At 39.8% G+C, this 56662-nt stretch overlaps 1 protein-coding gene and 1 long non-coding RNA gene across 5 annotated transcripts; both read left to right on the forward strand.

Moving 5' to 3' along the window:
* The first annotated feature begins 4148 nt into the window (after positions 1 to 4148).
* Positions 4149 to 41482, forward strand: RPS6KA6 (ribosomal protein S6 kinase A6). Of its 4 annotated transcripts, none has more exons than XM_061361908.1 (22): positions 4149 to 4413; positions 14067 to 14126; positions 17340 to 17456; positions 21357 to 21438; positions 22253 to 22333; positions 22829 to 22908; positions 25685 to 25791; positions 26056 to 26093; positions 27768 to 27910; positions 28730 to 28800; positions 30002 to 30090; positions 30539 to 30603; positions 32525 to 32627; positions 33942 to 34066; positions 34352 to 34477; positions 35011 to 35100; positions 35721 to 35879; positions 36319 to 36480; positions 36890 to 36966; positions 38024 to 38141; positions 39780 to 39920; positions 40797 to 41482. In XM_061361908.1, the coding sequence occupies exons 1-22, from the start codon at positions 4333 to 4335 to the stop codon at positions 40920 to 40922; spliced, it is 2241 nt and encodes a 746-aa protein (XP_061217892.1). In that variant the 5' UTR covers positions 4149 to 4332; the 3' UTR covers positions 40923 to 41482. The 4 variants fall into 4 exon arrangements, with proteins under 4 accessions (XP_061217892.1, XP_061217896.1, XP_061217894.1 ...); XM_061361910.1 differs by having other exon boundaries at positions 4150 to 4413; positions 34355 to 34477; XM_061361911.1 differs by lacking the exon at positions 4149 to 4413 and adding an exon at positions 4815 to 5167.
* LOC133216849 (uncharacterized) lies at positions 14152 to 17208 on the forward strand. The gene is made up of 2 exons (XR_009726734.1): positions 14152 to 15557; positions 16667 to 17208. It is a non-coding gene; the product is annotated as an uncharacterized LOC133216849 (long non-coding RNA).
* Positions 41483 to 56662: the final 15180 nt, after the last annotated feature.

Below are 56662 nucleotides of genomic sequence, written 5' to 3' on the forward strand. Positions count from 1 at the left end.
TTTTATCTCTAAGTAAGCTTTTTAAAACTTGCTACAAAGTATGAAAGATGTAGTTGGGAAAATATAACCATAAAGCTGAGGCAGGGATGCAGTAAGAAAGAGGCTCTTCACTTGCGCTTCATACATTCAACATAACTATGAGTACAAAAGTGATTCTTGCAGTTTCCTCTAGTCAGTGACTTCTCTTGACTTTGTAATGTGGGGCAAAGTATACACTAAACTGTTCAACAATATTATAATAAACAACCTTTTTATACCACATTTCTGTAAATATACACACATACATCACCTTGGCTCTATTTGCATTTTTAAACTATCAGTATATACAGGATGGGATATGGACACTTGTGTTTCTATTTCATATTCAGACTAACACAGCATTGACTGAAGATTTTTTTCATAGTATTTTTCCATAACATAATCTGGATACATGAGTATGTTTGGTATTGTGATACTAGCTTCTAAAGTTGTGAAAATCTTGCTGTAGTATTTATCTTATTAGGACCAGAGCTATTTATTCTGTACATAGAGTATCTCCACAGCTTAACAGCCACAGCTGTGCCACTGAACTTCTCTCACATCCATGTGAGCACACCCTTTCCAAAGCACCTCACCCTCTGCATAAATCAGTTCCTCCTCTGGAATGATTCTGGCATACACACAAGCATACAGACATACATTTTCGACACATCAGGACAGTTCTTTTTCCTTCTCATATGCTAACAGAAGCATGCTTTGTACCCACGTAAATTCATCCACACAATAGGAAAGGGTTGTATGGACTCTGACTGTGAAAGTGTTGTTAAATCATATTGTACAAAAGATTAAAGGTGAAATGATGATGAACCTGAATAAACTTGCTCTGAGAAATTAACTGTATCACCTCCAAAACTGCCTTCACAATCAATACTACAGTTCACAGTCTGCCTTCAACTGAATCTACAAATGGTAATTTGTACCTGTTCCTTCCAGCTGTCTTACCATTGTAGTAAAAACAGAATAAAAAAGTCAGTCTCAGCATGGGCAGCTCCCTCAAGCTTTGCTTTTTGAAATTTCCTTCCTGAGATCTCGCTGAACCAGATACTATTCACATATTCCTATATTCACACTGTTTCTTCTGCTCTGCTTTCCAGGGCAGAGCTGCACTGCATTCGCCACGACTGGCGTGGCTTGGATTCCAGTGTCATTAACTGTGAGGGGTGAGGGGAACAAAACACTGGTCTGATGTTAACATTCTTATTTTTCCTTTCTTGAAAAACGTTCTGGGTGAAAGCACCAAGTTTGCAGGATTCTTCTGAAAAACTCTTGTTCAGGGACAAGGTTGATACAGATTGACAGAAAACTCCAGAGGTAACACAGTTCTGTAATACACCTCTCTGAGAAATGTCCTGCTAGCAATGACATGAAGGAAATTTGCAGGGATTTTTTAACTCATAAATAATATGTTGCTCTTATTTTCAAGTGTATGACCAAAACTTTCAGGGAAATTAAATGAGCAAACAAAGGATGGATGTTTTCAGTTGGCCACAGCCATGAGGTCCACAAAAGGGACAACTGAGTGGTTGGATGCTGAACAAGCTCAATTTTGGCTGCAGGTCACATTTAGTATTAGTAGTACTACTAAGCTCGGTAAAAGAACATTCTCAGCAACTTTTCCATGTTGTAGGATTAGTTTTGAAATGAATAAATACTTAGAAACTTGTTACTTTCAAACCTTCATTAAGTAAAAGTACCTGACAAAGGGAAAAGTGGTTATAATGTCATGCTGATCACAGAGCGACCTGCTGAGGAACATAATGGACAGAAGCTGCTGAACAAATTAAGGTACTGGAATGTCAAAAACACTCAGCTGAAAACTGCGCACCAGATGAGATCTGATATCCTCAGCTGAAAACTGCACACCAAACGAGACCTGATATCCATATAGTCATGGGCATAGGCTACATTAGATGCTATAGAAAAAGGCACCAAAAATATAAAAATATATAATATTTAAATATTCATTTAAATGAATAGGCCTTGGTCCTCCTAAATTAATGACTTGCTATTACATTTTCAATGTTTTATTTCTCTATAAAAGACTGTTTGGGTGGGCTCTTGCTAAGCTTTAAATTTCAATGACATATTGTTGCCTTTTTATGGTGTATCTTTTGCTTTTATGGTTGTGAGACCTAGAGTAAAAGAAATTCTGAATTTAGTTTTTCTTATTCAGCCATTCTTATATCTACATGTATCATAATTTCCCTTTTATAGTCTTTCACATGAATAAAAATCCTAACTTCTTTGATTATTGCTCTTCTCTGAACTTATCAAACATTGCTGTGTTGAGACTGGGGATGCAGAACACTTGTTTGCAATCTTATTGTTTGAGGCAATGGAGAAAGACAGACAGAGGAAAACGGCATCTGTGACAGAGATTGTAGACACAAGTTCTTGCTGACCACTCAAGCACTTCCAAAAAGTCACTTCTCACTTGATTTCTTTTATGTTGAAATTTCAGATCTGCCTTATGACATTGCTGAAGGCCATACATATTTCATCTCATAGAAAACATTTGTTTGGCTTCTTGTGGATGCGTGGCAGTGATACCAGTGGAGGCGCAGAAGTAAGTAGCTGTGTGTGACCCAGAGGCCCACAGAGCTGAGGTATGTCCCTTTTGTCTCCTGTCATTTAATTGCTTTAAAAGCTTCATCTTTGCACAATCCTATTATTAGGAAAATGATCCTTAAAAGTGACCCAGCCTAAACAGTTCTATATTTTAAATGTGAAAATTCTCTCTCAGTACCGAGTACTGGTAACTTCAGTCCTACATTTTCTTCCATGCTCTTTATTTTCTGAAGGATGAACGTTCCTCGTACACATTCCCCATTTCAGCCCAAAGCATTCGTCTCCTATGGTTGTGTTACAGACCTTTAAAAATAGGTTTGCAATGGAAATGCTGACATGCCAGCTGGCTGTTGCTGCAATGACACATTCACAATAGGCAGCTCTCTTCAGCAGGCTCAGCAACAGGGAGCTGGTGACAGTTAGCTTTGTGAGACAGGTCACTTTAATTTAATCAGGGACTACGGCAGCACAGCATCCTATACTACATATTTGTTTGTATGATGGTTGACTTCTGAGTAGAAAGAAATCAGCACGGGAAAGCTTTCTGGGCCATGGGGTGCACCAGCTTATTCCCTCAGTCACGTTAATCTCATCAGAATTATTTGGCCATTAAGAAGGGTTTGAGACTTCCTTTGCTAGCTTTAGGTAAAGGACAGAGCTCACTGGTAAGTCATGCAGAGTGTTTAAATAGAAACTCAGTGTCATTGAGGCAGTTTTGCATCCTTAAAAATACGTATTTTTGATGGTATCATCTAGTGTGTTCCATCTCCAAGATCAATCAGTGATGGAGAAATAATAGGTTTTGTTTTTTTTTTTTAATCTATGGTCTTTTTTTCTGCCCCCTCGGGTTTGGAAATACCGTAGCCTTTCTCTCTAAATACATGCTTGGAAACAAAGGAGTCCATCCCCTTGGTGTTTGTAACCACGGTGAAGCAGGCTGCTCCACTCTCCTCCAGCCCTGCACGCAGCTTGCTCGCGCTCCTCACCTCGCCGAGCGCACAGGAGGAGCCAGGCTCTGGTTTCCCACTTCCCAGCCGCCTGTGCTTCCTCTCCTGCCACCTCCAGAGCAAACAGAACTGAAGTTTTGGGGTTTGCTTCTTCCCCGTCACCTGAGGAACAGCCGCCCTGCCACAGCGCCGGGGGCTGCCGGCGCTCATGACGGGAACCCACAGCGCGCAAGGTAAGGGCCGGCTGTGAAGGGACTCACTTTGCGCGATCGCTCTTTTCACTCCTTCGCTTTGCTTTGTTTTAAGCGCCCCCGGAACCCCTCCCTCAGCCTCAGGCGGAACGTCCAGGTGCCGCCACCGCACCAGCGCCCGCTCCCTCCCCGCTGTCCCCAGGGCAGGCGGGCAGCGCGGCGGGGCCGCCCCAACCGGAGCCCACCCCGTGCCGCAGGCCGGGACCCTGACCCGCTCAGCGCGGCACCGCCCGGCCGAGGGGACGCTGACCTCACCGCGCGTCACCGCGCCCCCCCCATGCAGGGGATTCTCCGACCCGCCCTGACGTCACCCCCATGCCGCGCAGGCCCCGCCCCCGGCCGCCGCCATGTTGGGGGGTGTGCGCGGGGGAGCGTAGAGCGGCGCCGCCCCCGCCGGCCGGCAGCAGCAGTAGCCGGAGCTCCGCCGCCGCGCTCCATGGGCAGTAGGAGCGGGCCCGCTGCGGCCGCACGCCGCCTCTGAGCCGGGGAATGCGCAGCGGCTGGCCGGCTAGCAGGAGAGCCGGGACATGGTGCCGTTCGCTCCGCTGGAGGACGCGGAGGAGCCGGAGCCCTGCCACAAAATGGAGCTGTACGTGAGCGGCGGCGAGGTCAGTGTGGGGCCGGGCCGGGGCGGGCGGGGCTCCCCGAGGGCACCTGCCTCCCCACTGCCGGCCCCTGAGAGCGACCGGGCCGGTGGTGCGGGCGGAGGGCGGGCGGCAGGGCGGACCGCAACGCCCCCGGCACCTCCGCTCCGGTCCCCGCGCCGCAGGTCTCCCCCCCCCGCCTCGCCTCGCCGCCCCCGGTCTGTCCGCCTCCCTCCCTCCCTCCGATTCCCGGCGCTCTCGGCGCCGTCGCTTCCCCGCCTCCCTCGGGATCTCCGGCGCTGCCGCCCGGCCCCCGCCCCCCTGGCCTGCTCGCGTCTCGTCCCCCGGAGCTGCCGTGCCGGGACTGGCCTTCTGGGAGCTCGTCTCGTCCCGGGAAGGTGGCGGCCCCCAGGCGCGCCCCGCACGCCGCGGGAGGGCCCGTTCCCGCGGGCCTCCCATGCCGCCCCTCCGCGGCTGTGGCCGGCGGCAACGCCTCACAGCCCGCGCTGCGCCCGGGGCGGCCCCAGGAGTGGGGAGCGATGGCAAAGGGTGCAGCCCCGGGAGAGGGGTTAGCGCGGGGCGGCCCGGCTGCGAGTAACGCGTGGTGGAGGGTTCGCGGCCGGTGTGCGCCGTGTCGCCTCTTCCCGATGTTAACGTCACGGTTGTTGGTTCCCAGTTAACATACAGCTCGGGAGGGCTTTTGTAAACTCGGATCTGTGGCCATAGCTCCCGTGGAAAGTTACTTCAACTTCTTGGGAGAAGCTGGGTGTGCGTGCAGGTAGATTGTCACTGGGAGAGGTCCCTTCGCTTTTTTATTGAGTAACTCTACGGTAATTATACGCACAACTAACACAAAGAACTTGAAGTGTTCTCCATACATGTATATCCAGACTGAGGTTTGGATGTTTAAACGTAAAGAACGAGGAATGACTTCGAGAGTGTCTTTGAGGTATTGCTTATCACTCTTAAGTGCATCTATAAGCAAGTACCAAATGTTATTCAAAAGACAATAAATGGTAAAACTGGTTATGCCTTAATAGTGTGTGTGTCTCGGCAGAATGTGACATTGAGTATTAAAACTTTTGCACTTCTAAATCAGAAGGGTAGGATTGTGTGTCAAGTATCGGCAGGTATGACAAATAAAAGATTACACCTAGGTGTATTAGGCACACGAAAGATGTTATCTAAATAAAGCTTATTAAAACTAGTCAGGCTTGCTCTCCATGATGCACTAGGCTTTTCTTTTCATAAATAAAAAGGTCTGTAGCAAGTTCATGTCTAAGTATGAAGTGCGCAAAACTGGTGTTTGCTAAAATTTTGGGAAAAGTTGAAGGACAAGATCCTTTAAAGGATCTTGTTGAAATGTTATTCTCTGATTAAAAAAATGACACCCATAAAGTTAAAAACCCCACCACAGTAGTTCCCAGCAGGAATAAAGCAGTGAGGTTTTACATTTCTTTGTTTGGCTTTTAATTTTCCTTTCTGTAGCTGTGTCTAGAGTGCCTCTTCTAAGTACTGTAATTACTGGATATGCATTTCAACACCACAACTGCTACACTTTAACACTTTAAAATTTCCTAATGATCTAATAATACTTGATGCAGTCCCTGTACCTTAATAGTAGAGAAATCCTAATTATGTTAGTGAAGCTACAGGTAAGGATTAAAAAGTCAGCAGAACGTATTAAGGCTTATTTGTTTATCTTACGGTTTGTAAGAATAGTATGCTGTAGTTCCGGTATGAAGCTTATCGAAGGTCTGAGAGCTTTTTTGGCCCCATTGACCTGTTCTTCAAGAGAGCATTGTGATACATCAGTATTCAGATAATGAAACTTACAAGTATTGCAGCTGAAATGTGAACATGTGTGGTTGTTTTGTGTGTCTCGGTATTTTTTAGCTGGACTAACACCCCTCCACCACGGCTGATGCTTTTTTTCAGAGTGCAATGTTCAGAGCCGCTTTTGTGTGTGGATCTTGTCATAAATATTGTATTGGCAGTTAGTGAGAGTGGCTGGAGAACTAGCCCCAGCACAGCAAGGCTCAGACAGGTAGTTCTGCTGATGGTGGTGGCATTTGTTACCTTTGAATATTTGACCGGGCCAGGTCTAACAGAGAAACATTAGCTTGGCAGTGTACTGTGGTAGGAGCTTGGTTCTGAAGTCACGCCTGTTTAGCCTACGGAGCATAGAACAGTGGAGTTCCAGCTGAAAGAGCTCTGTGTTCCTAAAGTCTGAATGCAACTGCTTGCAACAGGCGTTGTTTAAATTGCATCTTCCTCAAGCCTGTACATGAACTACTTACTTAACAGGGTCTGTGTAACACTCTTTCAGTTGTATTCTGACATTGTGTTTATTGCATCTGTGTTGCATTTGGCTAGGAGCATTTGAAAATTCATTTATACCAAAACCAGTTCCTTAAAGTTGCGTGCGAAGTTCCCAAATTACGTTAACAAATACTTGTTGTTATAACACTTTACAACACATCCCTGGGATGCACTTAATGTACTTTCCACTTGCTGGAATTCTACATTCACATGGTTTGGTGATTTAGCGCAGGCTTAATTTACATTAAAATGAATTTTGGTCTGGATTCTTAAATTTTATAGAACTAATTATAGCCTTTAATGCTTACTACAACCTTATCTTGGCAGTCTGATAGATCTCTGTGACCTTGGCCTTGCTGGAACTGCAGTCAGCAGTGAAACTGTGAAATAATCCTATATTGTGAAGACAGACTTACTTGTGTTAACTGATGCTTTTGTCCATCAGTTGTGGCATAGGAGGAAAAATCTGAGAAAGTTTTCTGCAGAGGAATCTGCTAAATTTAGGATTATGTTATTAGAAATAAATGTTCCCACTGAAGCAGTGCTTGTGTTGATGAAGCAAAAACAGTTGGCAAGGGAAGAATGTGATTTTTAAGGTAGGAAACAAATTTTCATGATTTGAGGCATGAAAACAGCATGAACCTTTGGAAGAAATTTACAATTGAATGATTTTGCCCTTTTTTACTTTGAAAGTCTTTGAAGTGCTGAGGATTGCATTTTGGACTGTGCCCTGTGCTGTTCTGTCATTCCTGTGACAGTGTCACTTGTGCCGCAGGTTTAGTGACTCTGGGAATTCTTTAGGTCTAGGTAGGAAGGGTCAGTGCCTTGCAGTCTAAGCTTCAAATACTGAGTGAACTTCTTTCCTCCTAAATATATGTTAATAAGTATTTTCATGGCAATAAAAATAGTACAGTAATCAAATAGGTGTTGATTATAATCAGCCATTGTAGATTATTACAATAGATTGCAGTCTACAAAGGAAGAGGAAAGTAAAAGTTAACGTTTTATTGACCAAACTGCATAAAATGCAGGAATAATTGGAAATGGGCAGAATACAGTAATTTTTGTTTTTTCTGCCTTATTAACGAAAATAGCCTTGCATTTGAAAGAAGTGTAATTGACTTCAGTGCATGCGATTTGCAGTACGCAAATGTTGTGAATTGTGTAAATGTGGCCTGTTACTCAAGTATTTGTTTTTGAAATAGACATTTCAGAAGTGAGTTGCTTAATTGGCTGACAGTGACAAGGAAGATGAGATTGAAACAACAAAGTGACTGGACGCTGAAGTATTCTGCTGGGAAACTGGGCTGCATTGAGAGCTCCTACTTGTTAGTGAGTTGAGCTTTGCTGCTGTGGTCTATAAGCTGTTGCCCATGCCAGTATGAATAGATATATCGCTGATTTTGGCCAGTGTTTGCAGCCCATCCTCTGAGGCATGTTCTGAGCTTGGTCTATGAAAGGCCACAGAATTTTGTCAGTGTTAGGAGTTGCATAACTCCTTTGTGAGTAATTACTGGCAGTGACGTGGATGACTCAGCTACCTCGTTTGGTGCATCTCTGAAAACCTCCACAATTAGATTGTGTTATGTTAAGAGAAGAAGGAAATAGTATTGCCTGTAACTTGAATTAAGTGCCCTCAGCCATTGCAACAATGTGCAGTTTTTTAGAAAGGCTTCTGAGAACAAGCTGTCTTAAAAAAAAAATGTAAAAAGAAAAAAAGTAAGCACATTAGTACACTTAAAAGCAAAACAATGAATGTCTTTATGCATTGAAAAGTACTGCAGTGTAATAATGATGATAATTCTGTTTTGATATACCACTTTTAAAGATCATTTTGGAAATCTGCAATGTTATTCTGAGTCTCTAAAAGGAGCAGGAGGTTTGTTTGAGGTAGCTCCCCTTGATACCTGCAGGATAGCTTTGGAGAGACTTCACAATAACCCTAAATCAGAAGAATGGTATGACTTGTTAACTTGCATCAGATTTTAATATTTATGTAGATTAACTTTTTACTACATTAAGAATAAAATTTGAAGTATGTTGTTTTCATCAAGTGTAACTCTTAACCTTTTCTAGTGTTCTCCTTTCTGCCATTAAACATGATTTCAAGACTGGCTGCTTTATGCCCTTTTATTCTGGAGTTACAGTCATCTCCTAAGCAGGCAGTAGTTAAAAGATCTCAAGTCCTTTACTGGTTCAGTGGCCCCTGGGCTTATGGTTAGGTTTGTGTCTGGTTGTAGCTCTAACTGGTCTGAGGCACATGTAGCTCTCCTCTAATCTCTGGTATTGGGAAGGATCAAAATGTTTTCTTAAAATCAGTAATTATATGTTGCTGCAGGTTTGTTATCCTGTCTGAATGTATTATGTATGTAGAACTTTGTAACTTTCTGTAGTAAGGTCTGTTTAAGGTAGATTGCTTTATCTTCCTCTGGTACGTTTAAAGAGACTGTGAGTTACCTGTCCTCTTCCCTTTGTGAGAGGAACTGAGGGAATGAGGCTAGCAGTGGATGAGAAAACTCAGCATCAACCTGCGTAGTTTCAGGTGGACTCTGCCATCAGCAGTCATTCTTCCTCTGGTCACATTGTGGTAGGTTAGGACTCAGCTGTTGTTAGTGTAACTCAGTGTTAGGTAACCCTAACAACCCTGCTTCACATTGCACTTCGTGGGGCTGGCTGTTGTAGTGGGGAAAACTGTTCCTTCCCAAAAGCATGCCAGCCCAGGCAGTAAAGAGTACCGAATCCTGCTTGGGCTGCTCCATGCAATAAGAATATCTACTGTTTAAGAAAAAACAATCATCAGTTGATTGGAGAAAAGTTGTAAATGTTTTATAGGAAAACCAGGTGCCTTTAAGCTTCAGTTTTCTTCATGGTGACTTTTAGGCATTCAGAAAAGAAACACCCCCCTCACCTGTTTGTCTGTTCACAGAATCCCCAGATTTCTCAAACCTATATCAGAAAATAAGATTCAGTAGGCCAGTGTGTTGCTAAGTAGTTTAATGATGCAAACTCTGTGCAGATGTAATGTGGAATAAATGAGGAACAAATGTGGTTGTCTTCACAGGACTTTTTTCAAAAGATATTTTCAAAGTCTTTTCGAAATAATTGGGGTTTCTAGTGTAAGCTTCCACTCTAACATTTTTAAATAAGTATTTGAAGTAATACTTCTGTATGTGGGGAAGCAAACTGGTTATTCCTGTGTTCATTTGGAAGAACTGAGAGGTCTAGGTCTGGTGACTGTAGCTGTGGTCTTAGCAAATTAAGCACAGTGAGGGAGGAACCATAGAGGATGCAGAAGCCTTTGTTCATCCTTATGTAGAATTTTACCTGTTTGAAGCCAGACGAGATTATATGTGAGTGGTGATGAGTAACACTTTCTACTTCTAATAATAGTATGATTATAAAATTCCCTGTTCTGCTTTTTCTCTATTTTTTTTAATTCTGTTTGAATGCCTAAATGGAGATGTGTGAAAGCAGAGCAGAGTGAACCAGCTTTACACCTTCTGCAGTTTTTCCTTGTAGTTAGGCATTTTGCTGACCATTTGTTTAGCTGCTTTCTGGCAAAGCCTATAGACCCACCAAACCATAATGCATTTACTGTATGAACGGTTAAAACGTCTTTCACATGGGAAGGAAGATGGTGCAAATCTTTGGTAATACTGGAATTCTTCTGCTGTAATTACCAGAGGGAAAACATGTGCAACAGTAGTTAAGCCTTTTACCAGCTCACAAAAGCCCTTTGGACATTCTCCTCAGGCAGTAGGGTATAGTCCCAGCGAGTCATGGGATCCATTGCAGCTATTTAAATCAGGAGGCAGTTTTGACATTGGAGGATTGGGTCTCTTAGCCTGCACCTCTGGAAAAGTAAGTCTCTTACCTGCCAGGTTGTCTCATATTTTATGTAGCTGTTCTAGTTATTTTTATACTAATCAAGAATGGGGAATATTTTCTATCACTTTCTCATTTTGTCTTTGGAAAGCATGCACATTTTTTGCCTAAATGTCTGAGTTTAGTTTGTGTTCTAATGAGAGTTAATATTTAAAATGTTCGGTTAGTTATAGAACTTCAGCAGTACTGAACAACAAAATGCTTCATGGATGAAAAATCTCTGTCAGAGTAGTGGTACTTGCTTCTTGGCAGCCTGATCTAGTTGAAGATGTCCCTGCTCATTGCAGGGGGGGGTGGACTAAATGACCTTTAAAGGCCCCTTTCAACCCAAACTATTCTGTGGTTCTTTCACCTGTTCTCCTTGAAACATGCTTTCCAGTTCTCCATAATTAAATATGTGTGTTCATAGATATTTAGTAAAGACTTGGAGGTTTAAATAGTTTGGTATATGTTTGTGCATAAATATTTACGATTACATCGCTAAAAGTGGTCCCACTTGGCTGTGGAAACAGAGTTTTGGATTTCATTTCCACGGAGGTGGGAATTAAGTGTTAATTTTTTGCCTTATATGAGAGATAGTGAGCACTTCCGTTGCTGAAACTTAGCCAATATAAGTATCTGTACAGAAGAGTAATGATTTGATTTTTGTCATTGAAATTTGTAACTGAATAACTAAAAAAAGTTGCAGTCCAACAGGTTGGTGGTGGTTTGGTTTTGTTTTAATGGACAGTGACCAGGATTCACAAACAAAGAAGGTGAAAGCATGGTTGTGACTATCAGGCAATAGAAGTAGATGCAGGCACTTGAACAAGAAAGCCTTTGGACTTTGGCAGGCATCCCAGACTGGACAGGAAAAAAAGCCCCATGCACAACAGTGAAGGGGGAAAGTGTACGATAGGAAGTTGTTAATTAAGATGGCATTTGATTACCCGCCATAAAAATCCAATAACTGAATACATTTGTTTTGCCAGAAAGCTGAAAGTATGCTTCATATGGTGTGCTTAGGAATTATGTAGATCAAATAGTATGATGATTTTTGTTTCAAAACCCTGTTCCAGAGGTGACAGCTTTCTGTTTCTGATTGCCTGGAATTAAGCTGCTGTTTTCAGTGTATCAGCAGTCCTTCTGGCTGGTAGTATTGCTTCCAGAGCTTAAATTATGAAGCAATACTTGGAAAATGTTGACCACATTTAAAGAAAGAAAAGGCAAAATGCCCCTTAAGTTCACTTCAAGTAAGTCCATGAGTGAAGAATTGTATTTGATTTCTGAGCACCTGGAGTGTGGACACCCATTTTACTACTGGGTCCAAATAAGTTTTTTGGACAACTTTGGTGGGCCTTCACATTGATTCACACTTGAATGTAACCTAGTGATACTGTGAAAAGAAAGTACGTGACAGTGAAATGTAGACCGGGTTGGGTTGGAAGGCACCTTCAAAGATCGCCTTGTTCAACCCCTCTGCAACCAGCAGGGACATCTTCAACTAGATGAGGTTGCCCAGAATCATGTTCAGCCTGGCCTTTAATATCTCTAGGGATGGCACATACCTGGTTCATATCTGGTCTGAGTTTTGGCATTATTTCTCAGTACATTCAGTTAATTTGTGTAACAACAAGTATATTGGGTGTTTGGTCCATCCCAGTATCCAATTTGGTAAAAATATTAATGCAAAAAAGGGTTGATATGTAGCAAAATTAGTTAGTAGCATTGTAGTGTATGTGAGATTTTTGAATCTAGGGTAATGGGTTAGTGGGTTTTGGCCTTGAGAAATTACGGTGGCAGTGCATGATAGGTACAAATAATGAATGTGTTGAATATGCCGGTCCTTGGTGAAACTGACAGATTATAGGTAATGTAAAATGTGTGTGTCAACTGTGGTTAAAATAAAAACATAGAGAAGAGTGAAAGTAACCAAAGTCGCATGCTACTTTACTTGATAAGTTTTTCTTTCCTTTAGTGAATCCAAAAATGAGTGCTGGTATCTTGATAGAAAAATTGGAGACTTAGCTTTATCAAAATCATTCATTTAGCACTTGGCTCCTCAAAACTGTACTTGAAATCAGGAGTCCTAAAAGAAGCAGTAGAAGTGGTTGAGGGTTTGCTTAGATGATGCCGTGATGGTGGTAAAAACCTGTCCCTTCAGCCCTACCCGTCTATCAAGTTTCCTGTTTTGGTTTTAAACAGAGGCATGGTCTACATTTCAAGTTCTTTCTAATCGTGTTTTACCAACTCGCATACTGATAATCATACCATAGTTCAGTATCTTAGGCATGTATTTTAAGTAAATTTAGAAGTATAAGAAAAAAAGTGTCATTATCTGGTCTAAGAGCTTACTTGGTTTCAGTTCTGTTTTCAGGGAAAAAGTGTTTTGAGTTTCCTTATGTTACTTCTGGTTAGCGTTTTGCTGTGCGAGACTGATGCCACATGAAGGTAGAAATGCTGACCAATTAACATACAAATAAATTAACAATTATCACTAGCAAAATCCATAATTGGCTTCACCCGTTTTGTCAGGTATTTTCAGTTTTTAATTAATGCTTTGCATGTTTAAGCGGAGCATGTCCTTCAGATTCATTGGGGTTTTGTCAAGTTTCAGTTGTTAAGCACCATTGTTACTTAGAGCTTCAGCTAAATAACTTACCAACTTCTTTTACTGTGACTGTGGACTCTGTCTTTTTACTGCTGTTTGGAGGTGGGGAGGGGGTTGGTAATTGCTAGCAAGTATTGTGCTGAATTAAGAGCATGTCATTAAGAGCATGTCATTTATTTGCTTCTGTCCAGATGCATATCATACTTTACTGTCTGTCAGAGATGTGTTTTTGAAATGGATCCAGAAGTATTTTAATATATGAAGCTACAGTTTCTGAAGTACTTAAAATTTGAGTATTCTAATTTCTAGATATTTAAATAACTTCTGAGGCAAGCCAATTTTTAGAGGAGTCTAAATTTTTAAGGAAATAGGTAATTATTTTGGGCGTAAGAATTCTGTGGTGTGTCTTCTGTGTACTACCTGCTCTTGCCCTTCTCGCTCTTGCCCTAAAAAGACTCTAAATCACTTCTGAATCTTTTCTTCTTAAAATGCAGTTAACTGTCAGCAGCAGGTTTTAGGTGTCTGAAAAGCATCTGCAACATAAGTTTTGTGCTTACCAGGAAGGTTGTGTTACTGTCATCTTGTATGGATGGTATCTGTAGCTTTTAAAGAAGGAATTTTAAATTCATTCCAATTAAATAACACTATACAACAGCATTTACAAAGGGATATGCTAAATCATACTTAAGGGAGATGCTAAATATAATGTCTAAGTAGTAGTTGTTTGAAACTCCAGTTTTCGAGTGACAAGAGCATCAGTTTCCATTTGTGTGCTCTGAAATGTGAATTGGCCAAATGATGAACTCTGCTTATTTAAAATTTTTAGGTCTTAACTTTGTTTTTGTTTTTCTTCTGCATTCCCTTTCCTTCCTCTCTGTAGCTAAATGGCCTTAAAATGGCAGATGAGCCTATGGAAGAAGGTGAACCATATGCCTACCATGTAAGTATATTCGATAGATGTTCAGACGCTTATTAGCGTGACTTGCTTTTGAAGCAAAATTCATGCATTTCCTGCTCTGTAATAACTTTTGAACCTGTCATTTTATGTGAACAGATCTGAAAAGGTTCCAAGTCTCAAAGGTGATTTTGAAAATTAGTACCTGGGTAGGGACCTTGTTTGGGAAAGTTTGTCCCATGAGGTTATGGAAAACAGACTCTGTGTGCTGGAGGGAACATTGACAGATCCCTCAACCTTGGAAAATGCTCTGTCCGGCCTTGAACCGTTTATCCACAGAGCGCTTAACATTGCTCTTATTACACTGTCATCTGTTTGTGTGGGTTTGTTTTTTTTTTTTATGTAGTTGTGGTACATTTGTCTAGAAGGTGCTTAATTCCTGCTATTTTAAACCAGAGTTTTTACACCAGTGTGTTAACTTGGCTTGCATAGAAATATCCCAGATAAACCCTGCTGAACATGATTTTTGACCTGTGCCTCAGTGATGTGCGTAGTTAGGAAATGCTAAAGGTCAGTGTTCTGTATGTTGGCTAAATCTTGGACTGAACTTCAGGCTAGTTCTGTGCGTAGTGAAATGCCTGACTTCGCATGGAAAAATTTGCCATCAGTTTTCAGCATGCCTATCCATGTGTTTTTGAACAGAATCATGGAAGAAGGTATCAAGTAGATTTTACTGCCAGCTGTAACCACTGCTTTGTGTTGCAATAACTTCTTAAGTAAGTGATTTGGAGAATAAACTCTTGGGGATAGAAATGTGGTAATTGGACATTTCCTGGTGTGGAGTAAGTAAATAAACAGTGTTGTAGTCATGTTACATGTAGCAAAGACAGATGAGCAATGGGTTGTCTCAATCTTTTGCTGTACTTGAACCAGAAGGATGTTGCTGAGCTTGTTTGTTAGGTGCTTGGAGCTACATACCAGTCAAGCTGTAACAAAGTAAAATGGCACAACGCCATAAACGATTGCAGCATTTCTTTCAGTGCTTTGTTCTCTTGAACTACTGAGAATAGTTACCTCTTGTGCCAGGCAGCTCGGTGGGAGCTGGTACCTGAACCCTGAGATGGATGTGCTGTTCAACCAGCAGAGTACAAAACCAGATAACCAGATTTCCAGTTCATGGAGGTCAAACCAGAAATGGAAATGAAACTGGCTTATGTATCTGTTCAGCTTCTTACTTGCTCATTTCTTGTTGATGATGCAGAGGTCCTCTTCAGTCATGCCAATTTTCAGTCCTTTAATGATTGTTAAGTGAGATCTCTTGCAAAGGTAAAACACTTTATAAAAAATAACTCATTTCATACATCTCAAGTTATTCTTTATTTGCATGGAAAACATTTTTCTCCTCGGTTCACATTTAGAAATACTCTGTCAGTCTCCTCAGCAACCACATGTGATGTCACAGGCTAATGACTCAAGGTGGGTGACAAACAGAAGAGCAGGTGAACTCTTAAATATCTTTTCTCATGTATAGGTTCACAGCGTTAAGGAATACAAATTAGGGTGGTGAAGTAAAAAGGCATTTAAATAGACTATTTACATATTTCGTAGAAAGAACCACCCATTAAGTCTCTTGTACAACTACACAACTCTCTGCTTTCATCTGTTGTCAGATGACTTGAAATGCTGGTGTTCTTACCTGCCTTAAATTCCAGGCACGTGTTTAAAATAAGATATGTGCATCTTTCCGATGAATAGTTACATGTACAGTCAGCAAGGTGGAGGGATGAAATGAAGTTGGCATGTATACACTGTATTGTAAATGTATGTCAGCAGTTTACTTGTTGTAATGTGTGGTCTTCATAGAAATGTTTGGGTTGGAAGGGACCTTAACACATATCCAGTTCCAACCCCCTGCCACAGGCAATGACACCTTCCACTAGACCAGGTTGCTCCAAGCCCCGTCCAGTCTGGCCATAAACACTTCCCGGCACGCAAGACTTTCTGTATTCAGCCTGACTATAGAATGCTGTTTTTAACTAAAGCCAACCGTTTCATTAAGTGGTCAGGTCTTTTTCTGGTGCTGTTTGTACTTGTCATTGAAGGAGATCAGTGCACTGTGGGTTTGTAGGGTGTTTTTCTGGTCTCTGCTGAGAGAAGTTTTCAAGATGAAGACCTAAAGAGAGGATAGGAGGACAGTTAATGATAATTTGGATACCCTAAAAGCAACGCACTGTAAATCAGATGTGATTTCCTGATGTGATTGGGATGTATTTGCTGTGTACAGGAAGTTCATTGGTATTCTTGGTAGGGCAAAGAGGTGCTGCTCCTTTTCTACATGTAATCTGAGGTTGCTGTTGTAGGCTTTAGCACGTAGCTTTAAGTTTCAAGGGTGCTTATTTTGACATCTTGCTTGTTTTGGCTCACACAAACTTCTCTTACACCATGAAAGCTGCAATACATCATCTGATTTGTTTTCATCATGAATGCTTCTCTTTTCACAACTGAGGGTGCTGTGCTCTGCTTTGCTAAAGATGAGAGTAACAGGAAGAAGTGAACAGTTCAGAATTACCCTCAGCTTTCTGAAGGTCGTCTCCACACAAGATAGTCTTTCCATGAACTCTGCGCTCCAGAGCTGTTTCTTCTGTTGAATGCAAGAATTCTCAGAGTTCTTAAGATGACTCACAAATAAGACATTTGTGCTCTTCAAATGATGCATATTCCTCTAGCTGCAAATGGGTGACCATATTTATTATTTGCTGCTGTGAAAAGCAATAATTACTGAAATGATGAAATTCAATTTAGCTTTCATTAAGGCTATTTTAGGAAGGGAAGATAAGAAGACTAGCCACGGGGAAAACTAAAGACTGCTAAACAAAAGTGAATTACAGAAGGATCATCTTAGACTTGGTTTAAAGATCTGTGCATTTATTCCTTTCATGCAAGAAAATCCGTCTTTGCTGTAGCTGTAAATTACGACAAAAGTAAATAAGCATTCTTTGAGAATTTTATGTCAGTTTAGAAATTTCTATTTAGGAAAGGATGGATGGGAATATTCTTCATCTGAACAGCTTTCTTGTCATACTAGAATTTAAAATGTTAAGAAACCAAACCAAAACAGAACACCCCCCCCCCAAAACACCCCAAACAAACAAACAAAACACCAACAAAGAAAAGAGCAGGCATTTGCGTGCATTTCTAATGATACTTGATTCATTCAGGCCTGTTCATTGTTGTTTTTTGTTTGTCTTGAAATAATAGGATGAAGGAAGTGTGAAAGAAATTCCTATTACACACCATGTGAAAGAAGGCTGTGAGAAAGCAGATCCAGCACAGTTTGAACTACTCAAGGTTCTTGGACAGGGATCATTTGGAAAGGTAAGATAAGTTTTTATTTGATGTTCAGTTTGAACCTGCTTTGTCTTACTCCTACAAGGGAAGGTATAAACCTAGCACATCTGAGTGCATATAGATATACCTGTGGAAATTGCCCTGTTTTGCAGTTGGGTGGGGAGTGGGAGGTGTTACATTTTTGCTGTCTTGCATTTCTGTCTTGTTTTTAGAGGAAAAGTTGGTGTCTTCTTCCATAGACCTGTCCAGGCGTTCAGGAAAGTTACTGCTTTAGCAGAGTTGCTGGGGATGTTTGAAAAGATACTGACAAATTTAATCTTTTTCAATCTTACTCTGGTGCCAAGGCAGCATTTTTTATAGCAGTACACCAAATCATACCAGATGCTGAGGGACAACAGCCTCAGTCTTTGGGCAGGAAGGGTCAGTCAGCAGCAGATTTTAGGAGGGCTGCCATGGAAAGCTGTGGTTTGCTTTCACTGAAAAGAGGCACGTTTGTGCTTTACTTGGACTGGCATCTGCAGTTTCATGGAAATAATAGTACCAACAGTAAGGAATCTGACCAGCTGGATTATAGAATCCTAGAATACCAGGTTGGAAGGGACCTCAAGGATCATCTGGTCCAACCTTTCTAGGCCAAGCATGACTTAGACTAGATGTCCCAGCATTCTCTCAAGCTGAATCTTAAACGTGTCTGGTGTTGGGGAATCTACCACTTACCTGGGGAGGTGATTCCAGTGACTGGTTGTTCTCTTCCTGTGTGCAGTTGGAATCTCCCTGGGACTAACTTGTACCCATTACCCCTTGTCTTTTTCATATGAAAAGATTTTGGTGTGGGTTTTATACAACAGCCCTTGTGTTGACATGCTCTGTTTGCCTAATGCCATGGCTATCTGAAGCAAATCCATGGTGTTTTCAACTGCCTCAGTACTTTGTTGCACCGTCTACTGAGGAATCAGACTGAACAATAACTCTGTTCTGTATAGGTTGCTTTGCATCTTCTGTAGCTTAGGTTCATGCTTGGGAGGCACCAGTGGTGTAATAGACATTTCTGGAGGCTCTTCTGGAGGAGGCAGTGATTTCTCTTTTAGTGATGGTACTTCACATGCTGTGAATGTTTGACTCTTTTCAGTATACAAAATTTGTATTGAGGTAGATATGGGAGAATGATTGTGGCAGTTTGGAACTTGAATCAGCGTAACAGTAAATAACCTGGGAAATGTGTTTCAGGTTTTTTATTTTGTTGTATCTGTCAAGTAATGTGCAGCTAAAAGACACTAAGTGAACAATCAGTCAAATAGCATATAGAAGAAATATGGCAATTTTTTTGTTACACTGATGTTTTTGTAGTGTACCATTTGGAGTCACATTGCAGAAATGAAAATAAGACTGTAGTATCTCAGTCACTAGTTTTAAACACATTAGTTGAAATACTAATCCTAGTGTATAAAAAGCTAATTTGTTGTTTTAAACCAGACTCAAACTAGATCTTTTGCAGCTTCAAGTAGACAATCACTTTTATACACGCTTCTGTTTTCCTGTTCTTGTGCTGGTTTTATTTGCCTCATGGCAAGAACAAATCTCTGCATAGAGTTGTATGTGGGGAGGAAGACATTAGGAAGGCATTTTGGAAATAAGTGATAGTTCAGAAAATAGACTTTAAAGTATTTCTTCACGCTTTACAGCTTAGGAAATATTTCTTTATCTGGCAGTGTTGGTTGTCAATTCCCTCATACACGTCTTGAGAGTTTAAAAGGCTCCATGTGTTTATTACTCCTGACTTGAGATGTATTAAGCTATCTTAGGTTAGTACATCTGGTACCGACCTTTTAGCCCTGACTCAGGTTCTTACTTCACAGAGTTCAGACTCCGGACAGCCTAAAGAAGCTCTTGCTCAGAATCCTGCCATCTGTTTTAGAGCTCTCAAAACCTGGCAGTAGTTGGTTGAGGAACTAGCTTTAAGAACTGGATGGTGACTGTTGCAAATCTGAGCAGAGCTCATTTTGTCTACTCTTTGTGGCTTTCTATTGAAAAGGGAAAACAGACAACAAAGATCAATGACTGTTGCCTTGATGGTGTTTGTTTTAATCCCTCTAGTTCATACTTCCCAGGGATCTCCCTTTGGGTTTAGCAAACACAAGGTTTATTTTCTCTGGTGTATTACAGTGCTACAGCCCATCCTCTACCTGTCTTTTCTGACATCTGTGCAGGATTTAACACTGCTTCACAGAAATAGAGGGTTAAACTTCATGTCCATTACTGGATTTCTCTCTTCAGCCTTTGATAATCTAAAGCTTTAGCACCTGATCTGCTGAAGATGATCTTTGATTGGCTTCGTTGAATCATCTTGCACATATGGCCACCTTGAATCTGCTTTTCAATTGAATGACCAGTCATTGCATCTCTGCAAGGTGCAGGATTATGGAGACTTTGTCTGCAGGTTAAATAGATGGCGTTTGAGTAGTTTTGAGTATCAACTCTTTTGGTCGTTATTGGCTGAAATTTGTAACTTGTATGTGAATTCCTTACTGTCACAGGCTGCTAGTTATTAAGCACTAAAATACTTGTACAGGCTTATAAATACTTTTGTAGTTGTGAGTGTATTACTCTAAAGATGTTTTCTTATTTGCTGGTGTCTGAATTATTCCCTTTACTATTTGAGCATCAACATCATGTAACAGGAGAGAAGTGCTACAGATCAGTCATTAGGCAAAATTTAAACAAAAAGCCCAATAACCTTGAAACACAATGACTTTTTTCTACAAATCAGAGCTTAAAATAAAAACAGCCCCTCTCCCAACCCTGTAGAATGTGGTCAGTGTCAGTGTATAAATTTCTTATTCTAGAATGGAGAATGTTGCAAGCTTGTATGCTTATTTTTTAAAAATCTAATTTCTAGTTATCTAATAAATTCTAATGAAGTATCTGTAAACAAATCTGGTGTTAATGAAAACCTGAATAAGGCAAGATCACAGAGGCCGTTTTGGGTAGCTCTTGGCATTCTCTTGTGATCATACATCATTTTTTTTATGGTACAAACATTCCTCATGATAATTGCTATTATAAGAGCAGCAGCTTGGAAACAGAAGCACATACCAAGCCATTTTGTAAATTGAAAGACTAGTAGTTAGAATATTACTCACTGGAGATACATGTATTTGTACTGCATGATTTTATCTAATATTATGCTTTTCTTAGTGTCAAGTTATATACCATCTATCTTTAAAACTCCCCTGGAAAGAAGAGAGTAGAAAGACCTGTTGGAGTTGCTATTCCAGGGGGAAAGGGTGCTTTGATCTTGAATGGTGAGGTTTCCTTGCTTTCATCTTGCCACTCTTACAGAATTCATTAATACAACCTGTTACATATTTGAGACTTGGGTCTTAAAAAACTCTTAGGAGGTGCCAGACCAGGCAGAATTGTCTTTCTCCAAGAAAGGAATATAAAGATACAGATTTATTAACTACTTATCAAATAAGTACTTATTTAAATGGCTTGCTGTAGGAAAGAATGCATAGTTTATAATGAAGCTTAATACTTCAGAGAGCTTGGTGGTGTACGTACCTTTAATCTGATTAAGGGAATGTAATTTTGCTCTTCCTTTAAAGGTGTATATTTAGGAAAGAACACTGAAAGCTGTCTGAAATAAATAGGATGTTTGCAAATGTTTTGTGATAGTTGCATATTTGATTACTAAGCTTGCTGATGCAAAAAGACATTATGAATGTTTGGCATCCTTTTCATTGCATGGACTATTCGAGGAGTGGGATGGGACTAGGGACATGCTATCTCCTTGTCTGTATTAATGAAGTTTAAGATAAAGGCATAAAATAATGTGTTTTTTTAATTTAAGTCAGCTTAATCTAGTGTTTACATAAAAGATTTTCAGGAGTAATTTTAAAAATGGGGTTTGTATTTTTGTATTACCAGGTCTTCCTTGTACGGAAAATAATTGGTCCTGATGCTGGGCAACTTTATGCAATGAAAGTATTGAAAAAAGCTTCTTTAAAAGGTACGTGTGTGAACCTCTATCTCTTAAATGACTCATATAAATGTTCTTTTTAAAGGCTTTTTGAGTTTTTTTTGTTTTGTTTTTTTTTATGCTACATATTTTTGAGTGAGTTCATAGCTGTTCTCTGATGGTAGCTTTTGGCTGCAGTAACTCGTAAGCTCATGTTTTAGAATTCTTTTAAATCTGGCCGAATAGCTTTAGTTATGTGGTTAACAGTGCTCTTTCAAACTTTAAAATTGCATCATTTAATTTCATTTAGTCTGATCATTACATGAAACCAAATTAATTTCATAAACAATTTTCCTTTTGTCTGAAGTTAGAGCTCTACTGTGGTTAAAATTGGTCAGTCATTCCTTCTTATAGGTGCCGTAGCAAGCTAGCTTACTGCTTTGTCATTCAGAAGAAACTGTAATGCATGCAAGTTCACTGTGCATAAAAAGGGATTGTTACTAGTTGGGGAGGAAAAAGTAATCTTAAAAGACAGAAAATATATATTGAGTCCAGATAGTTAATTCAGAGACTGAAGTTAACGGCCTAGAAATATAGATATGAGCTTTTTCTTGAAAGTAATGTAGATTATAAGAAAATATTGGAATGTGTTGAAGGGGAAGGAAATGGAAGATAATAACGAGTATGGGTCAAGGAAGAAAAAAATAGAGTTTTGTTATCTGAAAGCATGTGTTTTGTGAGAGACTTTAAACTTATAAACAAATAAGTTAACAAGGAAAAGTATTGCTTTAGAAATAACTTCTGTTCAATTTGTATTATACCAGATATCTTTGCTTCATCATAGTCTTTTCTTTTTTCCCTTCAGTTCGGGATAGAGTTCGTACGAAAATGGAGAGAGATATATTAGTAGAAGTAAATCATCCATTTATCGTCAAACTGCACTATGGTTGGTATTTGGTTTTGCTACCTTCTTTGAAAGTTTCTTTCATATTTGAAGGCATATCTGATGTTGTTCTTTCTCAGTTCTGTAGTGCTCAAGTTAGGTTCTAGCAACTTTAAATAATAGGGCTAGAAAAGAAAGTAAATTTCAGGTTGAGTCCTCTTGAAATGAAAGATTTGGAAGATCCTGGCAAATTGTGCAGAGAGTTTTTTGCTTTTCATTGAGTAAAGCCAAAACACAATAATTAACATACTTGGTTTTTCCCTCTTTGACAAAGGAGAAATGACAGTATTTTAATGATCTCTTATGACTAAGATTGTCTTCTACAAGAAGCAAGTGATCATTCAGGAAATTACCTCATGTGCTGCTGAATTATTTTAGATCCATAACAAAAGTATTGCCTTTCATTGAAATTTCCAAGTTGTAAAAGCATTCAGATCTGTTTTGTAAATCATCTTTGTCACACAGCCATTGATCTGTGTATTTATTTATTTATTTAAGCCTTTCAGACTGAAGGGAAGCTATATTTAATATTGGATTTTCTCAGGGGAGGAGATGTATTCACACGATTATCCAAAGAGGTAAGTACCTAAAATTTTATCTTCACTTAGTATTAAGAGTTTTTTGTCAATATAGTATTGTCTTCTGTAGCTGTTTCCCCCATATATCTTGTCATAGTCAAGTTTTTAATAACTTAGTTGGGCTTTCCTTACATATTCTAGAATAAATTCTATAACCTTAAGTAACACGAGTGTGTATTGATTAGAAGTCTGAGTTTTAATTTGGTATCTGCAAAGTGTAGTTCTTTTGTCTAAAAATGTTTTGTTGCTTAGAAACCTAACTGAAGTAAATTAAAATTTAGCAACGAAGGAAGAGGATGTAGAAGTTCTCATGCTCATAGTCAGCTTAAGTGCTTCTGGAAGCCTGCATCTCAGATATTTCTGCTGCATTGTAAAATTGCAGAATGCTGTAATACAAATCTTAATGGTTAATCTCACAAAGTGTAAATTGAGTATTTTTGAAACCACTTCCTTTCATCTAACATGGGTGTGCAACTGCACCTTTAATTTTTTCCTTTCGATTTTTGCTTTTTTTTGGAGTGAGAGCTTCAGAAGAGGGAATAGGATGCAGCCTGTTTTTTTGTTGTGGGGTTTCTTTAAACCTTTTTCATTAAGTATTTATTATATGCTACTTTAAGTATTATGAACATGTTTATGAGACTTTTCTTTCTGCAAACTTTTCAAACTTTCATAAAGATTTCAGTTTTTAATGGCACTTTCTCAACAACTCAATGAGAGGGCTTTTCAGTGTTTTTACTCATGTAAATACATTTGTATTGCTAATACATAGGAAATAACACTGTCTTAAATGGGAAAATGCGGTATGTGGCTGATCCTTCATGACATGAAGGATGTGGTTGTGTCCCCAGTATGCAAAGCCATGCACTATTTTTTTTTCCTCATATATGTATGGTAAAAACGAAGCTTGACTTTAAGAACAGGCAAAAGAGAAGGAATAATTTAAAGGGGGGAAAGGGGTTCTCCTTTTTATAAGAAGCTGGCCTTGGTAAAAGAGTGATTATGTCTAAGAATTGAGCTCAAAATTGATTACCAAGACTAAAATGGAGGTCAAAAGGCTTAAACAAGCCAACTGGTTTGCAAAGACTTGTTGGAACAGTATGTAGGAAAGAAGTCAAATTTTGCTTTGATATAAGATGTCTAATTATAGAAGAAATTGTGTTGTAGCAGGAAGAACTTTAGCACTAACACAGCTGAGATTACTCAGTTTGCAATATTCTTAAATAAGGGATGCAAGTCTATCCGTAATAATACTAGCTAGGTGGTTGAAAGGTGTATTTATTCCCTTTGGGAATAAAGTAATAATTATTAACTTTTGTTATTGTTAAACCTTTAATTGTTTTTGGAAGACTTCAGTTATTTTCTTTTAAACATTTACTGTGTATATAGGTAAGGAAAAAAAAAAATCAGGGGTTTTTATTTTATGATGGAAAGATAAAGTATTTTCTAAAGTACATGGAAAAGCAAAAATGGGGACAATATCCATGAGGGTAAATTCCCCATGGTGTTTCATAGTTGCTGCACAAGGATTATTTTAAATTAATTGGGTTTAGTATGAGGTTATTAAAACAATTCTGTTGGTGTTTTAATTCTAATATGCATAGAAGAGTTACAGCTGTGGAGGTGAAATGAGTATATAATGAAGTTTTCATTAGTAACAGTTAATGAAGTTGACTTGCATCATGTTTAATTTAACACAGAAAGCAGTTTTAAGTGAAATGATTATTGGGAGACTGTAGAATACCATTTAGCATCATCGTATTCTGAGGTTTGCATTTTGACTACTCTGAGGATTAGTGATATCCAAAGTTTCTTCTGAATACAGATAAAAGCCTGTGGCAATAATGCTCTTTAAAAAACTGTAGGTAAAACAGTATAGCGTAACAGCTTTATTGTTCACAGAATGTTAATACCTATCATTATGGAAATTAGGAATATTTCTGTTGCCAGTAGAGCAGATTACATATGTGCAATTCAAAGTATAGATTAGTGTACTGCTGAATTGGTACACCCAGTTACCTTAATTTAAGTGTTGTTAGCTATCTACTGTGCAGTTGAGATGGCTGTTCTCCTTATTCCTGGTGTTTTCAATAAATAAGGGACTAGTTCACTTAAACCTCAGATTCAATTCCAGGAATTTGTAGAACATGACAAGAGGCAAAGCAGGTACAATTCTTGTATGTGAGATGAAAAGCAACCAGTTGAATATGGAGGATAGAAATGCATCACTCCAATGCTCTGTATGTAACGTCAGTCAGTTTTTCATATCTCACTATGTTTCTTCAAATTTCTTTTCCTCAGAAGAGCAGGGTAGGTTCTTCAGCTCCTACTACAGATTTTTATGTAATTGTTGTTTTCACCAGTTCTATTTTTTTGTACTTTTTGAAAAAGTATTTCTGCTTTTTACATATTGCTAATGTGAATTCAAAGACAGTCACTCAATACAGCAGTCGTATACTGAATTTTACGATGCAGTGGAAAGCAATCAGTATAGGATTGTGGCAGGAGTGCTGGTGTAACATTTATTACCTTAAAAGTTAGGTAATGCTCTGCAGTAATGCTCTGATGTTTTTATTTAAGTATTGCAGGTAGTTTGACTGTATACTTGATGATTAGCCTGTATTAGTATGTAATCTGTTAGGTGAATTAATGACTTATGAGCTCATAAAATACTTCTAAAATTTAGTTGAAATTCAGGCAGACAGGACTATTTTTTATAGATTGCAGTTTTAAAAACTGAAGACAAGATCAGAAGGTAAATCTATACAGTTCTTATTAGGTTATGTTTACAGAGGAAGATGTGAAATTCTACCTCGCAGAACTGGCCCTTGCTTTGGATCACCTTCACAGCTTGGGAATTGTGTACAGGGACCTGAAGCCAGAAAAGTAAAGTAAAATGTATTTTACCACTATTACGTGTATTTTGCTTGTTGCCTTGCATTTTCTACTTTAGTGATGTAAAAAATTACAAATATTATTGTTAGACTGTGTAAATGTAAAAAAACATATCTGTGATTTTAATGAAATAATGTTGGCTTATTAAATTAATAATAGCAGTTGGAGATCAAAGTTCTTAACTTTTATGTTTTAAATGTTTTATGTAAACATTCCTCTTTATGTGTATTGGTGAATGTGAATTTTAATTTTCAGCATTTTGCTTGATGAAGCAGGACATATCAAGTTAACAGGTAGGTAACACTTACTAGTATAGCACTTTCTGAACATATTCCTGTACAAGCTTTTAGTTACAAGCCTAAGACATGTATAGTGATGGCTAGATTATGTGTGAGCCAGTATTTAGCAGTTTAGAAATTGGTTTATTAGACTTCTTAAATCTGTATCACTTCTCTATATGATTTTTTTTTTGTATAAAAGTACTTTTATTGAAGTATTTTAGATTACCAAAGACTGTATCTTACAGTTTTCAGATCCTTATGTCCATGCAGGTTCCACTGAAGTTAGTTTTCAGGGCTAATATTTGTGTAGATCAGGTTGCAGTACTAACAGCAATATTGCTAACTGCATATCCTAATTGCTGTGTTTAAAATTTAAGAAAAGTAGTTGGAAATAAAAAAAAACAGCCATTGAATGTGTTTTTTAAGGTAGCTTTAGTTCAGGAGGTGGTACATTAATAACTCAAACTATCCACCGTTCCGATTAGGAAGTGAGCTGTATCAAGATTTACTATGAAATGCCTTTTAACAATAGATCAAGAGGTGGTAGAGACAGGCTAAATTTGCTGACTGAGACTTTTAAAAGGGAGCAGAGGTGCTTTTGGTGTAAAAAGGTTTTAGTGCAGAGTGAGACTTCTGAAATATTACTTCTTTTTTTTGCCTGTCTAGATTATCACTTTGAAATGCATACAAAATTGCAGAACAATGTTCTATGAGGAACAGTTAAAATATATATATTCTAGGAAATTACAAATGCATAAGGCTATTTGGAAATCAAATTGCAATCAATTTCTGCAAGCTTTAAATTGTATTTCAGGTTATGCTTTTATGTTCTAGATTTCATTATATATCTTATCTACAGATATTGCCTATTAGATTCCAAGATAAAATTAAGCTTTTTTAACGCTCAAAAAATTGGTGGAATAATGATGGAAAGAAATCATGTTTATAAATTGCATAATTTTAAAAATTCTGTATTATATGTTTAAATCCAGTTATCTCCTAAAATTCTCATTTCCTTCTGAGACTGGAAAGAATAATTTATGGGATTATTGATTAGCAGTCATTTCCCATTTGAAAAAAGGGACTCTTGAGAGTTGGGCAAATGTCAAGGACTTGTGTATTCAGTGGCATTGTTCAAACTAGGGAAGAAAAAGGATTCTGGGAGTGAAGTGAGCAAGATTATATATTATATTATATATTATACATTATACAAGATTACTGAGTTTGATTCAGGTTGCAGAACCATGTTGTCTTATATAACAACAGTATTTTTAGTCTGATTTTATTTATTCATCATTCAGTAATACTAGACCATGCAGACTGAGTTCTCTTTGAACCTGATTTTTACTTCTATGCAATTTTTTATGTGAATAAAGCAGGCAGTAAACAGAAATGAGATCTTCTGATTATCTTAAGGCTCTAATCATGTAATATTTCAAATATTTTGAGTAGTAATATTGATGGCTAATCAATTTAATACGATTTATAGACTGGCATATAGTAAACTGGTTGTGTGCAGTATTTCTAGATATCTGCAGTTTCTTATTTCATGAAGAGCTAGGATAGTGACACAGTATTCTGAAAGCAAGCAAACAAAAGCTGTCAACACTTTGAACTACTGTGTACAGTATTTTGGTTTTTCTAAAGTTCTTTACTGGCTATATTCTTGTAATGCTGTTGTTGTAGACTTTGGACTCAGCAAAGAATCAGTAGATCAAGAGAAGAAGGCCTATTCTTTCTGTGGTACTGTAGAATACATGGCACCTGAAGTGGTAAACAGGCGAGGGCACAACCAGAGTGCTGACTGGTGGTCCTTTGGTGTTCTCATGGTACTGTGCTTCATTGCTTACCTTGCTTAAGGTCACAAATGCATTGCATATGTCTAAGTGAATGTGAAGTAATGTCATTAGAATAAGCTTGTCCTGATCTAATTACTAATGCTTGGGTAAGGGGAAGAGATAATAACTGATGTCACCTGAAATAGTAACTAATCTGAATAAAATTCCCTTTTCACCTGCTTAACCCTATAAGGAGTACTTGTCAGGAGCCAAAACAATCACATGTAGTCCATTGGTAGTTTAGAACAGTTGTGGTCAGTGTGAGTCTTCAGTTTGTATATTTATTTCAGATATTACTTGATAGTTAAAGAAAGAAAAAACAACCCTGAAGACTTGGTTTTATGGAATATTAGTTGCATTTTTGTAAGAGTAAGCCTGTTGAATGAATACTAGAGTGTAGCAGTGAAATAAACCAGTAACTGCTAGCACACCTATGCCGTGATGTGTTAGAGCATCAGGCTAAAATATGCACATTGAAATTAAAAGTAAAGTACTGTTTTAGAATTTATTCTTCTTGCTCTTTTTAGAGTATGGCAACACCTAAGACTTGGTTGTGGAGGAGATTTTATTACTTAGAGTAGTTTATGGATTTAAAATATTCCTACATCATCATTGTGTCTCACTTGCCACTGTTGTTATCATGTAAAGTGCCAATGACAATCAAAATTTAGATTTGTGAACTTTTTGGATAGTCTTTTAAAAGCTCAAGGCAATTATGTCTGACGTAGAGATAGGAAGCACTACAGTACTTAACACTTTGAGCAGTTGGGGGAAGAAGTGTTGATTTAGATTAACATTTGTTCTTTTCAGTTTGAAATGCTTACTGGTACACTGCCATTTCAAGGTAAAGATCGAAATGAAACTATGAATATGATACTCAAGTAAGTATATCTTCTTACTTTTGGAAAGTCAGAAAATGTCATTTAAATATGTTTTAACAGCTTGTTATAGCTGCTTGTGCTTGAAGAGTTTTAGGAAGAACAGGAACAAAAAAGCCAAGCCCCCTCCCAAAAAGATTTATATCCCAGACCACAAAAATACAATGAAGTATATTCAGGAATTAAAAACTTAAGGATTAACTTGTATTTTTATTGTTGGTATATAATAAAGGTAAAAACAGTACAGTGAATTATACCACCATTATTTACCGCTCATGATGTTGTTAAGACTGTTACAGCATCCTTTATTTTGTAAGCAGTAGTTAATCAGGTGTTGCTTTGTGTATGTAGATACAGAGAGTGCACATACATGCTCACATTTTTCATATTAAATTACGTCAGTTACACCAGAAGCTGTCTAACAGGACAGACTGGGTAAACTGGTAATTACTAATTGAAGCTGTTAGGCAAATATGTTCTCATCTTTATTTGCACTTAGCTAACAAAGAATTTGCTTTTGACCACATGTAGAGCCTTGAGCCTTTTGAAGGGGTGATAGTCAGGGAAGGGGGTGAGAGAGAAGCTCTCTTCCTACCAGTGTACAGCAGTTTGAGCTTACCCTGAATATGAGTTTATAGTGTAATTACCCGTGAAAACAGGTGGATTAGATCACTAGCCTTACTTGGCGCTTGAAGTGATACTACAGTTCTGCAGAAGAACTTCTTGCCTTAGCAAGTCAGTAAGCTTTTTATATGATGGCTTAATGAGGCTTCTACTTCTTGAGGCTTTTGTTTCAAGAGGAATATTAGTAATCACTTCAGGGGCAAGTAATTTGGGATTTGGTGAGTCTCTTCTGGCATTGATTCTGGTGGAGGTATTTTGATGGTACTTCCTGGCGACATGAAGATATCTTTGAAAATATGTATTCCTGAGAATTGTTTTACTCTGTTTTAGCATAAATCTTGTTTTGGAGGCTTAGCTGTGGTTCAGGGTGTCTTTTTGTTCAGATTTGTTTTGGGCTTTTGTTTAGGTCTGGGTTTGGTTTCTTTTACATAATATGAAACTTAAAAGCTGATGATTTAAATATGTACAGTCTACAAGACTTTGGAATAGATCCTTGATGTATCAGATTGTGCAATGAATTCTGTGTAGACAGTTTTTGGCAAGATACATTTCTTTTTACTTGGTCTCTTTTTTCCTTTAGAGCAAAACTTGGGATGCCTCAGTTCCTCAGTCCTGAAGCACAAAGTCTTCTGAGGATGTTGTTTAAAAGGAACCCATCAAATAGATTAGGTTGGTTCATTTATTTGGATCTTGGAAATAAAAGTAATTGGGTTAAGATGATTATTTAAAGGAAGTAGTTGCTAGAGACACTCAAGCTCTGCATGGTCGTAACATTTAGGTCTAGCTACCATTTTTTATTGGTTTGGGTCGTGACTTCCTGGGGTTGGCTAATGAATGATTACTTTCTTCAATCAGTGACTGTAGCAGTGAGCCAAGGCTTTGACAGTGTCAGAGCAAAGATAATCGACTGTATTATGGGCTTCTTGTAATCTGTTTGCCTCCCTGATAAGGTGTATGCTTCTTAATTGAGTATTTTACATCTTTTGAATATTGCTTTATTTTTAATTCCCTCAGCCATGTCTTTGCAAAGTTTTTAGAAATTATCTAATTTTTTTAGTGCAGTCATCTTCAAAACTTTATCCAGAAGTGTTATAAATACAGTATTTTCTTTGCTCAGGAGCTGGTTCAGATGGAGTTGAAGAAATTAAGAGACATCCTTTTTTTTCTACTGTTGACTGGAATGTAAGTACAAAATGAATCAAATGATGCTGGTTTCAATTTTTCTACGTGTTGCAGCATTATAAGTACTTGTATCCAAATAAGGCACAGTAAACACTGCAGGACTGCTGACTGTTACGTTCTGGCTTCTATAATTTGGCATATGGAGCTGTAGTATTTATGGTATAGAGAGTAATAATTATGAAAAGTGCATTTACTTTTTAAATAATGAAGAGTTGCAGCATTCAAAAGCTTAAATTGTCTGTTAGAACACTCTGTTTGGGAGAGGATGCTCACGTTGCCTGTGTGCAGGAATCCTTCTCTCCAGTAAACGTCTGTCTAGTGCTTCCATGTGGGGCACAAAAACTCACTGTGACTGTGATTCTCTTTGACTTCTCTCTAGTTAGCTGCAGCACATTCTGATTTTATCAGTTATACTGTGTTCACAGCTCAAGTATTGACTGAGATGATCTGGAGTCTGTACAAGCTCATGAATGCTTGCTTAAATTTTTAACAAGCACCTTAAAGCTTTTCATCTGCAGATGTCTATAATCTTTTGAGATGTGTTTCCAGCAACATTCTCAAACCCCAGATGCTCTATATCAGATAAACTCACTCTGGAAACACTCCTTTGCTATAGTGCCTACAAAAGGATACAGACAGGACTACCTGCAATGCCAGCCAATACTGTGCTCAGCTGTTTCTTTAAAGCCTGCTGTTGTGATCCTTCTCTTTATCTCTTGCATCTGCGTCTGAGAAGGTGGTTTTTCTAGCTGTGTTATGCAGTATCCACCATAAAGTCCTGTTTAGCAAATAGAGTTTTCAGTAACAGCAAAACTTTCATGTTAGAATGCTTCGTAAATCCTTTTTTTTTTTTTAATATCAGTGAGGAAGTTTGAAAGATCTGCACCGTTTCTGGGTTTGTTTTTTTTTTTTTTCCCCTTTTATTAATTTGACAGTGCTTTATATTTATTTCACTGTGGTGTTGATGCCCACTCCTGTATTTTATCTTGTTATTTCTTTGGATGATTCAGGTCCCTCTTCCTTGGTTGTGTGTTTTGTGGGGGTTTTTGTTTGTTCTTTTTATTTATCTTTTTATTGAAATATGTTGCATGTTTCTGTGCAGGAAGATGAAATGAGAAGAACTGCAAAAAAAAAAAAGGTCTGAAAGGATGAGAGAAATGCTAAGAAAATGTTCTCAGAACTTCCTGAACTTTGCATAGGGCTGCAACATTGCTTGACTTTTCCTTAACTGTGAATGGGGCTTATTGCAGATTTGAGATGAGCAGGGCAATGCATTTTTTTTTACAGCATATTGAGTAAAGTAGAAAAAATGAGCTTTTCCCTTCCTTTCCCCGATTTAGTTTATTAGATCAGGAAAAAAAATGGAATAGAGCTTTGAGAATTGGCAGTTCCTTGCCAAAAGGTACATGCCTGTCTCTCGTGAGAAGTCTCTGGGACCCAGAAGAGCAAGGTGAAGACTGTGTTCCATGTCTTCCCTTTGGTGTGGGTTTTTCAGGGCTCTGACAAAAGAGCTGTGAGCCAGGTCTGAGATGATGGCAGAAGGTAAGATGTGCTATGGCTGTTCCATGTTTTTCTGGGTAAGCCATGGAGGAGCTAGTGACAAGTAACAGCCTGTTGGAGTTTTAAAAGTACTGATCTGGTAGATGGGGCACATTCAGAAGAGTAAGGAAAAAGAGTTCTGTATTGTTTGACTTGTTTGGTAACATTTACTGTAGCAATTCAAATCAAAGCTCCATGAAAGTAAAGCAGTCTTTCCATATATATTTGTGGTTTTCTATGTGCTATATATTATTCACTCTTTCAGAAAACTGTTTTAATTAAATAATAATATTGCAGTTGCTTACTCTCTAGCTTGCAAAATCATAGCACCTGTGGAAGTTTCATTCACTCTTAGTTTTATGATCTTGTCTTCCTACTTTAGAAACTGTTCAGAAGAGAAATTCAACCTCCATTTAAGCCTGCTTCTGGAAAGCCAGAAGATACCTTCTGTTTTGACCCAGAATTCACAGCAAAAACACCAAAAGGTAATTGTGTGTGGTTGTAAGTTGGTGAGGTTTGTGGGACAAGAGGGGTCAGGTTAGTGTTACAACAACAAACAAAGACCTCAAAGTTAAAAGGAAAGGGTGTAGCAGGTTTCCCGTACTTTGAAGGAGTACGTTCCCTTGGTGGTTTCTATTCTTTGAAATATTTTGCTATACTTTTATATTCCTTTTTTTTCCTGCTGGTGAATCAGCCATAACTTCAAAACCATAATTCAGACGTTAAGCCAGACGTGCAGTGCTTGTGGGGGAAAGCATTGCTACAATAAGTAAACTAAATTTGATTGCAGCAGTGATTATTTTTAGAGTCAGTATTCCACTGAAAATTACTTGCTTTAAGTAACTTTCTTAAGCCCATTGCTTACTATAATTATTCAAATTAAATCTTAGAACTAGTATTATAATACCTTTTTCATTGGGTTGTTCCCTTCACTACCCATGCTGAATTCGACTTTACTCCTTAGAAAATGGTGATGCAAAGGTATAGAACTGTGGGGAAGATGCAGAGTGGACTGAGTATCTGTATGACTAGATCAGTTGAAAAGACATCTCCAGTAGTTTTTAGAAGCTTATGAGAATTTATCTTTAAAATATCCCTTAAGTTATTGAACCGCAAAGATTTCCTAGTAACTGAACTTGGAAACAAGGCAAGTGCAAACACTGTTTAGTATGCTTCAGGTTTCACTTCAGGTTTTCTTTTGTGAGTTTTTCTTTACTGCTGCATCTTACTTTTAAAACCCCTTGTCTGTTTGTTTGGAGAATGTCTATGGTTCTGATAGACTGCACAGAATTATCAAGCTGTGCTTACTGTGAAATTTTAGTGGATTCAGAAGTACATACATTTAGAGGAAAACCTGGTTCTAATTATTCAGTAGTATTACTAATTGAATATCTTGTCTCATTTCTGCCTTGCCAGCAGCACATATACCACTGGAGTAGCAACATCTGTGGGCGCTCATCTTTGCTATGCAGTCCTTAATCATAAGACTGTGATCTTTATTTCTTTCTCATAAGTAGTAGTGTTGTTCTAATAAACTTCTTCCTAAGAACATGTATTCTAACACTAGTTCCTGCAGTATCTTGCAGTTTTAGATGAAACCAAGGAATACTTGCTTTGTGTTTGGTATTGAAATAAGAGAAGACAGATAAATGACTGGAAGTCTTACTCACCATCTGGTGTTAGTCCCGTTTGCTCCCCTTGCCTCAAAATGTGTTTTTTTTCTAACATGCCTCTCCTGAATGTTTAAAAAATAGCCTTGCTGGGATTTAGCCACGCTAATCAAATGTGTATGCCACTAGATTCTCCAGGAGTCCCACCTAGTGCGAATGCACATCAGCTTTTCAAAGGATTTAGTTTTGTGGCAACTACTACTGTAGAAGATCATAAAATATCACCACTTACCAATATACTGCCAATAGTACAGGTACGTCCTAGGTATATGTTTTGGGAAACTTTTTTGACATGCCAAAGACCAATATTTAGTGTTTGCAGTCTGTTCCTTTTTGTTGGGGAGACTTAAAATTTGCATTATTAACATGTTTCCATGGGATATTTCTAAATTTTAGAGTGCGTTGCTGTTTTTCTGGAGGCAGAATTCATAAGAGAAAGTGTGGGCAACCAGGAAAAAGTTTTGCTGTTGGAAACAGTACTATGGGCGACAGGCATTTTGTTGTTATAGGTAACAGATTGTATGTGTTTGTTTGTTAAGCAGCTTCATGGAAACAGCGCACAATTTACTGATGTATATGAACTGAAGGAAGATATTGGTGTTGGTTCCTACTCTGTTTGCAAGCGATGTATCCACATAGCTACAAATATGGAGTTTGCTGTGAAGGTACTTTAAATAAATTTCATTGTGACAGTTCTGAAACTATTGCATAGTAGTTTTGTAAATTTAAATACCTGAATTTTCTAGGCAGTGGAGATACTTAGATGCTGTGGGAAATGAAAAATGGTGTTTGATTCATTTGTTGAAATTTTGTATTGGCTTCTTTTTGTGGGTAAAGTTTTGAAGATCTGGCTTTGCAATTACAGTCTGGAAGCCTGAAAGTACTGCACGATGATAACACCTGAAATAAAATAAAATCCACAAGGGTGGAGCAGCGCTGCGGGGAATTAGTGATGCTTCAGACAGTCCACTGCATTTCCTTGTCAATTGGAGCAGAATGGACTGCATTAATGACATAATTTTAATCACTAGTAAGGATAGAGCAAGAAATGAATAAGCAGTGGGGTGTGAAGATGGAAGATTAATTAAGTGAGATTAATAAGAAGTAATGAACTCTAGAAATATTTTTATTCTGTTGTTGAAGTGGGAATAAACACTTTGTTTAGCTAAGTTGTTTTTCCTGTTGCTATATTTTGCAGATAATTGATAAAAGTAAGAGGGACCCCTCAGAAGAAATTGAGATTCTCATGCGTTATGGACAACATCCAAATATTATTACTTTGAAGGATGTATGTACCTCTCTTTCTCTGTTATCTCTTATTACACAGTAATCAAATAAATATGGATGGAGAAGCTTACTAGGATTCATTTAACTTACTTTACATAATAAAATATATTGGAAGAGCAGTACATATAGTAAAGTGCTGTTTACATAGAGAAATTATGTAAAAGTTAGAAATACTGTGTTTCATCTTATTTCGAGCAAGTAGCTAATGTGTTGGCCATGTGAATCTGAAAAAGCAGCTGCATGTTGTCGATATATGTGAAGTGCTGGCAACTGAAAATTGTCCATGGAGGGGAAAAGCAACAGGAGCAGTAGGGCTACTCTCCTCTTACAGCAGAAGTTCCTAGTCTGAAAAACTTGATTCATGAACTAACAATTGATTACCTTGATGTCTCACAGAATGCCAGTAAGCTGCCCTATACTTCGTGCTTGAAGGCTCCTGCATTGCAGAATTAAATTTGACAGTCCCTGCTGTTTGTGCTTTATGTTCATATGTGAAGAGGTGAACAATCTATCTGTGACTTTCATTTATCAGGATGTATAATTATAGGTGATGTTTTTAAGAGATAATCTGTATTTATATATATATATATATATATATGCACTTGTTAAATTTCTCCTCAGGTGTATGATGATGGTAGATTCATATACCTTGTCACAGAGTTGATGAAAGGAGGAGAGCTGCTTGATCGAATTCTCAGACAGAAGTTCTTCTCTGAACGAGAGGCTAGTGCTGTATTATACACTATAGCCAAGACTGTGGACTACCTGCACTGCCAAGGAGTGAGTGATTTCCTCCATGACATAGCTTCTTTCATATTTCTCAGAATTAACGTGCCTTTAGTTATGTGCTTTAGTTGGCTTGCTTTTTATGGCAGAAGGGAAGAGGTTTTCTGAGTATTTTATGACAAATGTGAATAATATAAACAACTCATCCTGTTATTCTGGCAAGCCCGTAAGACTCTAATTGTACAGTTTATGAAACAGCAGATATTTGTTCTCTTAGGCTCATGGGCAAATGGTTATGTTCCAGTTGCATTATGAGCCAGTAGGCTTTTTTATTACATTCCTTGAACTAGAATTTATTGTTCCTTGGAAGTTACATAATTGTGTAGATCTCTTAATAAGTATGTTAATCTAGAGAATAGTTTCTAAATTTAAATTATGTACAAATATACATGCAAATTTTAAGTGATGGATTTTAAAATTTCTTTGTTTGAAGGTAGTGCACCGAGACCTTAAACCTAGTAATATTTTATATACGGATGACTCAAATAATGCTGATTCTATCAGGATTTGTGATTTTGGATTTGCAAAACAGCTTCGAGGAGAAAATGGACTACTTCTAACTCCATGCTACACTGCAAACTTTGTGGCACCAGAGGTATCTTAAGCTGATACATGTGTTCTCAGTGCTGGTTTTGATGCATCAAGTACTTAAACTTTGTAGCAGTGCTTAAGAAAAAAAAAAATAAAAAAAAAAAAAAAGAAAAATTCTGCTAGTTTTCCTTAGATAGAATTATACATACTTTAATAAACACTGGTGCATATGTTTATAATAAACCTGCTTTAAAAATAGCAGAATCCGCCCTTAAAAATGAGATGTAAGCCTCCTGAAAACCTTAAGAAATGATGTTCTGGGGACAAGAAGTACTTTTGGTAGCTGCTGTACTCTGTATATCAAGAAATAATCAATCCTGGGATTGACTCACCCTTCCTTAGGCTGTGCAGTGGTATTGGTTTGGGGTGGTCTTTTAATACTGAGAAGTCTTTAAATGCTTTTCGTTTTATAGGTTCTCATGAGACAGGGATATGATGCTGCCTGTGACATATGGAGCTTGGGTGTTCTTCTTTACACAATGTTGGCAGGGTGAGAACTATTTCTTAGCTTTTCTGTTTACCTAAAATTCCAGCATGCTGCGTGAATCCATGTTTTTGTTAAAATGGTAAGATATTATCTGATCGATTTTTTGAATGCAGAATGTCAAAGACACTGCAATGGAACAGGAATCTTATGTAAATATGTACATACAGTAGGCTTATCTCATAGATAGGTTCAAGGTTTCTCTTCTGTAGTGCATGAATGGGAAGATGCCAAAGTCTGTCCCAATTTCCAGGAGACAACTTGGTCTGTAAAAGTATGTGGCATTTTCTTTCTCCTTCTGCCCCTTGTCCTCCCGACCCTAGCACCCTTGTAGTCCGCCTTGTATCTCCTGTCCCAGGCTTGAGTCCTGGCCCTTTTGTAGAACACACTGGCTTGTAACCTCTTCAGTTTTCTAAACCTCTAAGCTTCCATTAAGCACTATGAGATGCTCAGTGGCAAAATATTTTTTGTCTTACAGATAAACACTATCTATTGGAAACTGTTCCCCTTGGTAAATTTGTACTTCTTGTAAAATCACCGCCACCACCACAATTCTGTCATAAAAACTAGGATTCCTATATGATTTAAATGCAAATATGCAGATAAATACTGGGCAGTATGCTGCCTGCGCACTTGAGAAACGTTGTCTGAATAAAAGGTATAGCAGGTTAAAAGCAGGGGTTAGGAGTGTTCCAGCATGAATTCCCGTGTTTCCAGTTTGTTCCTTTTAAGCACATCAACTGGAAGACTAAAACTAACTGTCTGGGATCATTCCTAAACCTCCATTGATGATGCAGAGCTTTCAAAGTACTGAGATAGAATGCACTAAGATTAGTTATTATTAAGCTTTATTATTATCATCATTATTATACTTGATTAACCACAATGAAAATAATATCGTTCTGAAGATGAAATGTTAATATAAGAAGTATTTAATAGTATATAGTGTGTTTCTATTGGCAGACTTGTAATGATTCATGAGATTTTACCAGTTTCTTGCAACTTCTTACCTATAATAAGGCATTTTGGCTTTCCTTCTTTTTTTTTTTTTTCCTTTCAACAGCTATACTCCATTCGCCAATGGTCCTAATGATACTCCAGAAGAGATCCTGGTACGGATAGGCAGTGGAAAATTTTCCTTAAGTGGAGGCAACTGGGACACAGTTTCAGATGCAGCAAAGGTGTAAATGTGTTTTGTTCTCATGTTTTTGTATAATCTGAATGAACATCTGCTGAACTTCATAAAACAGACTAGTCTAACACAGTAGTGTGCCGTTATTGCCTGCAGACTTTATTGTAGTGAAGGTCATGTGGCCAAACCTCCAGCTCATAGCAGGATCAGCTGTGGCATCTGATAAGGTAGCTCAGGGCTTTACTCAGTCTGACTTTAAAAACCTCCAAGGGTGGTGTCTGAACAGCTTGCCTGGGAAGCCTTTTCCAATGCTTGGCTATTGTCATGGGGAAGCCTTTTCCAATGCTTGGCTATTGTCATGGGGAAGCAGCCTATGTCCCTGTGGATGGCTGCCCATCTGCCTGTTCTCCACACCTCCAGCTTGGTGTCCCACTGCAAACTCAATGAGAGTGTACTCTCTTCCTTCCCCAGTCACTGACTCTTGAAGATTTTTAAAGAAGATAGGTCCCAATATAGGCTTTTCTAACAATCAGTTGGGGTTTTTTATTTCTTGTTTTAACTTGAATCAAAATCAGGTGTTTGTGGATTCCTTAAATGGCAGGATGACTTTTTACAATTATTGTTAGTTCTAATTAGTCTTGCATGAATAGGTTAATATTTCAGTGCTGAATTCATCAGGTCTTTTGTCTTTGTTAGTATTTCCAGGCATTAAACTAGTACCTTAACAACCAAACATATTTGGCTGTCTTGCCAAAAACTCTTGATCAGCTTGGTTATACATCTGCCCCTATTATTTAAAGACAGCATCACTCATCAGTTGCTGTATGTGTTGTCTGGGTTTCGTGCTGGCATGGTCTGTAGGTATCTTAGTCACCAGCGTTACCTTTTATAAAGTTTGGCATAAATATTAAATCTTTTCTTGATCCTTTAGAACTGCACTACTTGTTCATTTTGGTAGGAGTGATTCAGAATGCTTATTGGCTGATGCTGTCTTAGCACAAGTAATTCACTTCAGTATATGGAAGAATGCTTAATGTTTTGTACCTAGCAAAGGGAACATTCTGTCAGCTTGCTCATATTTTGTTTTCTTTCAAGCTATTCCTGTATCTGTTCTGTGCCCTTCCCACCCAGCTCTTCTTTTGACCAACATTGTAATTAGTAGCTAATTGCTAATGCTTCTAAACAGGCAAATACAAGTGTCCGTTTTTGTTGTTTTTACTCTTTCTGTAGTTCCTTGAAGGAAAAATTCATTGATAGTATATCGCTGTATATGCATTCAGTTGTAATATGTAGTCAGCAGACCCCAAATATGTAGTACAAATGAAGTTTGCAAATAATAGCTTTCTTCTGTAAAATGTTTGCTAAATTTTAATATTATTTCTAGTCCTTTAAAAGATTGTATTAATAAGCAACTGAAATATGAAACAAACAAGAGTAGGTTTCTTTACAATAAAGGCTCACTCTGTTGAATTGTTTAAATAGTACAACACATTGTTTTCAGACTTCTGCAGTGTCAAGGCACAGAATGATCCAATTTATCTGCTGACTTTTGTGTGTGTATATTTGCATTGTGTTCATCCCTGCTATGTAGGGTACTCTTTTTTTCATTGCTGCCTTAGTTAATGCTTTAAAATCTGCATAAGATTATTTTAACTGAATAATGTGCGTGGTTTTCATTTTTATCTAGGACTTGTTATCACATATGCTTCACGTAGATCCACATCAGCGGTATACAGCAGAGCAAGTATTGAAACATTCATGGATAGCCTGTAGAGACCAGTTGCCACATTATCAGCTAAACAGGCAAGATGCACCACATCTAGTAAAGGTAAAACAACTGAAAGGCTGACTGTTGCCTGAGCTGGTAGATGCACAATGAATTGGGTTGCTTTTAGAGCTACAGGCAGAACCTTTTGTTTTCCTTTTGTTTTCCCTGGTACCTAGATATTTGAGCTACATGTGCAGATAAATTATGGATAAACACATTTTATTAACCTATGTATAAAGGAAGAGGTTTTCCTGGGTGTTTTGTTTTCAGAGATTAAGGTAACTTTGGTCATACAGAAACCTGGTAAGAAAGTCACCGGGGGCAGACTGCCATATGTCTGCTAGCATTCTTATTCAAGTAATCTTTTGGGATTTGTTTCTATGACTGGCTCATATTGTGGTTTCCTAGCATAATTTAATAAACTATGTTACAGGTTTTTTCCACTGGTATTTTATCTGTTCTATATCAGTTTCTGACTTGACACAAAAACATTCTACTGTATGCAGACAGATTTTAGGTTGGCTTCATTAGTTTTGTTGGATTCAAAACCAACAACATGTGATAGCCAGTCTTAATTGTGTTGTCTTCATAAGTCAGGCCCTGAGTAATCACTTTCGTGGCTGTATTTGTTAAATTGATGCTCGTGTTCTTGGAAGATACTAATTCTGACCCATACGAAAGGGTGACTTCTACATCTAAGGTATATAAAAGAAATATGCAGGAAAGAATAAGAAATGTCGGACACCTGTGCTTGTACATGTGAAGGAAGCAGCAATAAATGTTTTTGTTTGGTTTTGAAAACAGACTTTAGAGACCATGCATGACCTGCCTTAAGTCCTGTGGGGTTTTTTATAGAGTTAATTAAGAATCTATTTTCTTTATATTTTTTTATGAAAATGACCTTTACAGACTTTCTTGTGTTTCATTGTTCTCTAGGGAGCCATGGCTGCTACATATTCTGCACTGAATCACAAGACATTTCAGCCAGTGTTAGAGCCTGTTGCAGCCTCCAGTTTAGCTCAGCGACGGAGCATGAAAAAGCTAACATCAACAGACTTATAGATCCACTGGGACACCTTAGCGAACAGAAGCAAGGGGAAAATCCAATAAGTGGCTCTATTTTGCCTGACCTGTGATCAAAAGGCATCTATGGTTTCCTGCTACACTACTTGAATTCTGTAAAAGTCCTTTTTTTAAAAAGAAAAAAAAAAAAACCCACAGGTTCATACTGTGTTGTTTTACAGGCCGTATCTGTTAAATTAATTTAAACATCAGGTACACCATGATGAATTTCTCAACACTGTCCTTTAAGAGATCTGTTGCAAATATTCTTTCACGTTCTGTATAGTTTTGCTGGGTTCATTTAAAAAATGGTTTAGGGGACCGTTGCCAATGACCAAGTTGTACATAAAGTGTCAGTGTAAGTTTTCTTCTCACACCGTTAGACCCTGTTGTGAAGGGCAAATTCTTAATTTTGTAATTGGGCACTTACTCATTTAACTTAATTAACTTGTTCACTACTATTACAAAAAGCTGACTAATGTATTGTGCCAGTGTTAAATGCATTAGTGTTAATTTGGAAGGTCTGTTTTTGCATGGTGCCAGTAACTGATAAGTTTATGTGAAAATACGAACAAAAGGGACGTGTAAGATTCTGCACTTTACCCATAAGCTTAATTTGATCACTTGTGACCCAAAAGAAGTGGGGGTTAACAAATGGCCTCTTACAGGAAAAATAGCATTTTTAGTTATTACCATGAATGGTAGTGTGTCCTGCACTGAGCTGGAGAAAGTAAGTATGTGTATAAACTGCCAGTATTAAGGATCTCAATAACATTGGTACTGCTTTAAGACATCATTCCATCCAATACTTTTATTTGTTTTGTCTGTCTATTAGTACGATGACTATGTTACTGTTTCCTTGGCAGTTTCCACTGAATATACACAATATTAAGTTTGTTTGGTATACAAGACAAACTGACACTTTATTATAACAAACTTGGCACATGGATTTTATTTTTTATTTATTTGATTTTTATAGGATGCTGCTTCTATCTGAATCTCTTGCCGCATGTACAAATATTACAGGACATAAATGCAAAATTGTAATTGCCTAACTGTAGGGGTAGCTCGGGAAAATAAATAAGCCTTGCAGTGTGCCCAGATAAAGGAATTCTCACCAAGACATTTCACAGTTATGGACAAGTTATTGATCATATCCTGTCGCCAGCAGTTCTTCACCCTCTCTGTCTTAATGTTAGAACTTCAGCTGTTCCTGGGTGCTGTGATGTGAAGGAAATGAATTTCAGGGCCAGAATTATATTGGGGTTTTCTGACTTGAAATCAGTGCTAACTGCTTTTAGACTGGGAACGAGTGCATTCAGGGATGATGAGCTTAAAAGTATTTTCAAAAGTGGTAGCCACTACTGTGGAATTGTAGTGTCATGGTGGAATGGGACATATGTGTGACCACAGTTAGACTGTGAACAGAGAATCCAAATGACCAAAAACTCAAATGTAGTTCAGACCGCTTTGCCATCACTGAATTTTGTGTCCCAAGTACCTTTGGTAGCCAATTACAAGACACCAGTGATGGCAGAACTTGGAATTCTGAGATAGGAAAAAAATAGCTTTCAGGAGAGTTCTGGCCCAACTGCCAAGAGTGGGAGTAGTAACTTGGATCTCAAAAGGCAGAGGGTGCTGGCTGGTTTTTGCTTGTACCTGTGAAGTACTTGGTGACATTGAAAGTACTGTTAGATAAACTGCTTTCTTCTGTTGTGGTGGGGGGAAGATGGAAGTTATCTGGCCAAATAGTTAGGTAAGAATATTTGTAGATTTGAGACTTAATGAATATAGCAAACATAGGTGTGCTATTTGTATCATGCAGAACATACCCCATTACTAAATTTCTTGAGTGTTTGATGGATGTTGGAAGCTTTAGGGGCCATTTGTGCCTAGTTTTGAGGTGCCTGTTTGAAATGCTTGAAAGCTTATCAAAGAGCACAACTGCTGCCTGGAAAGCTTATTGTTTAGTACAAAATCTTCCTCTTATGCACCTGATTCATCCTTCTACTCATTACTGAAGACCTTTGGCAGCAGGAATGCTTGTAAGCCTCTTCAGGCTATTGGTATAAATTTTTTTGTAAATTCACAATTGACTGCCAGAAGAATATAGATTCACTCTAATAAAAAAAAGGAAAAAAAAACCACAATAAAGTGATGGAAATAAAGCCCCCTGAGCTAAGGCCAAGGTATAGTGTGGGTTGAATTGTAGTAGTAAAAACTGTTAGGGATAGAGGGTAATGCAAGGTGCAGAACACAACTAAAATGTCAAACCTGAATTGTCTTCAGCTTTCCCATAAGGCAGCAGCTGGTCTTTAATGGCTTTATTCATGAATCATTTAACAGTGTTTATATTGGTATTTTCTTTTAGCTTGCTTAGAAGCACTGCATTATAAGCACCTTAAAAGCATTTTGCACAAAAGGAGTTGTAAGCAGCTGAAGGTACGTAAGTTCTTGGTGTGCAACACACAGGTGGTAAAAGTACACAAACAAGATGGATGTTCTGATTCCTAGCAAAGAATTTAAAGCATCTTCTATAAAGTAGTCCCTAATGTTTTTCTGTCATTACTAGCCTTTAGTGCAAGTGGTACTCCTGGGGTAAAAGCAAGGTTTCAGTGACTGCAGCATTACAAATTTGCCTCATCACAAGAAAAATATGTAGAAAAACACTTTTGTTCTATCTGACAGGCCAGTGTGCCCTGGTATGCCAGTTCTAATTGTTAATTGGAGGGGGAAGTTCACTTGCTATGAATAATTCAGCATATCAGTCTTTGAAGCATTTTGGATATGCATGGATGCAAAAGAGTTCCGTTGCAGTTTACTGAGCTCCATAGTATTTAATGATCCTCTCCTCTGTGATACTTCTTTTTTTAATTTCTTGCATACTTCTCAAACTTTTTTTTTCCCAAACATGGGTTTTGTTCAGCTAAGTAATTCTATAAAAGTAGCTTGGTCTGCATTACCACTTAAATGTTCAAATTCAGTGTTCTTTCAATTCAAACATGCTCTTGTCTAGAGGAAGAGGTTAGTGTAAATTGTTTCCCTTTTGTATCATCTCTGCACTGTTCAAGATTACAAACTAGTTACAATCTTTCTTACTGATTTACTTTTTTTTTTAAAAAGTATTATTTTTTTCATAAAGACTTGTCATTACAAAGAAATGGGCATATATATTAAGTATTCAAAGGGATTTCCAGGGAACTAAGCATTATCTTCAGTGATATAATGCTTTATCTGTTACTGACAGCAAAATAGCTTCTGCTCTGATGTTTGGTGATGGCAATTATAAATAAATGCTAGTTCTCAAGAGCATGTAGAGCCTGATAAGTTCTCTCTGAAGAGACATTTCCAGAGACATCAGCTATAGCTGGAGCAGGCTTATGACATACTGTGCTGTTCTTTCACCCCTCGGATATCGTGGTTTCTGTCTTCATTTATCCTTTTGATTAAAAAGTGGGGAACTCTTTTGTATTCCTGTTACATATCCAAAAATCTATGCAGTGGCATTGATATCAGCCAGTGGTGTGTAACAAAGACAGCCTATACTCATTGCTACAGGGGGATTCGTTTAAGCCACTCCTTTGTGGCTTGTGTTGTCTTAATGCTGTTACCGTATTGTGTGGGGTTTCTTTTCTACTATGCTTAAAACAAGTATATTTACTTTGACCATGTGAAGAGCCTGAGGTGTAGGGGGTCTAAGGGAGAGGGACCGTTTGAGACCTGCCTTGTAGTATGGTTTAAATTTTCTCTTTGTATCCAGAGGAGGTATCTAAAACCTGACCCAAGTGAGTTGTGTTAAGCTTGAATTCCATCTTCCATGGTTAAATTCATTTTTCCAGAGCTGATCTTTACATGTCCAGTAGTTAAAATTATCTGTAGCAGTCCTGAACAGCTAGAAGTTACTTGCAGTATACTTATGAACTGGCCATTTTGCAGTGACAGATTGCTGCATCCAGTGCTTTGCACTCAAATTTTGTAGTTAAAAAGTTGGGATAGCTTGTAAGAATTGAGTTTAAAGAATTACGTAGTACTGTAGTAGTTATGCTGATTTGTATCCATGAATTAGGCTCAAACATCAATGCAGACATGGGGATTTATGTGTTTCTGTAGCACTTAAGTGGGTTTTTTTTAGTCCTATCCAGAATGAGAAGTTCATACATATTTGTGGGAGGGAAGGGAGGAGCAGGTTTTTCTCTCTGAAAGTTTTCAGAAGGCTTCAGAAGCTGTGATAAAAGTCCATGTATAATCTTATGGGAGCTCTAGGTGATTAAAAAGTAAAAGATCTCCTTGAAAGTTCATCCTAAAGCTTTCTTGGGTGTGTATTGATACCTGTTGTTAGCATGCCTGTGCTGTCATTCATACCGTACCATCCTTTTGCATTAACACCCATGTAGTTAAGAATGCTGTTTGTCAGTGTGCTTTTTAAAACTTTATTCCCCTAAATTATGTTAGTGTTAAGCCTACATTTTCTTTTGGGATTAGAAGAATGAATACAGATTTTAAACTCCCCACTCTTAATGTATAGCTAAAGCTGACTCGAGTGATCATAATTTATGTAATTAGGAGTGTCCCCCCCAAATAATCGGTGACTGGTTTTCCTGAGATTTTTCCTGTGTGATGAAAGCAAACTTTCTTTGAAAGCTTTAAAAGATACTTAATAGATTATGTATCTTCAGTAAGATTTGGGCAGTTGCTTATTCCCAGTCATAAGCTTAAATAACATTGAATTTTCCTTTGAGTTCTTTGTTAGATGGGTTTTTTTTTTCATGTGAGAACTGAAAAGATGCTCAAGGTGGATCTCCTTTGCAGGACAAGGTGTTCCTATTTTGTGTGATTTGCATTAGGCTTATGAGCAGCGTTTGCTAAGTAGTTGCATTGTCATAATATCCCAAGCACTTTGGCATCTTGCACTGATACTCTGATTAGAGCTGAAAGTCTTCTGGCACGTGACTGGCTATAAATCTCAGTATACTAAAGGGCATTAATTGAAGACGGTGTGCAATGAATTACATGCTCTCTGAGGTACTTCAAAGATGAAACTATACAAAAGGTCCCCGTTATCAGATATTGTAACTGTCATTTCTTTCTCTAAGCATATTGTGGATTTTGTATCATACTGTATTTATTTCATTTAATTTTAAAAACGTTTTCTTTAAAGCTCTGTATATATTGACATTAAAGTTTGCATTGTACTACGTTCTCTTGTTGTAAGGCTGACTCTGGTAGTGCATTGTGTGGTATGTTGTTTTTCTTTGCTCTGTTGCCTTGAATTACGACATGCCAAAGACAACCTCAAAATCATATTTATTTTTGTTAAACTTTGTGAATAATGATAAAGGTGCAGTTTTAAATAGCTGACAGTTCCTTGAGTACTAGAATAAAAAGATTGCAAATTCATAATATTTTATAATTGATAAAAATCCATCATTTATGATTTGGAAGTTCACCAACTCCTGTTTTCTAAATTGATATCAAAAGCAAGGAGCAGACATTCCTAAATTAACCATACTGTGAATTGCATTATTTGGGAAACCTAGCCAAAAATCTCTCATACATCAAGAGCTGTTTATAAATTTGTACTCAGTCAAGTGTTTCATGCCACACTTTCAATAAAACATCCATTCGCCGGTAGGATCAATGTGTTACTTTAGGATGGGAAGATCTACCTTGGTATTTTTCAAGTACCCAGATTTTACTTAATCTATAAAGAGGAAATAGTTTTCTGCAGAGATTTGGTCCTTGGGATACAGGTGCCTGTGTTAGGAATGATTACATTAAAGCCAGTGACCTGCACACTGCTCAGATCTGAGCATATGTGTCAGCATTCACCATGCAAGGTCTTGGGAGCTGCAGGAGGTGGCTCTGCCTCCCAACACCGCTTTGGCTTTGCATTTAAGCTGATGAAGCGCTGCAGATTATTGAACACTTCTGTCCTATACACCAGCTGTTGCTGTGAAGCTGAATGTCACTGGTATCCCTTCTACAAGGTGATGGAACAGCTCAGTGTGCAGTTGGTAATACTCTTAATGGGACAATAAGGTAAGATTTCGATACAACAGTTGATGTTAAATGCTTCCAAGGTATTTCACAGAATCATAGAATTTGGTTACTAATGTTGCTGTTTGTATTCAGAATGGGTTACAGATGCCTTATTTTTCAGTTACACTCTCAGTCCAAAAACACAGGATAGTTTTTTCTGCAGTTTGCCTGAATTAAGTCGATCTCCTTATACTTGCTCCTGTTTGCTGACATGAGGCACTTCTAAAAGCACTTTGGGCCTGTCAGTGATGGAGTTGCCCACGCACAAACCCCTCAGCAATTTGGGGGAGGATTGAGTGCTTCAGCATTTTCTTTACTGTTTTAATTAATAAACTGGTAAGTGAAGAAGGAAAGGGAAAGCAGGAGCTAAACAAACACTGAGCTCTTTGTCAGTCGCATCCTGCTCATTCTGCTTTCCTGCAAACATGGTTCTTGGAAGCTGTTTTCCCCATGATTCATCCCTGTAGCTTTATGATTGTAAGAGGCACCTTCCCACATCTGCGTTTTGCACTTTTATGGGGTAGGAAATGGTTTAAGGTGAAGAAAATGCTGTCACAGATACTAAGAATATGCTTATTCAGCTGAATAGCGTTCTGGAGGTAGTCACCAGGTCAAGTTCACATCATCACCAGCAGCAGACTTGCTGTGCTGGACACTGAGGAGCTGGGACTTTAAGGAGAGCGACTGTTTTTCCTCTTGAGTGTAAGCTGTTCAGTGATGGACCTCAAGGATGGGGAGCAGGAGGTAAGGACAGACAGTTAAATGATACACTGGTCTTAGCTGAAATTCAGAATTAAGAGTGCTCTTTTCAAACTGCTCCCTAATGAAGTGAAGGTTAAGTCTTATTACCAAGTGTGGTACCTTCTTAGTGGGGCAGAATATGTGTCATGCCGTTTCCACCTCGACATGTCTGCTCAAGCCCTACCTTGTAGCAGGAAGAGATAGCCAGTGTCTGCTGATGTATTTGCCTAAAATATGGATTTAACTATATTAATGTTTCAGTTTCTCCCCTAGAGCTTCTGGAGAATTTATCTTAAAGAAGAAAGAGGCTGGGGCTTCTTGCAGGCCTCTAACACCAGAAAGCTTTGCCAGCTGTGCAGGTCACGTTTCTGCCTTGCCGTTCTGCTGTTCCTTGAGGACAGTTTACACCAGTGCTCAGGCAAGGGCTGCCTTGCAGCTCCCCCTTTGGTCTGTTACTCTGCAATTCCATCCTCAGAGCAAATCCTTAACTCTCCATAACCAGTTTGGTGCCTGCTCATCCAAAGCATATTACCCCATAATCGTGCTATGCCGAGTCCCCAGCATCTAAGCGAAGTTTGATGCACTAATGCTGGCTAATAGTGTGAATTGCTTTATTCCTGGACAGATGCATTTTTTTGGCTGTCAGCATCCCAGTTTGTGTCCTGGTCTCTGCTGAAATGGCTCAGATTCGTGGCTACAAAGGGCTATGTGCTTCTTAATTTAGGAGGGTTATATTTGCTTTTACTTCTAAAAGCTTTGAGGGGAATTAAAACTCTTTGTGGAGCACTGGCTTGGCACTGTGCATTGCTAATCTGGCAGCTAGGTGTACTGAGAGCCTTTAGGCTTGTTTGGACGTTTTTAACTAGGATGCTGATCATGTAACAAGGTGTTAGCAGTAGGTATTGTGTTGTCTTCCCCTTCTTTTGGGCTGAATTTGGTGGTTTTACAGGTGAGCGAGCAGCTATAGGAGGAGGGCTGATGCACCGAAAGGATGCAGTTCTTCAGTGCTCTGGAGAAATGGGTACCGGTAAGGTACAGAGACACAGCGCCCCAAACCCGCTCTCAGTACCGGTGACAGAGCCGCCTACCGCTCCTGCTGCGGTGCCGGCGCGGGGTCCCGGCGGTGCTTGGCCCAGTGGAGCTCAAGGGGCACCTGCGCGGCTGCAGCCGGTGGCGGTCCCACAGCCCCGCCGGCTCCTGCGCTGCCCGCTCCGAGCCTGCGCTCCCCGGTGCCTCCGGGAGAGGGAGGCAGCGCTCCGCGCCCGAACCCTCTCCGGCCGCTCCCGCAGTCCTGCCCCCGGCGCCGTTCCTCCCGTGTGGGAACGTTCCGAGGCCGCAGAGCGAGGACGGCGCCGTTGGAATCCGACTGCGTTGGTATCATTATTGTTGTTATCATCGTTATCATTATTAATTGTTTCTCTTGCGGCTGCGCTGTTGAACAGGACTTGCTGTTGTCCTGGCTGTGGGGTCACTTCGGTCTTCATACCCCAGAAACAGCAGAGCGTTCCCCATGAGACCTCAGAGCTGCTTCTGGTGCCTAAAGGGGCCAACAAGAAAGCTGGAGAGGAGGTTTTGACAAGAGCCTGTAGGGACGGGGTGTGGGAGAATGGCTTTGACCTGCCAGAGGGGAGACTGAGATGAGCTCTTAGGCAGAAGCTCTTCCCTGTGAGGGTGCTCAGGCGCTGGCACAGGGTGCCCAGAGAAGCTGTGGCTGCCCCATTCCTGGCAGTGTTCAAGGCCAGGCTGGACGCAGGGGCTTGGAGCAAGCTGCTCTAGTGGAAGGGGTCCCTGCCTGTGGCAGGGGTTGGAACTGGATGAGCTTTAGGGTTCTTTCCAGTTCAAACCAGGCCATGATTCCATAATGATTCTATGAGACGTACATTGAACCGCCTTCACCCCTGCTGCCTGATACCCCCTGCTCCTCTTGCCTGAGGAAAGGACAGGCAGGCACAGGCAGCTGCCTGCAGCGTAGGACTCGGCAGGGAGCTTGTGGGGCAGGTCCTGGAACACAGAGTCCATGCACCCCTGGCATGTTTTCCCCAGCATTATCAATGTTGGGAAAGGTGGAGCAGGAGGGTGCAGGTGATGGAGCAGGGAGAGCAGGGTGGGCTTTGGAACGGGACCTGCAGGGACACCTCATGTAGAATGTTTGGTGATACCAGAATGTGGAACTGGCCTCTCACGGCACTTCACTTGCTCTTCCTTAGTAGGCAGAGCTGCTGCAGCTAAATAGGAAAGCTGCAGATATAGGAACAGGCAAGAGGCAAATTTGGAAACTTCTGATCTGGAGCAAAACCTGAAAACCCACAAAATATCGATTTCTTTAAAAAAAAAAAAAAAAAAAAGGAAGAATTTTGAGATCAAAGCAGAGATCAGGTGTATATTTTTAGTGAATTTTTCAAAGCTATTGAACGCTACTTCAGCAAAATTAACTTGGACAGCTGTATACGTGCAAATACAACTTTACACATCATTACTATCTTGGTTACAGAATCTATTGCAGTTTAATGTGCTATGATACTCCAGGGTTCAGCATCTGGAGTAAATTCCACAATAGAAAAACTCTCATTAAATGCTGCTAATTAGACAGCAATTTAGGATTAAAAATCATGTAAGAGCTTGCCTCCCCGAGTTAGAAAAGCACATTATGTGGTTTGCTGAAGGGTGATGAAGAGAGCTGAAGAGTGTCACCATGTCCCGTGAGGGCTGCCGTGTGCAGGGGGGAACTGCTGTAACTCACTGGCTGGGACTTCTCTTCCGTGTATGGGATTTCTTGTACCTTCATTTATACTTGTTCATATCCTCTCCCATGCCAACTGGGAACATATCCTTTAGGGATAACATGTCCTTTAGCAGTCTGGCTTATTTTCTGTGCCTCATGGAAAAGGATCAAACTCAAAACCAGCTGAAAGAATGGATTTAAATGCATGGTTGTCAGTGATGGAATATGCCACCGGAAGGGCGAACTCCTGGAGACGGAAAGTCCCCAGCCAGCTCCTGACAAAGGCAGTGCAAACTTGGTTTCAAATTAATTATTGCAAATAAACATTTGTGATGCTACAGGCCAAATGCATGTTTCAGAATTCTTCACTATTTATTACTGTGCTTCATTTTCTTTCTTAAATATATTTTGGACCTGGGGCTGACAAGAATTTAATTTTTGAGGTACTTTAATGAATTATCAAATGTGTTTTAAACAGAAATGAATAACTAATAAATGCCAAAAGTGATTAATTTCCCGCAATGAGGAAAGGCCTTTGTATTTAATTAAAATATTGGCCTAAATTGTTGGAAAGAAAATACAGAATGGATCAATTGAAGTTCTGATTAACTTGCTAAATCACAGACTGGTTTCCCTCCACTGCAGCAGAGCTGGGCTGGGGAGGAACCAGCTCTTGGTGCTGTGTGGGGTTAAGCCCTGCTCCACCATGAGCATCCCCTGAGGCCCCTGCACGCTGCCTTGGTGCAGGGCTGTCTGTAAAACGATGCTATGGTGAGACTGGGCGAAAATGTAGCAAAATGGTCAAAAACCATCATAAGGATCATTTAATTTCTTCCTAAAAGGCAGGGAAATAATTTCCCTCTGGAGGAGACATCTGGATGGGTTATTGGTGTAGGCTGTGTAAAAGCCCAACAAGGGGTTGCTCATAGATGTGGGGAAACTGTGTTTTAACACACAGAAGCAATTAAGAAAAGTGACTTACCTTAGGGTCTAAGTTATCAGGTATGAGACACCCAAACTCTACCTTTACAATATGTGACTTGTAGTAGTTAGGTGACTCATACCAGTATTTGCTACCTGATCTGCTGCTGCTTTTTGCCGGTCACCTTGCTACAGTGGAGGAGTTTGGACTTAAAGAGTGACAAGGCTGGATTGAAGCTTAGGAGTGTTGCATCCCAACTAGAAGGAAGTGCAGCAGGAGGGCCAGGAGACTTCCTTGGATGGATAAGGAGCTGCTGAGGAAAATTCAAATGAAAAAAGAGTCTTATAGAAAGTGGAAGCAAGGACAGGCGGCCTGGGAAGAGTACAGGGATGTTGTCTGGGAAGCTAGGGACCAGGTTAGGAAAGCTAAGGCCCAGTTAGAATTAAACTTGGCTAGGGATGTTAAGAATAACAGGAAGGGATTCTACAGGTACATAGCAAATAAAAAACAGATTAGGGAGAACATTGGCCACCTCAGGAAGCTCTCGGGTGAACTAGCGACACAGGATTTGGAGAAGGCTGAGGTTCTGAATGACTTCTTTCACAGTATCACAGTATCACACAGTATCACAGTATGTTAGAGATTGGAAGGGACCTCAAAAGATCATCTAGTCCAATCCCCCTGCCAGAGCAGGAACACCTAGATAAGGTTACACAGGAACGTGTCCAGGTGGGTTTTGAATGTCTCCAAAGAAGGAGATTCTTTACCTCTGTCTTCACTGGCAAAGGCTCTGACCGCACCACCCAAGTCTTAGGAGGCAGACACAGGGACTGTGAGAATGGAGACCTTGGGCCCACTGTAGGAGAGGAATTGGTTCGAGACCATCTTAAAAATCTGAACGTGCACAAGTCCATGGGTCCTGATGAAATCCATCTGCGGGGACTGAAGGAGCTGGCAAATGAAGTTGCTAAGCCCCTGGCCATGATATTTGATAGATCATGGCAGGCAGGTGACATTCCTGATGACTGGAAGAAGGGTAATATAACCCCCATTTTCAAGAAGGGGAGAATGGATGACCTGGGGAATTACAGACCAGTCAGTCTCACCTCTGTCAACATCTTGGAGCAGATTCTCCTGGAAGGCATGCTAAGGCACATGAAAAACAACAAGGTGCTTGGTGACAGGCAGCATGGCTTCACTAAGGGGAAATCCTGCCTGACCAGTTTGGTGACCTTCTATGATGGGGCTACAGAACTGGTGGACAGGGGTAGAGCAGCTGATGTCATCTACCTGGAATTGCGTAAAACGTTCAACACTGTCCCACACAAAACATCCTTGTCTCTAAATTGGAGAGACATCAATTTGATGGATGGACCACTCGGTGGATAAAGAACTGGCTGGATGACCGCACACAAGGAGTTGTGGTCAATGGCTCAATGTCCAGCTGGAGACCAGTTACGAGTGGTGTCCCTCAGGGATCAGTGTTGGGACCGGTCTTGTTCAACATCTTTGTCGCTGACATGGACAGTGGGATTGAGTGCACCCTCAGCAAGTTTGCAGATGACACCAAGCTGTGTGGTTCGGTTGACACACTGGAGGGAAGGAATGCCATCCAGAGGGACCTTGGCACGCTTGTGAGGTGGGCTGATGCCAACCTCATTAAGTTTAACCATGCCAAGTGCAAGGTCCTGCACCTGGGTTGGAGCAATCCCAGGCACAGCTACAGGCTGGGCAGAGAAGAGATTCAGAGCAGCCCTGTGGAGAAGGACTTGGGGGTGCTGGTCAATGAGAAAATGAACATGAGCCGGCTTCAGTGTGCGCTTGCAGCCCAGAAAGCAACCGTATCCTGGGCTGCATCAAAAGGAGCGTGACCAGCAGGTCGAAGGAGGTGATCCTGCCCCTCTGCTCTCGTGAGACCTCACCTGGAGCATTGTGTGCAGTTCTGGTGTCCTCAACATAAAAAGGACATGGAACTGTTGGAACAAGTCCAGAGGAGGCCACGAGGATGATCAGGGACTGGAGCACCTCCCATATGAAGACAGGCTGAGAAAGTTGGGGCTGTTCAGCCTGGAGAAGAGAAGGCTGCATGGAGACCTCAGAACAGCCTTCCAGTATCTGAAGGGGGGCCTACAGGGATGCTGGGGAGGGACTCTTCATTAGGCACTGAAGTGATAGGACAAGGGGTAATGGGTTAAAATTTAAACAGGGGAAGTTTAGATTGGATATAAAGAAAAAGTTATTTCCTGTTAGGGTGGTGAGGCACTGGAATGGGTTGCCCAGGGAGGTTGTGAATGCTCCATCCCTGGCAGTGTTCAAGGCCAGGTTGGATGAAGCCTTGGGTGTGATGGTTTAGTGTGAGGTGTCCCTGCCCATGGCAGCGGAGTTGGAACTACATGATCTTAAGGTCCTTTCCAACCCTAACTATTCTATGATTTTATGAATTATAGCACTTGCCCTGTACTAGTTACTTGATGTAGTTCCCAGTGTTGGGCTGGCTCTGGGATGCTCCCGAGACTATTTGTTCATTTGCAGTTGGCAAAACGTTTCCCAAAATACAAAGACATTTCTCACTGTCTTGGTTTTAACAAATAGCTCTCCCTCTGCATCATTTGCTCATGGTGCTGCCAGGAAAGCTACTATTGGATGTTTCAGACCTTGGGGCTGACTCTGTAGTTTGATTTTTGGCTTGATTCAGGCAAGCTTCCTCCTGAACTCTGGAATACCCTTATTGTTGAGATGCTTTTTTCCCCACTGGGACACAGTTGCCTTGTTTTTCCTGCCAAAATGATGAAGCAACTGTAGAAAATGGCTTGGAAGCAGGAGTGTATTTTGGGAGGGTAACTTGTCCGTGACGCTGAGGAAGAGCTGCTGTGTGGTTCCAGCTGTGCCATCCTTGGAGTGGTGGCGAAGGTTTCACTCTAAAGGAATTTGTGGACCCATTTGGCTTCAGGCTGTAAAATAAGGGATGTTATGACATTAACAGGTAGGTGCACACCCATGATTCTGAGCTCTTCTTTACAGATTGTATTCATGATCTGAAGCATTGCTTGTGCTGGGATCCCTCTCCTGTGATCCTGGGACCACTCTGCACCCACCCATGGCACATCAAACCCCAGAGCTGAAGATCTGTCAGTTAAACCAGCTCCTCCATTCTCTGTATAAATAAGCAGGACAGGACACTTTGCTGCAGGTTGGTGCTGGGGAGGAGTGGATGAGCAATGTTCAATCAGTGCCAGCAGCTGGTGTAACCTTGGATACTGTCCCATGGGGAGGGTGACCAGGGGATGCATCACAGTGGGTGTCTGGGTGTCCCCATCATCAGCGAGGGTCACCTGGAGAAAGAGGCAAGTTTTAATTAACCCTTTAATTAAGCTTTTAATTAATCTAATCAAATAAGTCACAGCCTTACCCAAGGTGCAGACCTGCGCTCTCTGCCCTCTGCTTGGCTGCCCATGGCTGTGTCCCCATCTGTGCCTGATGGTTCGGGGTGGTCCCTTCCAGCAGCCCTGGGCAGAGGCTCAGTCCTGGCTCTCATGGTGACACCAGCTCCGGGTGAGGAGCTCTGGTTTGACCTGGGGAAGGTGGTGATGGTGAATCCTTCCTTCAACGAGATGATTTCCAGGCAGGGAGGCAGGACGCCAGCTCCTGGTGCTTCCTGGCTTTCCCTGGTGGTTGTGGCAGAGAGCTGGGACTCAACCAAAGGTGTGGGGAGCATGGGTGGGTTTTCTGAGTGTTGCTGATGTTTTTCCCTGGATGGGCTTTGCTGTGTGGTCAAAGAGAAGGAGCCGTGGCTGGAGGGGGAGGCTGGGGGGGGGATGCCAGCGCTCTCCCCAGTTCACTCCAGTTATCTAAAGCCCTTGAATGATTTCTCTTCACAGCAGCTTGAGTGGTGACCAGGGCTGCTGTGGGAAGGGCTGTGGTGTCACTAGCTGTTGAGCACGGGGCCAGAGCAGAGCCCATCCCAGATGTTGGAGCAGGAGGTGGCTTTTTCCACTCAGTGATGAAAACCAGTGGATGCTGTTGGCTACGCTGGGGCTGGGAATGCTGCCAGCTTGGTTCCAATGGCCACCTTGTGCTGCCCATGGGTGGCTGCAGGGGGTGGCTGGCACCAATGTGCCGAGGCAGCCCCTGGGATGGAAGCATTGGAGTGGCAGAGGCTGTTTGACCATCTGGTGTCTCAGGATGATCCTGGTCCGAGAAGAGAATTTGTTTGGTTTTGTTAAACATCCCCAAGCTGCTCAGATTGGCTAACAACCTGTCCTGTTTGTGCTGAGCGTGAGGACACGCTCCCTTCCCTGTAGTCCTGGGAGAACTGGTGTTTTGGGATAGATTTTAAATGGGGGATGCACAGTGACCCTTTTAAATACCCACAGTAACTTTATGGGCACGTAAAGCTGATGGCTCTGAGTGGGGCTTTGTCCCTGGCCGCTTTGGCTTTGGAAATGCCAGAGCAAAATTCATCCCTGGTTGTTGCATGAGATGGAAATCTTGGATATCTGAAAATTAGAAGGTAGAAACAAGCACAGGAAAAGGAAGTTTTAACATGGACGTGGCACCCAGGTCTGGACATGTTTGCATGATGAAAATTTTCTTGTAGCTGTTGAAATCAATCAGGACAAAATGTTCATTCTGCAAATCATTTTCTAATGCGCTCTGAACAGGTAGCAAGTTGCATATTGCTAATGACTAATGCTAACAGAAGTAATAAGTGCATAGCGCTGTAAATAAATACAACACATAAAGGTACTCTGTTAACTCAGAATGCCATTTTGGTTAAATATCACATAAGCTGTCACCCACTCCTGCTGGAAACCCTATTCCATATAATATATGATAGCACTGCCCAGGGTAGAGCCCCAGTGGAGCTCACTCTGGAGCTTTGCGTCTTGCTGCTGGTCTTTGTATTAATGGTTTAGGGTCTGGAGAAAGCTGCAACCTGGGAAGAAGGCACCTCGTTCCTTGTCTTTTGGCTGAGGACAGGTCAGTCTGTGCCCACATTCATCTTGCTTTGCCTTTTGGGGTTACTTTGCTTTGGGGAAACTTGCTGCTGAGAGGCGGTGTGCTTCATCGCCCTGCCGTGCTGGTGTGTTATGGCTTTTTCTGACACTATTTTCTTCTATGAGTCCCCAGCCTGTTTGTCTTATCCTTCAGATAAGGCAGTGACACAGAAGCAGATACAACCTCTGAATCATGGCTAGCTGGATGAACAGCAGCTTACCCTGTTTAAAACAGGTGTAACTAAACTTTACCTGGAATGGCACAACATCAAGGAGATGTGATGTTATAAGCCCATATTTTTCTGACCATTATAATGTG

Source organism: Neopsephotus bourkii, unplaced genomic scaffold, assembly GCF_033783945.1.
Source record: "Neopsephotus bourkii isolate Nb327-2 ecotype Australia unplaced genomic scaffold, CSIRO-AGI_Nbou_v1 NB_1067, whole genome shotgun sequence".
NCBI classification, from domain to species: Eukaryota; Metazoa; Chordata; class Aves; order Psittaciformes; family Psittacidae; genus Neopsephotus; species Neopsephotus bourkii.

What these genes read in the sequence shown, in the direction of transcription:
- RPS6KA6 (XM_061361908.1), top strand. Translation starts at nt 4,333, where the DNA reads ATGGTGCCGTTCGCTCCGCTGGAGGACGCGGAGGAGCCGGAGCCCTGC. An exon ending in GACAGGGATCATTTGGAAAG is followed by an intron (nt 17,457 to 21,356) that starts GTAAGATAAGTT and finishes TTGTATTACCAG; the next exon opens with GTCTTCCTTGTACGGAAAAT. An exon ending in AGGACATATCAAGTTAACAG is followed by an intron (nt 26,094 to 27,767) that starts GTAGGTAACACT and finishes CTGTTGTTGTAG; the next exon opens with ACTTTGGACTCAGCAAAGAA.